General features: G+C 33.4%; 4 protein-coding genes across 7 annotated transcripts in view; 3 read left to right on the forward strand and 1 right to left on the reverse strand.

Moving 5' to 3' along the window:
* Positions 1 to 19,156: 19,156 nt before the first annotated feature.
* LOC128245371 (calcium-binding and coiled-coil domain-containing protein 2-like) lies at positions 19,157 to 27,950 on the forward strand. The gene is made up of 8 exons (XM_052963506.1): positions 19,157 to 19,277; positions 22,770 to 22,964; positions 23,180 to 23,374; positions 24,540 to 24,740; positions 24,964 to 25,161; positions 25,565 to 25,759; positions 25,988 to 26,185; positions 27,741 to 27,950. The coding sequence occupies exons 4-8, from the start codon at positions 24,550 to 24,552 to the stop codon at positions 27,910 to 27,912; spliced, it is 954 nt and encodes a 317-aa protein (XP_052819466.1). The 5' UTR covers positions 19,157 to 19,277; positions 22,770 to 22,964; positions 23,180 to 23,374; positions 24,540 to 24,549; the 3' UTR covers positions 27,913 to 27,950.
* A 2,112-nt stretch (positions 27,951 to 30,062) lies between these two features.
* On the forward strand, positions 30,063 to 35,177 carry LOC128245372 (uncharacterized). Its single transcript, XM_052963507.1, has 3 exons — positions 30,063 to 30,167; positions 30,733 to 30,871; positions 34,497 to 35,177. The coding sequence occupies exons 1-3, from the start codon at positions 30,147 to 30,149 to the stop codon at positions 35,114 to 35,116; spliced, it is 780 nt and encodes a 259-aa protein (XP_052819467.1). The 5' UTR covers positions 30,063 to 30,146; the 3' UTR covers positions 35,117 to 35,177.
* Positions 35,178 to 40,014: 4,837 nt separating this feature from the next.
* Positions 40,015 to 57,957, forward strand: LOC128245373 (uncharacterized). Of its 4 annotated transcripts, none has more exons than XM_052963509.1 (13): positions 40,015 to 40,147; positions 44,340 to 44,521; positions 46,726 to 46,920; positions 47,135 to 47,329; positions 48,500 to 48,700; positions 48,921 to 49,118; positions 49,525 to 49,719; positions 49,948 to 50,145; positions 52,476 to 52,564; positions 53,409 to 53,602; positions 54,073 to 54,270; positions 54,816 to 54,954; positions 56,160 to 57,957. In XM_052963509.1, exons 2-13 carry the CDS (start codon positions 44,349 to 44,351, stop codon positions 56,774 to 56,776), a joined length of 2,592 nt encoding a protein of 863 aa, XP_052819469.1. In that variant the 5' UTR covers positions 40,015 to 40,147; positions 44,340 to 44,348; the 3' UTR covers positions 56,777 to 57,957. The 4 variants fall into 4 exon arrangements, with proteins under 4 accessions (XP_052819469.1, XP_052819472.1, XP_052819471.1 ...); XM_052963512.1 differs by having other exon boundaries at positions 50,047 to 50,145; XM_052963511.1 differs by having other exon boundaries at positions 48,948 to 49,118.
* A 13,887-nt stretch (positions 57,958 to 71,844) lies between these two features.
* LOC128245374 (uncharacterized) overlaps positions 71,845 to 72,089 on the reverse strand; it is a 3,685-nt gene continuing 3,440 nt past the window's right edge. The window contains exon 2 of the mRNA XM_052963513.1: positions 71,845 to 72,089. This exon is cut by the window's right edge and continues 574 nt beyond it. The gene's annotated coding sequence lies outside the window, so the exon portion shown is untranslated.

The raw sequence follows: 72,089 nt of genomic DNA on the forward strand, positions 1-72,089 counted from the left end.
AGTTTACCATTCTAGCCGCCTCTACCATGAGCTGTTTATCGTTATCGTTCCAGATTGCAGGGACGGTTATCACCCATCGTACGTCATGCTCTTCTAATTGAACACTCATTTTGACCTTTTCTATGATTCCCATAATTTTCAAATGTCTGATGACAGCTGCAAAAATTCAAACGCAGGCATCGTTCTTCCTCCTTCGTCTTGTATAACCGTAGTTCGTGTCAGTTTCTATAAAATCGGTTATCATTTAAAGTAAATTATAATAAGGTTATGAAAAAAATAGTGCAATAACCTTCCTATATTTGAAGGGAGATTATCATTAACAGTAGAATATAAGTATCTTCCATGGCCGCTCGTGTAAGATAGGTTCATTCCGACCCGAGCTTAGGGTGTTTTGCGGAAACGAGGCTTACCGAGTTTCCGCAAAACACCCTGCGCGAGGGTCGGGATGAACCTATCTTATACGAACGGCTATGGTAGATGATTTTTCTCCCACCTCAGTAAAATAAAATTCAGAAAAAAATGTATTTTTGCTGGAACTCTTTTGTGCTTAGTGAAAATAATTGCATATGGATATGCGATAAGTCGTGGTTGTCATGGATATGCGCGCAATGATTCAGATAACGTTAATAGTCAAATCGGTCTTTAATAGTTCTTAGGAGAGTGAAGCATTATTTCTTGAAAGGTGCGTGAAAACTGTTTTATGGTGACATTTGAAAGGAAATATTGCCACAAGACAAGGTTTCCATGATGCTACAGACGACAGTCTTCAAGACGGGAGGTAATTACAATGTGGTGACCGTTAAAAAGAAGTTCCATACGGGCATTTTATCTTCGCCCGTGGGCAAGATAAAAATTTCTAGCATGGTTAAATTATTGGATCTACTAATCTGAGGTGGGAGAAGCGCTTATCTTATTTAAACAACCCTTTCGTTCACTTTTTACACGTTTGACCTTATAAAACGAGGATGAGTCTGTTTAAGAAATGCTGACAGTTTCTATGCGGTTAACCCAAACTTATCAATCCATTTTGATGCACGTGTGCTCAGTCGGCAGTGTGTTGCCTTGTTAATTATGTATTTGTGTAAACGCAAATACTACGTCTTGTGCCTTTAAACCGAGCATTCGTGCTGTAGTTTACATACACTCATTATTTTGTTTCAAGATACTTTTAAAATAGTTGTCGCTAATTTTCAAGCGTCGGGGTTCATTTCAACCGCAGTGTTTAATAATGCTCCGTTAAGTTGCGATGCACTGAAAAACTTTCAGTGAACGGGGAGACTGGTATATTGTTGTTTATGTTTACTTTAAGTGTCAATTCAACAAGCAACAAATAAGTTTTAATGGTCGCAGAAAGTGGGATGGTTTATTAAGTCAAGTCAATATTAAGTTTGCAAATACATAATATACAATGCCATTATCATTAAACAAACAAGCATTGTGGTGAAATGTTCAAACTACGTATTGCATAATAATATGGAGAAATGTATGCCTTCTAAACTGTAAGCAGACAGCAGTTATATACGATCAGCATTAGAACTAATCAAAGCCTAATTTAGATATATTATCAACGCAAAAGAGTATTATTCTCGTCTTTTAAAAACTTGATATAGATAAGTTGCAATTTTGATAATGCCATTTACACTTGTTGTTGACAATACTGTTACATATTTGTCAAACATAAGCTTAGAAAGATCGTTATAGGTTGTTATCTTTATGTTCTGTATAACACTGTAACCCTGATAAATCTGCACAACAGCGTTCAAAAACCCAACTCAGTGCACAAAATAAAGCTTCTTAAATGTGTAAAGAGGCGACTAGTCACTTTTTTACCAGGTAAACTTAAAAAACATTTTTATTTTGTCCATTTAAATATTATTCAACATTTTGAATTTGTTTCATTTGTAAGCATGTTTAAGACGGAATCCGGTAAGACCATTGTATCATGATGATTGATTAAATCTGTCTAAATATACTTATTGCAAATACCCTTCCGTAAAGACACATTAATGCACTTTTTCCCGAAGGGTCCTCACGGTGTCTGCGGCGACACTCTTTTAACATGTGAGCTTGAAAGTAACATTAACATCCTCCACATAAAATAATTACCGCAACATTCCAACATTATAAACACATTGCAGGCCATTACTCCATCTTAATGAACGGCACATGATATTTTAACGATTGCTGTATAGGGAAGTATAACAAACGTGAACATTGTGTCAATAGGTGTCAACCATGCCAACTGCATGAATATCCCAAAAAACCATATAATTACTGTTACTACCCAATTGTTCTTAAAGGCGGTTATTCATGCCTTTGTTTTGAACAACGTTTTGAGAGTAGGTTCCTCTTTTTTGATACTTTATATAGTCGTCCGGACTTAAACTTTTATGTTTTTAATTGCTTAATCATGTTTATATCATTAGCGATTGAGTCATAAAAGTGATTGTGATTGCTGGGAATTTCATTCAGGAGATGAAAAAGTCTTTGTCATATCATTTCATATCATACCAACTTAAATCTCCATTTTGGCGTTATTGTAAACGCCGAAATTATGGAACTAACCTTGGAATGCATGCAAAGCAAGCTCACTACTTGTAAAAAGAACTTTCCAAAACTCATCGCGGTAGCAGTTTGTCTTCTTCTTGTTCGTTAAACCGTCGTCTTTATTTATAGACCTACTCCCATTCATCTATAGTGGCAAATTATTTGGAAAGGGACCTGACACAATGCAAATTTGCTCACTAAATTATTCCAGTCACAATATAACCTAAATGTCATACCATTAATGCTACCGATTCTGAAATTCCAACCATGCCTGAACATTGTAATATAAATGTGGTTATTTCAAAATGAAATTCATTGGAAAGTTTAGAAATACATTTACAGTAATCAGCTACTTGTTCATAATCAGTGCAGGAGCTGAGAAAAACGCGACAAAAATAACAACTTTATAAAAAGTTTTACGCTTGATGGAATGCCAAGTTCTATTTCTGAAATGGAAATATGACAAAGACTATTACCGACTAATAAAGAATAAATTATTTCGATCTCAGGTAAGTATTAAAAACCATAGCTTTAATTGTAACATTGGTAGAATGTGGCCTATTTGGTCTTTGATTTGTGTACTTTTGTGTTACGTCATGCATTTTCCATGGCGTAGGTAACTTTTAAATAGATTCAAAGGCCACCAGCTCTCGTTTTGAAATGCATATGTATAACGAACTTAAGTCAAATCCATATCTCAATATCAAATCATTTTACTACATATTTGCATTTGATTTGAAATATTATGGGCTTATAGTATAGAACAATAAGTTTTACACTTTGTAACAGTGTACTCCGTTATGTTATATGTTGAAATGCATCATTACCTATTTGTTGAAAAGAAAAAGAGTTATAAATCTAAAAATCTTCCTGAGTTATAACTCAGGAAGTAAAAAATTGTACCCAAGTTCAATAAATGTTTAACTTTTCTTTGAACTAATGACTAAAGATAATTATAAACAATACATAGGAGCGATTACACTTTCAAAACAAGTGAAATGAATAATTATATATACCATTTATAGAAAGATGAGTTAAGATTGAGAAATATATTGTATTGAAACTGGAGCCTGGTAGTTAATATACAACGAAAAACCAAATAGACTACATTAATAACAAAAAATATGATCTGATTCACTAGATATAACAGAGTCATTCGTTAGCAATAATGCAAGTTTTTTCTCGAATCTATGTATTGACAATTTTAATTTTTGATGGACGAATAAAATATTGGTATTGAACAGTATAATCATCTTAATACATAGTTACTTATCAAATTAAAGCACGACAATCAATCGAAGTAAACTTTTAAGAGAGCTTTAATAAATACAAGACAAATCAGAACTTTCAGATTAACACAGTATCGATCTGTTGGCAGGGTACATCAAAACCAACTGTTCTTGGTTAGCACTTATTGAATGATTACAGCTAACATTAATCATAAACATACCCTTTACAGATAATAAATTTAAAAACAGCGAATGATCTTTCGAAACTGACATGAAATTTGATAAGAATGGCTGTCACTCGTCATTCTGAATATTCCCCTTTACCGACTTTAAATTATCAAACCTCAGGTTGGCATACGAAGCTGGACATAGTAATTTGATAAAAATAACAGACATAATTTAATTTGAATATCCCCTTATTTTTTTCAAAGTTTCAAAGATATCTTATGGTAATTCATGCTAAATAAATGTAGCTGCACGATGATGCATTTACTAGTCTTATACAGACCGCTTAACATATAGAATCAAACTGCCATCAAAGTTATCATGTTTGTCTAAAACCACAATATGTCAAGCAAATCAAATTCTATATTTAAATACTTAGAACAGAGCATTTGTAAATTGCATAACATTATAAAAGCAGGTCATAATAATAATGATCAAAATACTGACAACTATGGGCATTCCATGAGACGGACTCAAAAGTCCGACCTTACTTGACAATGATAAAATCCACGATATGTTATGCAAATTAAAATGCTATATCTATAAATTCTCAGAACAAAGCATTTATTAATTGCAACTATTTATCTTTATATAAGAGACATCAAAGACATTCACAACAACAGCGTTAACAACAAGTAAAATAAAAACAATATGGACACGTATTGCCCGTTTACAGAATTTTCATTACAAATGCATTACCATTCAAACTACGGGTATTTCGTGCATGCTTTCCGATTGTTATGACTATAAGATCCCGGCAAAACAGCTACATGTAGCTGTGAAATAAATTAAGACAGTGTTTCTTTTGGATTTTCAAGACTGAAATTACTGCCCGGGATTACGTTTGAAGTTTAAAGTGTAGTCTTTTTTTCACAGGTTCTAACTTTTACATATTCGCAATTATTATAAAAACATTGTGTTAATCATTGCACTACAATGCTATTACAACTTGAAAAAAATCAACATGACCGTGTTATCCATGAAGACTATCTATCACCCATAAGCATGTATGTATCACACAGCAGGCGACACTTTAGGTCAAACGCGATCAAATATAAATGTCATATACCCAGATCAAATCTGCAAATCTTGCATTATTTGATACTCATTTAAACAATTGTAAGACAAAGGTTGACGTTAAATATTCCATTGTTGAATTGGCCTTCAACATACAGAATAATGTTAAGCCGACTATCCAGCATGTTTTATGAAAAGGATGAATGAGTTCGGCTGTACTTCAGGATACGTGTAGCACATACTGGAGCGGTAGGGGTATTTTATCTTATTTTTAAGCGATTACTCGATTTTGATCTATATGCGAACATATACCTATCAAGGTGTATAGTTTCAAAACCATGTATTTCAAAATAGATATCATGATAAATTTTGGGACGTCTTTGAGGTGATACTGTCTTGCCATTGTAATGTCCACTCAATGATCTTGAAAAGGAGCCAGTGTCGAATGCATCTTTAAATGTATTAAATAACAAATTAGTATTCTTCTTCATATTAAGTGCTAGAGTTGACAAAATCACGCAGGAAAAACGAACAACTTATTACAAATGTTTAACCCGATACCCGACAGTATGTACTATTACCGACTATATCTAAATATATATATATATATATATATATATAATTTTGATTCTTAGGCACAAACTCAAACCTCTATTGTTTTAAGTTGCAAGGTTAGCATTTGGCCTACTATTTTTTTTGAATTTTTAAAATTTTGTTAAATGCCGCCAGAACCTTTTCGAAATATCTATAGGATTCAGTTACCGAGCGTTGTGTTTAATAGCATTGTTTTCATTTCTTTTTCCTGTCGTTCTACCAAGCTATTGTGAATAGCACAGGTCACAGTATCATAAGTCAAATGACAGTTTCATTCTCAACTCGTGTTACTCTATTATTGCATAACTTATATTAAAAGTATTACACTTGTCAAATGCATTATAGTATGTATTATGTTGAAATGCATCATGGTTACTTTTTTTAGGAAAATGTAATTGCTTAAATTTAAACTTAAGGGAACCGACTGCCATTTCCGAATGTTTTCGGTAATGCTCGTAAACCCTCGAGCGCTACCGACTGCCATTTCCGAATGTTGTCGGTAATGCTCGTAAACCCTCGAGCGCTACCGACTACCATTTCGGAATGTTGTCTGAAATGCTCGTAAACCCTCGAGCGCTAACATTAATTGTTTACATGTGTTCTCACTAACCAGTCAAGAAATTATTTCTTACGAAACATGTTTTATATATATATATATGTATCGAATTACTTTGTGGAAAGCATGCTGTGTTTAGTAAAAAAGCAACTGAGATCTTTACACTGATGGGCAAATAAAATGTTAAACGTTTAATGAACGGTATACTCCCCTTTATACTTGCTTATCAAATTAAAGACTGAAAAATCAATTTGCGCTAAGATTACTTCAATACATACAAGGCAATCAAAACGTATCAGATGAACTCCGTATCGATATGATGGCACAGTAACCCAAGAGTCGATGTTACATAATTATAAAGTTATGATAGCTGATATTAGTCATAAATATCCCCTTTTATCGAATGCAAAACACCTCAAATGGTCTTTCGAAACTCGACGAGGAATTGGATAAAAATAGCCGATAATTGTTTTATTAAATATCCCCTTTTAGCTAGCATAAATAAGAAACTTCGTTCGGTTTAGCCAAAGCTTGATGCACGATCCTGCATTTAACATTCTGATACATACCGCCATAACAAATAGAAAGAAACTGCCATTAAATTGCCTCTAAACAGATCAGTAATTTTATATCAAAGCAAATGTGTGGAGGAAATTTCTAATTCCGGGGAAAAACTCGTGGAAAAAGCTCAACATCACCTGCGAAATTCTCAGGAATAACGTACTTCGGTAATATAATGTAACTTTACACTGAAGTCCTGCTTCTAATTAAAGATCACTTTTAAGCGCAGCAAATTATACTCATATATTGTTATTGCTTCATTGTGAAAAAATCAGTAGAAAAGACTGGCATAATTGTGCACCACCTGAAAAAATATCAAACTTGATAAAACTGCACGGAAAATCGATAAATGATAAACAGATTATAATTTAAATACCGGGTGAGAGTTCAAATACGACATGTTTTGTTATAGGAATTCCAGCAATATCACTAATCGGAGATGCTTCGAACTGCACTTTTGTAAGTAAAAAATGTGAACTTTGTAGAACATCTGAGCTCTTTATACCAAATACAGGCTACTTATAGTTCTAAAAAAACAATTCTACTGTTTCCATGTTTTCGTTAATATCAAAGCAATCAAATCGAACATATTTTGTTTTTAAATGCACCAAAACTATAAGATATATTTAGATAAGCTTTATCAAGATTTTGTTTAAATTGATGTACTTGGCGTTCTATGCTTATCCATTTAAAGTTGCAAAGAACAAATGCCAAGAATAGCATACAATATAAAACCGGCCATTATGTGTTAATTGATCCAAATAAAATGTTCTATAAGAGAACAGTGAAAATGGATCTAAAGAGAAATTAATAAATTCAGGAGTATTTGTGTGGGCTAATTTTAGTATTTTTACAATTTCTAGATATTGCCTTGTCAGTTCAAAATGCAGTGTTGCTTTGAAAGGCTCATTCGTTGTCCTTTTCGTATTGTGACAAGTTGTTTCGATTAAGCTGATCATATGTATAATAGATAAACTACCATATTCAGCATTAACGTTGAATATAATAATGTCATGTGTCACTTTTGTTTGTCTATTTCGCGTTGGTATTGGATCAGGGTGCAATTAAACAACCAAGCAAATGAGCAAGTCCATGTTATTTCCTATACATGATCAAGCTTCTGGAATAGAACTGTTACCTCTTTACTTATACTGCGCCTTCCCAGAAAAGCAAATGGTTACACTATTAACACTTAATGCCTTTTTACAGAATCCTTTTACAATTTCATCGTATAATTTTCAAATTAGGACGGGTTTTCCCGGCATGCAGCCCGACTGTTACAGCAATTATATCTTTGTTATTCAGAAAGATGTAGCTATCAGTTAAAACATCGATTGCGTTCTGTTTTGATTTTCAAAACCAAAAATACTGCATATTATAACAATAACGGTTACTTACTTGTAACTATCTTAAACGGGTTTCATCTTTTCATTATGTAACTCAAACATATCGTTTAATTCCTGTCACTAAGAAGTCATTATAACTTAAAGAAAATAAGCAATACTTAATTATCTTTAAAAACTGCACATAATCCAGTATAAACATAACATGCGACACAAATTTAAATTTAAAGGTAGGTTAAGAATATCAAATTTGCAAATTGTGCAGTCTTTGATACTCCACTGATACAACTGCATTACCAAGGTTGACACGTCTTCGATTACCCCATTGTTAAATTGGCCTTCAACATACACAATCAATTTAAACAAAGCATTCAGCATGTTCTATGATAAGGGTGAATGAGTTGGGTTTGAATTTCAGGATAATTGTAACATGCAATGTAGCAGCAAGAACGGAAATGGGTGAGCACATTTTAATTATTTGATTTGTTGTACAGTGAAAGAAATTTTTAATAACTTGAAACAGACTAATTGAAAATCATTTAACATTGTTAAGTTTCCACAGATCTTTTGCTAGGAATTTAAGGACTAAATGCACATGTAAAACATGCTCAAATTGTCATAATTATCTCATTTCCTATTTCAAGTTTGTGGTGAAGCACAAATAAATACCAATACTGAAATCTGCTGCGGAAAGCTACCTCACGGAAGGTTCAAAGACGGACACGAGTTGGGATGTTTTCAAGGTTAGGGTTAATATTTGTATTTCCGTTATTAACCAAAAAAAAATCGTCGTAGCATTTGTTGTTGTCGTTTTTGTTGATCTATTATTTTATTATTATTATTATTATTATTATTATTATTATTATTATTATTATTATTATTATTATTATGATGATGGTTGTGGTAGTGTTGATGGTCGTTATTGCTACCGCGACGACGTCGATGATAATAGTATTTAAACTATAGATATAACATGAGTTCTACCTTTGATAAATGTTTTTTTTATCAGACATGGTTTTCGACAAAACGCTAATGGTTGCCTGTGGCAGTCGACTGGAATTCAGAAAAAGTGTGGAAATGGAATATACGAAGGACTTTTTCTGTTGTTTTGGCCAGTTTCATACAAAGGGTTACTATGACAGTAAAATCACCTTTTTCTTCAGATACCTTGAAACACTTTCTTATTGCAGTCTGAATGACGAAAATATATAATGAATTGGGTATTCTTCGCACTAAAAAAAGAGAGCGCGACTACATACATCAACTTTAATGGCTAATACCTAGTACTATGTTATGCTGTCCATTCAACCCTTTTTAATATATAATAAAAGTTTCCAGGCTATCAAAGCAGCATCAACGTGCATTTCAAAGAAACAAATGCTAAATTTAATAAAGTATTTTTCGTTTTGGATATAAAAGATAACTTAAGAATACTTTTCGGGCTGATCCCGTTAAACTGTTAAGTATAACGACATAAATTCAGGCTTACTTAAAACGTTTAGTTTTTCTATAACAAAGGATGCTGTCATGGTCATAAGGAGCGGTTGTACACGCGCAAACTCCAAAAGTGCTGCAATGGTGTTGTGGTCAATCGCATGGTTGGTACGGCTCAGGTGTGCCATGGAACGAAACTGGTGGATAGAAATGCGGGAAGACATCGATTACTTCAATGCAGAGGACCAAATGGACAAAAAACAGAATATGACCCAAACAGCTATGCTTGCTGCTCGCAAACCGGTAGGCTATAATACATAATATCACAAGCGAAATACAAATATTTGATCATTTTAAGTCAGTTGCAAGACCATTCATTTTTACTTATGTTTTGATGTATAACTGGCATTTTTTATGTTTTTGTAGCTGTTTTTTGTTTTTGCCTCTCTCATAAAGTGTATGTTAGGTCTTTACTTACAACTCTTCACAAGATCTTCGTAGTTCCTCTAAATTCCATTGTAATATTTTCAAAGTATGGTTGGATCACGATTTTATCCAAATAGCAATAACAAGCAATAGTGCAGTATTTCCTTGTTAATGTTTGGAATTTAACACTTATTATTATTCTTATTTGCTATTTCAGGTCTGTTGATTGCTAAACCAGAACCAGGTCCATATTTCTGTCACGATGATGGGGTATTCAATTCAAATCAAATGCAACTTTTACGCTTAACCAATGGCACAAACGTTGTTGTCCAAAAGGGCATCCAAACGTGTGGGAACGGTAAGCATTACTAAACGCAGGGGATGACGCGTGGTTTGGGCTTCTGAGGGGCAAAATTTCGGACGTGCTCTTCATCCTCCAAATAATAATATATATATATATAAAGTATACGTGTGATATGAGGGCTTGATGGTCCTTCCGCATAAATGTTAATTCGAGGATTTTGGGTCAAATATATTCATATATATACTCCGAAAGTGATATATACTACTTAAAGGTGTGTGTGGAGAGAGGGGATATAGTGGAACGTTCTAGATATACTGCAAACCAAAGCAAACCTTAAAACTATATTCACCACAATATTAAACAAAGGTATCCTATTGTACGTTATATACGGCTTTACGTTGAATGTGTGAATAGAAATTACATACATAAATCCTTTTTTCAACATTTTTATTTTAAAAAAAGTGTCGCATATTTAATTGTTAATAGCAAATATGTTCTTAGTGTTCTTCCGAACACAAAAATTACCTTTTAAGTGGTATGCATATTCCGTATGATTTCAATAGGAATATTTCATTAACGAGCGTATCGTAAGATCATTTTTTACAATTTATTTTTGGCTGAACTCAGTTATATTTTGAACCACATGGTTTTGGTGTTCATGGTTTTTTTTAATTTGCAACGTTAAATTTTAATTAGATTTTGTCCATTTATTTTGTCTTATTCAAGAAGTTCACATTTTAACGATTTAACGGCAAAACGTTTAATCATTCTTTTAGATATATTCAGTCTCATCTGCTTATATATCACTCGTATATCTTGTCAACATTTTTGTCTTAAGAAATGTTTTGTTTAATATTCCATTCTATGTATATGTAATGTTTAGCTAACGTCCTTATTTCAGCTTTTATTACAACGCAAGATCCATTTTATGACATAAACTGCTGCGACGGCATCGTCAATCACGTCAAACGCCCAGAAAAGAGTAATTGGAATACTATGGAATGTTGTGGGACAAAAATGTATAACTACACAAGCCAAATATGCTGCAACAACACTATTCACAACGGTGATACTGGTTGTTGTAACGGACGTAAGTATCACATATTTACGAATATAATTTATGAAATAATTTATTGATGGCATACATTAATTCACTTCAGCATTGATTATTTTTAAGTCTTGAAATGTGTCTGGAATTCAAACAATTCAAACATTATGAAATGGACTTTTTGTTAATACACGTTGGTTTAAATCGCCACTGACCTTGACATTTATTTATGGATTTATTTCGTCTCAAACGTAATCATCGAACTGGTTCATGCTGGGAATAAGAACTTAAAACAAAAAAAGGAAGAAAATTCCTGGACAAAACGCACAGAATGAAGAGTAAAAGCGAACTGTTGGGTCGGTCGTAAAAACGACAAAGAAAGTAGAGTCGGTAGTAAAAATAACTTAAAATTGGATTTGACAGTAAAAACGAGCAAACTTTTAGCATCGGTACTATAAACGATCTACAATCAAAGTTCGGTACTAAAAACGATCAACAATTCAGGGTCGGTTGTAAAACGACTGATAATATATGGTAGGGTGTGAACATCTAAAAGTTAGGGTCAATAGGAAAACGTACATATGCGGTTCAGAAGTTACATATATCGGCTGTGTTAGCGGAAGCTATGAAATTGTTAGGCCTTGTTAAACTGATCAACACTTATCAAACAAACAGAGTATCTATTTTGATATCGCATTTGAATTATTTTAGATACACCTTACATTCTAAAGGCCGAAGAATGTTGTGAAAATAAGGTCATAGATAGATCCGAGAAGTTGTGTTGCAGAAACAATATTGTGACCAAAACGCATCCTTCTCATTACGAATGCTGCTACATTAACAGAACGTGGACAACCTACAAAGAACTCGATCCGCCTGATGTAAGTGAATAAATTAAATCAAAGTTTGAAGTAAATTTTTAACTACTAACTTCTATATCTAGTCGAATATTCTGCGTGGAACTGATTTACAGCAAGGAAACAATGGTCAAATTATATATATGGTAATGCAATAATGCTAAAATGGAAAATAGAGGCAAACGTTCATAAAGCAACCATCTATGATCTCTTCGAAGCTACAAAATACAATGTCTTATATACATTCAATGAGAGGTACACAACGTTACAAAACAACATAATAAAATATCGGTATCAACACTCCTGGTGTGTTCCCGGCATCGACAATGGCTCCCTGTGTTTAAGTTGCAGAATTATTTGAAACCAAACGTTTTCTTTAAATAAGTTAATGATATATTATTCTATGTAATTTTTGTATGTGTTTAAGCTGTCTGGAGTTAATCTTTCCATGTTTGAAATGTTAGTAATAGTAAGTTTCTGGTTGCTGGGGTAACGAATACTGTTGTATTGCAAGAGTCTGATATCTAAATATCAATTTAATAAATACATCTTGCTTTTATTCTAGGAGTGTCTTTTGCAACATATAAGAAAGATATTGCGTAACAATCCGACAAAAACAGGAAGAAGGCCGGAAGGGAATCAAAACACAGCAAGTGAAACTACAGAGAGAAGCCCATTAGAAGAATGTCCGTTCACGGAATGTTACAATGGGAAACAACGTTCAGCTTGCAGAAAACTGTTTGGTAACACGTAATATGACATTAGGTGTATTAGCTCACATTATCTGTAGTGCGTTATCAGAATACATGTTTTATAACCTAAACTTCTTTTAGATTTTAGTTAAAGGATTACATAGATAATGAGGCATGAAATATTATGCTGGTATTTTTTGCCTTTTCAAGTTTGTAAACCAAGTGAAGTTTAGTTTAGTTTTATATTTTAAATCGAGTCATTTAAAACAAATGAGTAAGTGAAAAATATTTCAAAGTTCTTTTACTATACTTACAGAGCTTGACGTTTATCTGGAAGACGTAATTTTGATCGATAATGGATCAACTCTTAACGTAACAATAATCCAGCCGGATGAATTTGTCAACAGGAAAGTCACAATTTTTATGCCATACACTTGCCCATGCCTCGAACGTGGCTATGTATACACGCTATTTACAAGCAGGGGATGGGTTCGAAAATTGACAATGGACGGAGACCAAACGTTTGCAAAATTTCCAACAATAACTAAAAAGGATTTTATTGTAAGAAGAGGAAGTGGGGTGGCCAACTTTACATGTGTAATTAGAGGAAAACATTCCGATTTCTACAATTCATGGAGAGGGATACCATTTCATTAAAATTTCACACAGTCGATAGATTGGGTATGCAATTCACGTTGGATGAGAACGTACATGTAGCATAGATGATGAATCTATCATGTTTTCTATGAATAAACATGAACATTTGAGAATTAGGAATTAAACGAAGGAAATTTATCCGAACACAATATTACATTTGAATGAATAATTGACCGTCGATTTAGAACACGAGAGCTAGTTGCTTCCTTACGCCTGGGAGAAACGGATATGTTGATACTAGATCACGTTATCTTGAAATACAATCTTCACTGTATGAGTCCATTCGATTTGTTTGCCTTTGTTTATATAATGTGATACCAGCATATCATTGAACAATCCATGGAGCATGATTTATACATGATTTAAAAGTGTTTCATTACTTAACTGATAAATGAATAATTTTCACTTTTCAAATAAGTTGTGTGGATATTTTGTTTTATTTTAATTGTCTTATGAATTAATTGTATGACTTATCAAATGACAAATATTGATACAATCATGTATACCTATGTCTTGTATATAATATAAAATGTTTAAAACGAAATTAATTTTGCCGTGTTTTGTAATCACAGAGTGGAACTACTTTGTTCTGTTTATATATTTCTGTATCTGTATCTCAATATGACTCAATAATAAAAACATATATTGAAATGTTTGTTGTACTCTTCAGACATTGTTATCAGTATCAACAATACATGCTGTCCACAATGCCTAAGTATCATGGAAATATTTATTAAATAAACAGCAATCGTACATTGAAATTATGCATACTATCACCATTAAGTCAGACGGAAAATGAAGTATTGTGTTCGCCGCTGAAGGTACCAAAATGGTCAACTAATCGCAGAAAGAAAGTTGAGTTAGTTTCTCTTGAAAACTCTTTGAACACGGAGCATATTTTAAAACTATTACAGTGTTGATCTTGCAAGCAAACATAAATATTGGTTATCTTATGATTATTGTACTGACGTCATTGAATTCTTTTAATTGTAGTTATCATTAATATATTTTTAAACGACAAACAAAGTGTGCCACTTATGGCAAACTACGACTTGTTAATAGCTTTCACAATAAAGCGGTAGAGGAGACCGAATATTTTAGCGTTTTAAAATTTCATTTCTTTTTAAATAATTTGAAATCCTATTTAATTATAAAACACGCATCCATTGCAAAATGATGTTGTTCAAAAGAAGTTCAGAAACTTTTGGCAATATCATATGTGTCGAATTGTTAAAGATAATTCAACAACTTCTTGCGTCTTCTAGTGAAACATTTTTCATAAATTCACTTCCTGGTGACAAAATTGCAATTACAAACAAAAAAAAGAGAGAAATAAGCAGAAAGACACAAGGCATTGTTGATTGGACAACATCCAACATTTTGACATCCGAATACAAAAAGTCCAACTTAGTGTTAAGTGCTTTGAGGTGGCAGTAGTACATTGCTTTGACCTGTGATGACAGCTAAGGAACATTATTTTTATTATATGACTAAAAAGAGACTTGCAAATTAAAAATTTCACCTCAATTAAACAGGAGGTGCCATTTTTCCTATTTCCCGATTTCCATCGCATAATATATATAACTAGATGACATACATTTTAACTAAATTTGAGAAAATTTGGTAGGAAAACATGGCATTAAGATAAGGCCATGTTTTGTTTAAAACAATTTACGTAGAAGACTCTGAATGACCCATATTGCATGGTCATGCAATTATTCGAGCCAATCATTCTACATGTATCAAAAAGCTATTGAATATTTTAATTTTGAAACAAGAACTAGTCTGCGACAATAAACGGACTACGACCGATCATGATAGCCCAGTGAGCTTCAGTGTTCTAACAAATATCTATCTATTATAACATTAATGTAACCCTTGAGAATACGTTGTTTCCATTACTTCTCACTCGAACTTCTCACACTATTTTGTTTTGTCTTTAAAAACTAAGAGCACATTCTGACCCAAAAAATGGAAAGATTTTCAACTCTCTCTTAAAAGAACGGTGTTATTATTTGTCAGTTCCCTTGGAAATTACTTACTTCCAATGGAATTCGCGCAAGAAATGTGTTGTGATTTTTAAAGAAGAACAAAACCAAGTTCACAGTAAGCGGTTGCAAACAATCATCCATGGTAGTTTTCTGTCGCAAAGTGAGATAATAACACTAGAATTGGTTTAGTTCTAGAAAGCAGAGTTTTGCTCTGAAAGTATTTTTTATTCAAATTACTGATATCTAGATTTTATCGACATGGTTTTTTTCGGTAATGTAATAGACATACCATGAATATTTATATTTTAACGTTCTTCAGAAATACTATTTTAAACATAATGAAATAAATTACAAATTGAGATTTAGGTTAATGTTTGCTGTCTTAGAATGATTTATGAAGGTAATGGTGAAGATAGATATAAAACATGAACTGCATGAATACAGTCCCTATTGGAAAACGAGAGAGCGCCACGTAGATGCAAACATTCGTTTATGTTACGGTGACAAGTGGCTATAGATCAACATATATAAAACACAGATGTACGATTTATTGAATTTTGTTCACAGTTATTTGTTGAAGGCCCCATTTATATTTTTTGTTTTCACGCCATTGCTACAGACTGGATAAAAGACGAATGCGTTAGTTATTTTACACTCTCTTGACTGTTATCCTGTAAAACAACGGGTATGAAAGAGAACACAGTTCAACTCCTAACAATTGGTTTATCTAGCGTATTAACATTTCAGTTTATAGAGGTACATTCTGCTTTTTATAATAATTGCTCAAACATCAGAGAAAACTCTTAATAATGCCATTCGTGTCAGGAACTTATCTTTTTATACTTGAAAAATGAATATAACGCATACATAGCTAACGAGTGTGTCCAATAACACTTGAGCATGGTGAAAATGTCAGTTTAGGTTGATACGAAAATAAAACGCTTATGTTTAGGCATCAATTTAACTTCCAAAACATCTTGACTGGTTGTAACTTGTATCGTAATTATCAGTTTGAGAAAACAACGACCGTTAGGGAGACAAATGTCGGCCACTTTATCTGTAGGAAAGCTTGTCGATATGGATCAAACAATAAGCTAATATAGTCGAAAGTCGATAATTTACGTCCGAGGTCAGCGATAACCGATTACAAAAAATTATAAACGCTTGTCGCTATGTTCAGCCAAGGGAAGTAACCGATGTATCGTGTTAAAACATGTCAGTTATAGTTCTCATTCAAACAATTCATATCAGAAACTTTATTTCTGTACAAATGGCTATGATTGCTAAAGTAAGCATTCGAATTGATGAAATGACCATGAATGACTGAACTGTTATATTTTTGTTAAGAATATTTTGTAGTTACTCACTACAAGAAATCTTGTTTTATACTATTGAAGCCAAATCCTCGCTGTTTAAGAGTGATGTTTCCATGTCAAGTGTTTAGAGTTTATTTATTCAGTCGTAAGCTACTTTGACGAGTTTAAACGTCGAGTTGTTAACAAGTATCTGGTATTGTTTGTCATTTACTAGACTTGGAAGTAATAATCCGTTTTACAAATTGACCAATCGGTTCCGCACAAAATGCTCCACACAAAAACTTGAGTTTAAGTAGAACAAGTGTTTACCACGATGATGTTAAATAAAAATTAAAAAACAACAACTTTTTTGTAATAAATGGTTGTCCTTAAGTTAAATGCGTAGTTTAAAGTAACAGAGAAGACAAGAATTCTTCATACTCCACTGACCTTCGGTATTACTCAACTAAAGAAACACAAAACTTCCAAACAATTCCGATAAAGAGCTTCTCAAATATAATTAACCATAAAAAACACAAAGAACAAAGACAACAAATATCATTTTAGTTTATTCATTTATGTACAAATCAGTATGTCCATGGGTACACTTTCTGTATTAGTATGTTGTTTCGATTATACAACCAATGATTGATCGAAATGGGTTTTCCAGTTATATTCGATGATCGATAATGGACTTTGTTTCATTTTAATCCATACTTGTTGATAAGTAGACCAATCCCCGTCCGTAATATCAGCCGATTTCATATTTATGCCTATGAACCGGCCTACCTTTCATGACTTTTGTAAGCAGAGTTTGGCAAGAAAGCAACGCTCTGATTGGGCGCTGGTAAATCACCGTGCGTAGTGATCTTACTATGATCTACTTTATTGCTAAATAGAGCAGGGCACATGTTCATGTTATGTTAAATGCTGGCTTGTTAGCATTCTTCTTTTGATGTTTTACGAAGAATTTAAATCAAAGCCTTTTCTAGAAATATCATCATGAAAAATGCTTGATTTTGCATTTGATAACAAAAGAAAACCCATCGAACAAATAATAAAAACAATAAAAAATGACGCGGTTTTTACTACGGTTCGTCTGCAACTGTCAAAACAAACATGGCTGATGATTCTGAGTTCGGCGTTTCTTTCTAAGACAATTGTATGATCGATTATCGGATTTAGACAATGAATATCTTTCTACGATATAATTAGACGATATTATCGTCTACATTTACATGAATTGATACAAGACTGGCAAAGTGTCATGTATTTTCGCGAGTTCGAACAAACGTCTCAACGACAATTCGAGAGGAATAGCACATCACAACACTTCAATATCTGTGCAAAATTAAAACGACAACAAACAATGAAATTATGTCGTTATAGTTACCTTGAACTGGAAGTTATCCATTAAATTGTCTTGACCACATGTTTTATGCCCACTCACATGGGTCATGCATATGTAAAACATGAGTTAAAATGTATCGAAAATAACCTTGACTAAAATGAACATATTACAACAAAAAATATTATTTCCTCCACATATTTTACCAAAACTACCAGATAATGAAAAGAAAAATCTGTGACTATTTTTTCTGCAAATTACTAATGGACTATTCATTATGCGGAGGAACACCAAGTGCGACAAGTGCTCTTACCATTAACATTCGCTCTACACGTTTTGTTTCCCTTTGTTGTAATAAGAGACTTGTTCTCATACACGATAAAATAAAGAAATAAAAAGGAAAAATGTAAATATAAGTATTGATTCTTATATTGTGTGCGTTCATGCAGTATGAACGCTCGGCCGCGATTTTGCATATTTTTCAAGAATCGCTCACGCGAATTAATTTTAATCAACAAACATCCATATTTATTCTTAATTACAGGCTCTGTTGTTACTATGTAAATCACATTCATACAGTATATAAGAAAACCCATTTAATACGATCAATATATTAAAGTATTTGGTATTTGCATAAGTCCAAGGCCTGCTAAATATATGTTATCTCCGTTAGGGAATGCCCGTCTTCGTTAATACTACCTTCCGATCTATATCTTTAGGCATTTAAACTAATAACCGGCCCGTGAATAACTGGTATCTACCCGCTCACTTGTGCTCATGTTCTTATCTGGATAAATGATAAATGACAAAAACCTTAAAACAGCTTGGCTAGAGAGAAATTTAATGCACATAAGTTTAACACAGATACGATTGTGACAAAATTTCATTTGGAAAGTTGCAGTACATAATTATTCTAAACTATATATGACGATATATATATACGTATTAATATGCCAGACGAGTGTTTGTAAACATTTGAAATGGAAGGAGCAGAACAGAAAGAGAACAATTTTAAAGAACAATTTGAAGAAACAAATGCACTATTGCTTCGTACACTGAAGAAGTTAAAAACCGCTGAAGATAAAATTCAAATCTTAGAACATGAAAGGCAGGCACTGCAAGAAGAAACTGAGGTTCTTCGGAATAACAAAAGGTAGGCAATTATTTTATATGCTTCCTGGTGTTTAGCAGTTTAATTAAAATGATATATCACTGTTTTATATACTTCATCGACGGCATTGCTAAAATGACAAAACAATTGCGTTACGTTCGCGTATAATTTGGCGCACGCTTTCTGCAAAACTCCTTTTAACTGTTAATTCATTTAAAGCCATATACATATAGTTTAACCTCGTCCGTAACAAAAACAATATTTCACTCTTGGCTTCTGCACTCAAACAAGCGATACTCCTCCAATTGCTTTCACTAAGAGAAACAATAAAAAGGTAACAAGTGTAATATTACACATTTGTGTCTAATAATTATTAGAAAAGTACAAAAAAATAAATTATGCACGCGTTCGCATCATTCAATTATAACAGAATGGATTGCTAAAGAGTTTAATGATGATATCATGAACACGGAATAAGAGATGAAAGTGTATATCTCCAAAGTAACGTAAACCTCTTATTTTATGGAAGAGGGAGTCTTGATTATTTTATCATCCCTCGTAGGAACAACTTTTTGAATAATCAAAGAAACAATTTTATATTGGTTTAATAATAACTGCATGTAATTAAAATAGTGGTATCGCAAGCTTATTCACAAGGGCGTGAGAAATGTAATACATATGTATACATATATTTAGATCTACCACGGTCGGTCCTGAACTAGATTATTGACATATTTTATTATCTTGTTGTTTAAATTCACAGACAAAGAACATGTTTCTTCGTCAATATTTTAAGCGAAGAGGCACCATATGGGTGTGTATGGAAAATATAATTTAGTCTTTAGAGTCAATATTTACACTGAATTTTGAATAGTAAACCCCATAAGGGCACCTCTTATAATGATATGTGTGACTATCAGGTTGAATTCAATTAATTAAAATTACTTGTCAGCAACTCTGACAGGGCTTCAAGTATGGGCAGAAAAGATTTTATGCTCGAAACGTTTATTTTATTTTCCTACCTGTGGTGATATAGTACGGGACAAATTTGGTATGGTGTTCTTCGTGAATAGAGAAATGCCAACAATTAGGTCATGGTGGGGAATGTCTATACGCTTTCGAAGGAACGAATCGGCGCTGGGACAGGGACGGCATGTTGCCTCGTACCCAATGCAACAACCACCACAACTACGTTTTAGGTTATATTTGAATGGCTCCTGTGAACGAATCGGACATTGATGTTTTGTTTTCAATTATAATTATAAAATTCGTCCAGGGTTAAGTTTGCAAATCCAAAATATTGCTATATCTTATTTCGATATTTAAAACAACAACAATTTACAACCACCGCACAAAAGAACGAAATATGTAAAACGACATTAAGTACTACCTATGAAAAGTTATGTAAGATCATATCCAGAATCGGCTGCCCGCATGGTTATTCGAAGTCCTTATTCAGAAATGGGATCACACAGACATTTTTTGCCCGTAACCTGGCAGCTTTAAAATGGTGTTGAATATAATTGTTTGAAATAAAAAAAAAATCTATTAATGTCTTTAAACAAGTGGTGAAAGGAACAAATTGAAAATCCCTTTGTTTGTTTTCAACATAAATACCAATGGGCATTTTTTCTGTTTTTCGCCACTCATAAAATTCTTAAAATCACATATTTGTCTATCTTATGAAGTGTCTTTCAAGTAGTATATATAGTTATGTAGATTTAAAGTATAATAAATAGAATAAACTAAAACAAGTCACACATTCAGTGATTTCTTTATACCAACCGAAATACCTAATTGGATTTAAAAACCAATCCCATAACGCCAACCAGCTAATAACTAAAGTACACTTCATAATTACTAATTACAAATAAACGAAATGTGAAATCTAACTCCCGAGGATTTGGCATCTGCTGTTCATCAGTATTGTACTTAAACTTGTTTGAATAGTATGTGTAAAGTGACTTTAACGATACCCCTATTTTCATGATGGAATATTCCAAATCACACCACAGTTGAATGGCGAATTATACCCATCAAAAATGAAGTTATTAGCTCATATCTAGGGTATTAGCATGTCCTTTCATGTCTCAGAATGTTTGTACGATAAGATATGTTTAATCGATTTGATTAACTTCTGTCAAAAAGGCTGGCATACCAGGAACGGATAGCAACTATCTCTTGTGAAAAGTTATTAATTTCATACTGTTTTATATAACATGCAAGCCCAAGAGGTGACGGGGAACGCGGAAATCAGGTCACATTTCGATTGTGTCCATCAGTATTCACCTGAACTACCAATTATACGATTATTTCCGCCACAACTTATTAACCTTATGTACAAATTCACACACATCATCTTTATTTTACCCAAACACTGAAACAGTTCAAACGCTGTGGTAATCCCTTATTGACGGTGGGATTCCTGATTATAGATTTTTAAATAGGTGAAGCGCTTTAACAAAATAAAATTATGTGATGTTTTTTTTTTATTTCATATGTTTTTGAATAATCTTATAGCGAAACATGCATGGAAACTTTTAAAAAGTTGCAAGATTATTGTTTTTAAGTTAATTTTATATGTTTTCACAAATATTTGTGCATATGGTAATTTTACAAAATTGATTCTGCACACTTCCAATTGGGGAACCAAAACATAGCTGGTCCCCAACAAAAAATATCATTATATAAAATGCAACTAACCTTGTGCTACATTGGGCTTTCTTGTGTCAAATAATAAAAAAACGAGTTTGAAAATAACCCGAAAATAGAACACTGTGATACAAAAATTCTGTAAGGCTTTGCAATATATTTCGAGGAGTGAACTGTTGTTAACAATTTGGTCCGCCGATATAGGTAGAACTTTATGCTATACTTGGCTGCATAAGCCATACCGTCAATTATACATTCTATCCATTTGAACCAGGTCGATGTTGGGAAAATGAACTCTAACTAATCATTGCATTCCATTCATAGCATTTTTAAGATACATGTAAATGAGGCATTATTATCTTGCTCAGTGGTTGGTTGCTCTGAGGACAAAAAATGTTGTTTTCTTTGTATTTTCCTTCATAATACAATTTTTCCGATAAGGAAAGTACAAATTTAACATTAATTTTGCACTCCTAGGTTATCAACAATTTATACAAAAATCGCATTCAATAGTATCAAAATTGTGTAGTGCTCTCGATTCCCTGTTTTACCCATATTTATGCCTGAGTATTAATTAATGACAAACAAATGTTAAAATAATCAGTAGTTAATATTAAGTGTAAGCCAATCACCTAAGTAAAACTAAACCATTGCCGTGTGTCGCATACTACATGAATTAATCGTACAAAGCTCCGAAAATTAAACAGTGACTCTTTTGTTCTTATTCAGTAAAACAACAAAATTATACCTGTCTATGTCTTGCTAATCGTATTTTGAGTATTGGTTTTTTTCTATTTATTGAATAAGGTAGTAAATCTTTACTGATCATTAAAAGCTGGCCAAATAGTATTTGATGGATGTTTTTTAATCTTGTTATCACAGGGGCATTTTAAAGGAATGTGCAAGTCAGGAGAAAACAATAACGACACTGGAGAAGGAGAGGCAGCGCTTAAGAGACAGAATTGAGGAACTTGAAAACGAGGTTGAAGAACTGAAAAAGGAAGTGCTAGATCTAGAAGGATATATGTCGAAAATAAAGGCGATTGAATGTGGAAGTGATGAAGCAGGAATAATGAGGTAACAAAAATAGCTTTCATTTCGTTCTTCATAATGGTCTCTCTCCAAGAATAAATTTATTTTCCTTCCGCTAGCATAGATACCAAAGCAATGAACAGAAGCACAAAGTAATATCTAACATAAAAGTAAAATATACTCAAAACTTCTTTTTTAAGGAGCATTTTATTGTGGGTCGTACACTCTATGTTTATAGCATTACCTTGTTTATGATACAGTTTGACAGATACATTACACACAAGACAGTTTGAAAAGGAGAACGCTGATTTAGTGGAGAAAACGAAAACTCTGACAAAAGAAAATGAAAGCTTCAAAACAGAGTGTAAGCAACTACGGTAGGAGGGTGAACAATTAAAAAGCATCCTTAAGATTTTCCAAGAAACTCGGATTGAAAGCGATAACGCTTTACTAAGGTATTTTTTTTCAAACATTTTTACGTAACATTTAAAAATACTGACAGAAACCTTAAAACAATAAATATTCGTTGTCAATTGATAATTATATACTAGTGTATATTTAAATAACTGTCTGTTGACAGTCACAAATGTATTATTGCATTGCTGTATTTGTCAATCACATCTGATCACTTCGCATATTCGTAAATAATTTAAATAATTAAGTATGCTCAAAGTTTCACTTAAAAACAAAAACGACCCTAACCTCGCTAAATATAGACAAATCGTTGCAGATCCTGACAAATCGTATAGTACCGTTATCTTTGTTTGTGCAAGTTTACTGTTTCTAACATAGTGCATGCTATTGTAACGTGCTTAAGATATGCATCATTGATGGGAGGTCGCAAACCGAGCCACTGTTCCCGTCGTCTGTCGTCCGTTTGGCGAAACTTAAAATATTGAAATATAGTGCTCTTCTTTCCTTTTTCCATTTCTTAATATTTACATTAACACTTCATTCCTTAACGATGGTTGTTGTTTATCAATTTCACATTATTTCTGTATAAAATACAGAATTGAAAACTCGTGACTAACAAACGCTAGTTTCGCGTATTATCGCGAGATATAATGAGAACTTTGTAGGTGGTAATATTGTTTTCTTGTTATTGTTAATTTTTCATAACTCCAATTGCATTTTTCTAGCTAAAATACAGTTATAATACGTTGTTAAACTATTATTTTCCTTTAGAAAATAGAAATTAAACCCATGAATAAGAAACTATTTTTTCTGCGCATTCATTGTTTTACAGATTTAGATTACTGTAGCTGTTCGGATTTACCCACCGTTGAGAACAACGAGAAAAAGAAAAAACAAGAGAAAATGCTCTTGATTAATGTATTTAATTTAGCAGAAATGTACATTTAAATAAATGTAAATATAAGTATTAAAATTCGACATTTTGCATTTCATTGGGATATGGCATGCAACGGCGCAGTTCAAAATGCTGGAAGAGTCGGACTCAACCATTTTGAACAGTCCAATTGCTTACCATACCCCAATAAAATGCAAAAGGTCGAATTATAATCCTTAAAGAACATCTTTCTTAATTTTTCATTAAAAAGCTTGTCAAGCAATCTCTGATAATAAATAAAACAATACAATGTTTTGATTTGATTTATACAGTCGCTTTTCAATGCAAAAGGAATGCAAAAGTCCCGATAAAACAATGTTGATAATTGAAATGGATAAACAGCAATTAAGAGACAAAATTGTACAGCTGGAAATTGAAGTTAAATCACTAAGAGAGATAGTGATAAACCTTGAAGAAAAGATGTCAACGATAAACGCTGTTGAATGTGAACTTGATGAAACAGACAGAATGAGGTACAAATTTATTTTTTTATTTTCGTTCTTCCGAAGAATCTATCTCCCAGAAATAATTAGCCTTTATACAGCTAGCATTAAAAACACACCTAAGGAAAGATGTAGAAAAAATAAAAATAAAATGACTTAAAAGTAAAATAATCTCGAAATAACTATTTTAGAGAACATAATTTTGCGGGCAGTATATTTTAGGTTTATCGTTATTTTATTGGATGTTCTACAGTTTAACAGTTGGTACAATGCACAACAGGCAACTTGAACAAGAGAACGCAGATTTAATGGAAAGAACGACAACTCTGACAAAGGAAAATCAATGCTTTAAAAAAGAGACTAAGCAACTAGAGGAGGAACGTGAACATTTTGAAAGCATCATAAACATTTTTCAACAAACTGGAATGGAAAGCGATAAAGCTTTACTCAGGTATTTATTCTTGACACAATATACAGTCACATTTAGACATATAATTCATTTAGCGGAAAGTTCCTTCAATCATAGATAAATTGTAATAGTCTGTCAACAGTCGTGAATTTTCTTTGCATTGCTGAATTTGTCGAATGGAATACTTCGCATATTCGTAAACAATTTAAGAACGAAACGAATGCTCAAAGATTACTTATTTAAAGGTAGCCATTAACTCGGTGAAGAAAGACAACTCGTGGCAGAACCTGACACATTTTATAATTAATAAATATTTGTTTGTGTTCTCATACAGTTTATAACAAATTATTTATTTTTCTTATATCCCCCTTAAATAATCATTTAAAAAGCTAGTCAAATAGTATATGATAACAGATAAAAAAGTATTTTGATCTTATTATTACAGTCGCATTTTAAAGGGATGTAAAACTCACGAGAAAACGTTATCGATATTGGAGAAGGAGAGGCAACGGTTAAGACACACAATTGTAGAGCTTGAGAATGAGGTTGAAGATCTGAACGAAGAAATTTTAGACCTTACAGAAAATGAGTCGACGATAGAGGCAGCCAAATGTGCCAATAACACAGCAGAAAAAATGAGGTAAAGGCTTTCGTTATCATTTCTTTCTTCCAAAGGTTCTCTCTCCCAGATTAAATGATCTTTCATACGTATAATATTACGAACCAAGCAAATAAAACGAAGGATAATTCACAGTTATATTAGCTTAAAAGTAATATATACTCATAATTACTGCTTAAGATAGCATTTTCTTGTGTGTAATATAATATATATAATAAATTAAATTTATAAATTTTGTAAATGCTACAGTTTGACATATGAAACAATACACAACAGGCGACTTGAAAAAAAGAACGCAGTTTTGAAAAAGACAATGAAAACTCTGACAAATGAAAATGAAAACTGCAAAATAGAGAATAAGAAACTACAGAAGAAACGTGAATATGTTAAAAGAATCATAAAGATTTTCCAAGAAACTCGAATTGAAAGTGATACAGCCTTACTCAGGTATGTTTTCGTTTTTTCATAACATATAAGCGGATTTTTCATTCAGCTGACAAAATACTTTTACCAGTATTTTTATATAAAACAGCATGTAGTACTTGTTTGAACAGCTTTAACCTATATAATAAAAGTTACGGTATCATTGCTTTGATGTATTTGTCGAATGAATAACAATTAAATAAAAACGTATCCTCAAAGCTTCATCTAAAAGCAGATCTGGACTCGCAGAAAATTGACGACTAGTGGCAGATCCTGAAAGATTGTTCATTAACATTATAAGCAAAACGTGCTAATGAGCCTCAATGAACCCCTATATTAATCGTCTATAGTCTGTCTCGCAATTTTCAAAATATTTTGTTTGTTTTTTAACAGTATTTTTTCAGTAACTAAGATCTTTCAAAATTGAAGAATATGTAAATACTCATTAACATATGGTATATTTCAAACAACACCTACTACTGAAAATGTTGAAGATATTTGATTTTTTTATTTGGCTTTCGAAAGAAAAAAAAAGCTAATTCATATTATTCTTGTTTATGTCTGTTAATATATCTCAACCAAAGCGTATTGGTTTAATTATTTATCGAACCGTTTCTTTACATAATAATGTGGGGGGTTTCAAAAACAGTATGGTCAGACTTGTTATCAAATTATTTTATATTCATAGCCGCTCATTTCGTTTTATTCCAGTTTATAAATAAATCGTATTTATTTATTTAAGAGTTCTTAAGAGAAGTGGTATTCTTTCAAGCTTAGTCAAATGGTGATCCTGGGGTAAAATCTGGCCTGCCTAAGAGCCACCTACTGTGTATATATTTACATTGGGATTTCTATGAAAATATTTTACATTCTAAGCAACCACAGATCCTTGGCAGCCAAACGTTTTCAATAGGATTACCTAAGTAACTTTGACTTTCCTTAATTACAATTGATTTTCTAAGCAATCATGTACTTACATTTTGTAAGCATTGAATTTCAGGCTAGCGATTAAGGGCCGTTTTGTACCTTTTTTTAATAACATCAATGATACATACGCATCCTTTCATAACAGTTTAAGTATGTTCGATAGTTAAGCAGATTTAAGAAAAAACGACTATATGATTTATTTCAAAAAGGCCGATATCTAAACAATACTTTTTGGACAATTTACCGTGTTATAACTCTTCTACTCGACATAAAGAAGTCGAGAACACTACATGATCCTATCGCCACTTACGGTCAACGCTTTCATTTTAATGATTTTGGACATGGGGTTATTTTTGTCGACAATTCTAGTGTAACTTGATTTCATTTTTTATTCACGTTTTGTGCTTTACCTCATAGGTCGACCAAAATAAGTAAACATAGTTCTATAAAATAATGAAGTCAACACATCACGTTCAAATGAGTCATATCTAGGGGACCTATCACTGGCAACAGTGTATGGTACAACTCATCAAGTCGCCATAAAACAAGCCGCCATGACTACATAATTACGCCATCAAATCCTTTGTAACTATATTACTTATGTTGAGCAATCAGGGATATCATCATTCATTCTTTTTTTCTTCTATTTCAGGAAACACTTTACGCTTAGGGTCAATCACATTTTGAATATCTGTATTCACATAGATGAATGGATAACCATCGCAACGGCTTTAAAACATGGTATAACACTTGATAGGTCGACAGCTTTTGCACAGCAGGGGATATACCGGATACCATTTGTTACTAGTTGTTGTTTGCTCTAATCGTGAACGTTTTTCATGTGTTCAGTTATGAGTAGCGATAAGGCATCATTTATTGTTCACATTTATATAATTCCACCTCACCTATATTTTCACCGCGTGCATTTAAATCGATAAGTACGCAGTGACCTTTTCACAAGATAAAGTATTGTTTTTAAGCAGAAGTAAAAGGTTTGAAGCCTTTATAAAACATCAAAACGACATCGTTGTCTATACTTTCCAATAAAATTGCTGCATCAAGTAAAAATATGTTGTTGTTTTTAAACGGAAGGGCTGCGGTCACGCTTGCTAATGACTGAAACAAAACGTTAATGGCACTTTTTCAAAATGCAACAGTTATTTTAAACAAGTGCCTGTCGTTGTACTGCTCAGTGTCTAACATGTGAAAAAGTCATATAATGTAAAACATAGCCTTAACCCCACAGGAATGGGACTCAGTGTTTGTCTGAAATGATGGTTGAAGGTCATTTTGGATACACAATAGACAAAAAACAAATTAATATTACAAAAAAGCGATCATTTTAGTAAGGAATACTGGTTCAGAAGGCCAACATTCTTAAGGATAATCAGACATTGTGAAAACCATTTAGATGTTGTGTGTGTGTGTCAATACAAGCAGGCTCACATGTTGACCGTACCAACTCAAATGCAGATCCTAAATAATTTCCGCATAAAGTTTTTCTTCAACCGATGTCGTGTTAAACGCTAAAAACATTTTTTTTCGTATTTGAAGGAGCAATAACCCGGACCTAGACCCTTATCGCCATGAACGATAACAAATGCCTTGTTTACATTACACGTTTCAACACAAGGCATCATTTCTAGCTCATGTTAATTATTAAAACTATATTTGTATTTTAACAAAAGCGACATTTACCTGTACCAAACCAGTCAAAAACTATCTCATAGTACATATCCAAATGACTTTGCTAACCTACAAGTGGCATTTCTCACCAGATAAATTAAGCATGAACAACCACTAACTCAAAATACATTATTATATATACCGTCTGCCCGAACTAAAGGCGTAGGCCACTCTAATAACCTTTTTTCGAAATCCTGCAGCGTGATTTAAAGTCAAACAATTCTACCGGTTAGCCATTTTAACTTCTGCGCCACGTCATAGCGCTTAGCATAATTTGTACGGAATTATATTATTATATTTGATCTTACCTTGAAATTTTGAAAATGCTTGATCAGTCATTTTGGAGTGCATTTTAAATTAATTCGAAATAGGGATTGTTCCGCGCTGTCAGTTTGAATTTTAATCCTTTTTCAGAACCAAATGAGGCCCGAATACTCAATTGTTCACCTTTTGATTGCAATTTTCCGGCGACAATATTATTCGACCACAACATGAAGGTCTGTCAGGTTGGTGGTGCAGCGGAAAAGCAATACGGAGCACTATGGGACGAGCAGCTAGAACACTTCTACTTGTTTCGATTGACTTGTAGCGAGAATTCACCTTCCTTGGTAAATATTGTGCAATGGTTTTAAACAGCTCATTATTTCTAATTTAGTAATGGTGGATATACACATTACAATTTTCTGTACATTCATTTAGTAAAAGACGCGTTCTCGTGTTTCCTCGTGTCGCGTTCTCATGTTTCTACAACGCCAAAACAAAATCAAAACGTGCATGCAAGAAAGAAAGTAAACTTGAAAAGCCCTTTATTTTATTATGTCGTATTTTTGCATTCGATCAGACTGATTTTCATCTTCAGCGCCACGTTCAGCCCCAATTAAATTTAATACGTAGTGGAATGTCATATTAAAATAAATAAATAAATAAATGACTGGGATAAATTAATTTCTTTGTTTTGCTTGAATACTTATGTGAAAAACTACAGTAACAAGCTCGATAGCAAAAAGTTTTAAAATAAACCTGGTTTAATGGCACTGGGTAAGATTAAGTAAACTAAAGACTACCGATCTCATTCTCTGTATAACTGGAAATTATGACAACATTAAATGTAAGTTAAAACGAATATAATATGACATTGAGCAAGGACGATAACTTTTTTGACAAATATTTCTGTATGTAATTTTCTATCTTTCAGAGCCATGAGCATTGGGACGTTGCAATGAAAACACACATTGACTCTGTCCGTTTGTATCAGGAGCTCATTCAATACTTGAGTAACATTGTGAAGGAGAAAATATGCTTCGTCCTTCCCGAACAAATAACATGGTCGGTGATTGTTCCAAGACAATGGGGTATCGCGGGGCACGAGTTCATGACTGAAGCTGCAATGAAGGTGCTTTTGTATTGACATTGAAATATTTGAAAGATCAGGTCTTAGAGCTTTGTTGATTAACGTCCAACTTTAACTCATAGGGGTTTTTCTAGAGTTGGATATAAGACCTATTTTACCTTTTCGGAGGTTTATAGTTTTAGATTTGGCAGACAGCGGTTATGTAGGTTCGTTTTATAGTACGCAGCTCGAAAGAAAGTAAACATAAATTTGACTATATCTCTCAATTGTATGTGTTATTTAGAACTGACTTAATACATTTTCAAATCAAAAACTAGAATTAATTATTTGAAGTATTCATAAAAACACACTTTTTTTCTAATAAAAAAGATGTTGCACAAATTTTGCAAAAGATTAATACATGTTATAAATCGCTTATTTATAATTTTGATACGCAATTTATGACAACGGCGGGGTAATACGGCCGCGATCATTTCTTCATACTGTTTTAAAAACAAAATGTTGAATCGAAGGTAAAGTTCTGCATGCTCTAATTATAACAAAAACAACAACAGTACATGTAATTTCGTTATTCTATTAAGGAACAAGCAACATTCTCTAATTTCAGGCTGGTATTGAACAAGACACAATTGTCACTGTTCTCGCTCCTATGGCATACATTGCATATGCAGAAGTCATGGAACAGGGAGCCAGTAAAGAGAAACTATTGAAACCAGGAATGAATATCCTCTTGATCGATGCCCGAGGTATATTTAATCGTTTTACTGCACACCTCGAACCATTTTATAATTATCTAGGGTTTGAGCAGGTTATCTCGGTGAAAATAGAAAAGAATGTATAATTGAATTAACTTTAACAACCCTTTGCCTGTAATATATGGATCGGGCCTTTTTTATTATAATTTAGGTTTACAGTTCTCCCGTTGAAAATAGAAAAAAACAACAACACTTATTAGACTTACAATACTACGGTATACATGGAAAGCAAATTATATCAATAGTAAACATAAAGATAGAAGATAGAAAAATAAATGTATATTTGAATTAACTGAAATAACCCTTTGCCTTTAATAAGGCTCAGGCCATTTTATAATAAGTTAGGTATAGTGCAAGTTATCTTTGTGAAAGTAGAAAAACAAAATCTTTATTATACTTACAATACCACGGTATACATAGGAATCAAATTATATTAATAGTTCACCTCAACACCAAGACCGAGTCAGCTAATAAGTTGATTTATAGAATGTGTTATACAATGTAATTTCTTGGAAAAATAAATTGCAATAATTATCTTGGAAGATATTATTCAAGTCACACAATCTCTTTCAAAATAAACACAATACAGATACATCAGTAAATGCCGATCATATAGACGCTGGAAATTTACTACAAGTGATGTTTAAAGAAATGCACCGGAAAATGGTGTATTTTTTGTCCGAATGAGCCCGAATGCAGGTAAAGCATATTTGATTAACAAAAAGTGATACTGACATATTGCGCTCTGCTGGACATTTCTAAAGCAGTTTATATCTCGGCTTTGAACTTCAACCAAAGACAAAACCTGTATCGAAAGGTTATTTTACTAAGTTAATAACGCAATTGAATAAAATAACAAATAAAAGGCTTCTAATTTCTTGCAGCTTTAGCTGACATTTATTTAATCAATATAAAAAATATCAAGTGACATCAATGCAGGTGCTCGTGCCCAATTTAAACGAGGTTATCCGATCAGTGCTAATGAGGCTTGCTTAAGTATGATTCGGCTCAGGTCTACACTGTTTAGAATAAGACTAGAAACAAAGTTCAAACATCGATCCGTCCCTGAAATGAAACGATTTAAACAATGGAACATACCCATCCAGGGTATTTTTCTTCTGTTTTCAGGGAGGAAGGGTGTTTACTACAAAGCCCCATTTGTTATTTAAGATTAAACTTGTGAGACAACCATTTGGTCATAATATACTCCAAATATCTTCACGACGTCACCGCCGGGTTCAAACAAGATGCTAGTTTTTATTTGATTACACCATCATCTCAATGGTTTGGATAATTCATGATCTGATGATAATTATTGAAATCTTCGTAGTGCACATTCAGTGCATTCCTGTTTATGACCAATGTAACCCGAAATAGTGCCAAACCTGAACCCTTGCAGACGAATGTTTAAACCAAACACGGAAAATGGCATATGGCTAATGAAATGTGTTCAACCTTTAAGCTCTACTCAGATAAATCAAAGAAGTAAACTGTTTCCGTGGAAACGGGGACAATCATGGCCCCGAGGACACACTGTGAACAAAGTTCTTGAAACCTATTGCTTATGGTGCATACAAACTATCTCAGCTCTAGCTTATCTGTTCTTTTACTTTATACTAAAGGATAAAGTTTTTATTTGCTATAGAATTCATAACTGAACCTATACTTGTTCCTACCATCGAGTATCTTTGATTTTGATTGGTCAAGCAACAGGACGTTCTAGTTATCAGAGATTTTGAAAGCAATATTTTAATTTTATATTTTTATTATGGCAACCACGTTTTCTACTGGACCTGAACCCATTAGGCTAACTAAAGTTCGGTTAATGCAAGGACACTGCGTTTCAAGATTCATACACGTTTGCAAAGCAGTTCTAGGTATTAATTCGCTGAAGACGCACTGTCACGAAATGGCATTCGGTTCGAGTCCCTTTAATGAGTGTACGCTTAACAAGCAACATTTTGACTAACTTAATTTACTAAAGAATAACATTATTACAATGGTTCAAAATATGATGACATGGTAAAATAAGAGTAAGTTCTGATTATATATTTTACTCTCTTTTAACGTCTTTAAATGTGCTCCACTTTGTTTCAACTCACTTTCTTCTTCTCTCCCATTTATTTTCGAATACTCTAAAATTTATACTTCACTATCAATTCATTCCATGCACGATCCAACTTCCTTTCCTTAATCTCTCCAAATTCGTATCCTTTTACTCTCCAAATTTGTCTCCGACTACTCTCTGCACTCGTCCCCGATATGTTCCTGTTCCGTCCTTAGCTCTCGCCCCATTTGTCCCAAAAATGTGATCCAAGTTTGTTTAAAAAAAACATTTCTCTTACAAAGCCTCTTGGGCGGCAAACATACTGGCTCCTTGAGACTCATTTAATATTGGACACTTTAGCACACTTGCTCCTAGAGCTCCTAAATGCTTATAGAGACTGAAATAATAATTAACCTAACATTGCTAGGGCACGTATTAAAAGCATGCTATTCGCCAGTACCGGGGCTGGTGTCTGTCTGGAAGATAATGGTTGATATGCTAATGTCAAACCTCATTCTATGAGGTTCTGGCCAAGGTTAAAGTTTGGACACCGACGCCTCCGATGACAACAAAGGCACTAAGAATATGACAATTTCTAAATTATACAGTACTTTTACAGATATTAGAAGATCTAAACCTGTATTGAAGAATCGATCTATTTTGCCAAACACATGCAGCTATACATAATTCCTGAAACAAAAATTTGATTTTAAACGCCAGATATGCTCGCATATTATACATACGGTGTAAGTTCTCATTGGCCTCAAACATCAATTCAACTGTTGTACTTTCGTGGTACTTTATCAAATCCGAGCCCTCTTAATGCAGTGTTGAACACAACAAGCATAACTGGATAGTTAACCACAGATACTGTTGATTGCATATTTAAGTAACGTTCTGTACAAAACGACATTTTTCTTCAAAGACAAAATAATGAGCATAAGTACTTGTTTACTTTTGTGTTAGAAATTGACAGCTGAATATAATAATAATTAATATTAAGGTGCATGAATAATTAACGATGGATAGTTGAATTTGTTTAGCCGGAAAATGTTTGAAATCCAATTTTTAATTTAATGATGTATGTATGTAGGCAAGTGTTTGTATCACATTAAACGGGCGACCATTATTTTCTAATAAATGCTCATCGAAGAGACGATTAAACCTCATCAATGAACGTAATTAGGCAAAGTGTATGTGTTAGTGTGTGTGTGTGTGTGTGTGTGTGTGCGTGCGTGCGTGCGTGCGTGCGTGCGTATGTGTGTGTGTGCGTGCGTGCGTGCGTGCGTGCGTGTGTGTGTGTGCGTGTTCATTTCCTTTAAATCAATTATACAAAGGCCGTACGTTTACAACTAGGAAGGATGGTGTTTAATATTTAACTTAAGAAAAAATCTTATGGTCATATTTCAATGACTTCATTCACTGTATAGGTCCTTCATATATTACGAGCAATCGAATTAGCCACCTCGTTCTGAGATTCAATTAAGACAATATTGAATACCACTCTTAAAAGTCAAATGTAGAATAAAAGTTGATGGTTTTAACTAGAATGTGGATTACGTTTTTCAGAAACTGTGCATATCACGTTGTATCAGAGGAAAAGAGGAGGTGGACTGCGTGAAGTTCTTCCGCCACATATCCTGCATTGTGGGCAATGTTTCTTTGAAAACATCCTAGTAGAGATTGTGGGGCCACAGGTGTGGGCTGAATTTTGTGAAGAAGCGCCAGAAGAGCTTTTGAATCTTCAGTACACTATTTCCGCAATGAGGTGTCAAGAAAGAAAATACTCTTATATCATATTGTTGATACCACACTCGCTTCGAGAAATTTTTCAAAGTAACACAGGCACTAGCATTAGAGATTACGTCAAAACATCAACATATTCGGGATTAATTGAGTTTTCTCTGGATCAAAGAAAAATCAAAGTTAAAAAAAGCCTATTTGTTGACCGATGCGCAGATGTTCTTACGGGATTTCAAAAGACATTAGTTACCACTTCGTTTTTTTCTGGTGATATGGTTCTACTGTTAGTTGGAGGTTTCGCACAGTATAACCCATTTCAGGAGGCCGTCAAACTAGCTTTCCCTCATCACCGCGTCATAATTCCGAATCATGACGAAAACGTTGTGGTAAAAGGTGGCGCGTTAATTGGCCAGAACGTACACAAGTACTGTTGTGATAATAAATGAATCATTAAGGTTGTATAGTGATTTATGCATGGAAATATGAATATCAGAAGAGAAAAAAACACTTCCCATCGACATTGTATATGCATAAAGAATTAAAAGGTGTTTGAAATGATAGTAACAATTAATTATATATTGATCAGGGACCGCTCCGTCTGATGTACTTTAAAATACAATTTTTCTTTTGCATTGATATGTTTTTACAAAATGAACATCAGTAGTAATTGTTTTCCTTTGTGAGTTTGAACTTAATAAAAAGGATAATTAGATTTTCGAATATATTCTTGCATGTGCATCATGATTTTTATCGAAACGTTTTCTTTTAAATTTATGTAACTCACGGTTTAAAAAACGTTAATTGCAAATTTACGGCATATACTACATTCTAATTTTGTCGCTATCTTTCCATTTAAGTAATTTTCAAATAAAAGAGGTTAATATTGCTGCAGATATATGAAATTTCGTAATGTTATGATATATTTAAAATAGTCCAATACATACATCATATGGTATTATTTAATAACATTTCATGTTTAAAACACGAATATAAAAATGCATTGTGTCGTTTCATGTTGCTCTTTTTTTAACATACCCGTCATTCTCTGACAGAGAATATTAAATTTAGTCATTATAAGTTTGGATTCAAACTAATTGATCATCTTCTACATTTGGGTCCTCATAGGGTGTGCCGCGTTAATGCGAGTATGGAGCGTGAGCATCTTAAAACAATGTAAACAGTGTTGTTGTTTGTTGTTGTTGTAGTTTTTTGTTCTTGTTTTTTGGAAAGAGGGGGCGGGGGGCTAGGTTTCCACGTCTCAATGTCTACAGTGTGCATTTACACTTACAAATGATTTTAACAGCAGGATATTGAATATATAATTGCCCTATATGATCTTTGTTTAATGATACTGCTATTTGCAGACAATCTGGATATTCTGGGTAATTCAGTTATAGATTTTAAAGTTTAATGATTCTATACGACTGAACTATGGGTAGATATATCTAAAAGGGTGGTTGGTTTTCGAAATGAGGTCCTGTGTGGCAAAGCAAGACTTAGTGAAATCAGAAAAAAACACTTGTCAAATTTGATAATTTCAATTATTTAGGCATCATATTTTACTAAATATACGATAAGGGATCCTTTTGTTTAGAAAATCAATTTGTGGTGGCTTAGGGTCTTAAAATATGTATGTTGTAAGTAAAAATATCAATAAAAATGATGTGCCTCCTTAAATGGAGTTGCAATTGTTTGATTCATTTGTAGGTTCAATCCTAAATTACAGGTGCCGAGTTCTGATCTAACGAATCGACTTAAAGTTCTGTAAATCGGTTTAAGGAGTTATGCAAATTACTAGAACAGTAGCTGTGTACAGTGAATAAGGACGGTTTCCTCTAAACGTTAACATAAACGTCGGACCAAGTTATTAAGTTTGGGCTCAGGTAAAAAATTCTAAGAATATCTTCATTAACTCTGTGTTTAGTAAATATATTGAATTTTGTGAAAATGGATTAAACTCCTGGGCATTCATGGTAAAATATTTATCGATGAAAATGGATTTCTGGAGGTTCGACTCAATCCGGGAAATTATAATGTGAATGCATTTATTTCAATTGTATACTATATTCTCTCATTTCCATAATACATTTAGTACGGTGAAATATCTGAATACCTTATATTGAAAAACAAATAGAAAATGTCTTACTTTATTACGCGCACAATTCATGTGTTGAAACGGAAAGATAAGGTCAAAGCAGAATCTAAGAAATAGAAGATTGGGTTTCTTATATACACGGCGTGTAGCTATAGGTATACGTTAATATACACGGCGTGTAGCTATAGGTACACGTTAATATACACGGCGTGTAGCTAGAGGTACACGTTCATATACACGGCGTGTAGCTAGAGGTACACGTTAATATACACGGCGTGTAGCTAGAGGTACACGTTAATATACACGGCGTGTAGCTATGGGTACACGCTAATATACACGGCGTGTAGCTAGAGGTACAATTAATATACACGGCGTGTAGCAATAGGTATACGTTAATATACATGGCATGTAGCTAGATTTATACGTTAATATACACGGCGTGTAGCAATAGGTATACGGAAATATACACGGCCTGTAGCTATAGATATACGTTAATATACACGGCGTGTAGCAATAGGTATACGTTTAAATACATGGCATGTAGCTAGAGGTATACGTTAATATACACGGCGTGTAGCAATATGTATACGTTAATATACACGGCGTGTAGCTAGAAGTATACGTTAATATACACGGCCTGTAGCTATAGGTATACGTTAATATACACGGCGTGAAGCTAGAGGTATACGTTAATATACACGGCGTGTAGCTAAAGGTATACGTTAATATACACGGCGTGTAGCTAGAGGTATACGTTAATATACACGGCGTGTAGCAATATGTATACGTTAATATACATAGCGTGTAGCAATAGGTACACGTTAATATACACGGCGTGTAGCTAGAGGTATACGTTAATATACACGGCGTGTAGCTATAGGTATACGTTAATATACATGGCGTGTAGCAATAGGTATACGTTAATATACACGGCGTGTAGCTAGAGGTATACGTTAATATACACGGCGTGTAGCAATAGGTATCTGGAAATATACACGGCCTGTAGCTATAGGTATACGTTAATATACACGGCGTGTAGCAATAGGTATACATTTAAATACATGGCATGTAGCTATAGGTATACGTTAATATACACGGCCTGTAGCTATAGGTATACGTTAATATACACGGCGTGTAGCTAGAGGTATACGTTTATATGCATTTCGTGTAGCTACAGGTATAGGTTCACGTACAAGGCATGTAGCTACAGGTATAAGTGCACGTACACGGCGTGTAGAAAAATGTATAAGTTCACGTACATGTCGTGTAGCTACAGGTATAAGTTGACGTACATGTCGTGTAGCTATAGGTATGAGTTCACGTACCCGGTGTAGCTACAGGTATATGTTCACATACCAGGCGTATAGCTACAGGTATAAGTTCACGTACCCGGTATAGCTACAGGTATAAGTTCACGTACCCGGTGTAGCTACAGGTATAAGTTCACGTACACGGTGTAGCTACAGGTATAAGTTCACGTACCCGGTGTAGCTACTGGTATAAGTTCACGTACCCGGTATAGCTACAGGCATAAGTTCACGTTCCCGGTGTAGCTACAGGTATAAATTCACGTACCCGGCGTATAGCTACAGGTATAAGTTCACGTACCCGGTGTAGCTACAGGTATAAGTTGACGTACATGTCGTGTAGCTATAGGTATGAGTTCACATACCCGGCGTATAGCTACAGGTATAAGTTCACGTACCCGGTATAGCTACAGGTATAAGTTCACGTACCCGGTGTAGCTACAGGTATAAGTTCACGTAAACGGTGTAGCTACAGGTATAAGTTCACGTACCCGGTGTAGCTACTGGTATAAGTTCACGTACCCGGTATAGCTACAGGCATAAGTTCACGTACCCGGTGTAGCTACAGGTATAAGTTCACGTACCCGGCGTATAGCTACAGGTATAAGTTCACGTACCCGGTGTAGCTACAGGTATAAGTTCACGTACCCGGTATAGCTACAGGTATAAGTTCACGTACCCGGTGTAGCTACAGGTATAAGTTCACGTACACGTCGTGTAGCTACAGGTATACGTTTCATGTACACGGCGGGTTACTACAGGTATAAGTTCAAATACACGGCATGAAGCAACAGGTATTTAAATAGATTGCGTGCATGAACAGGAATAAATTCACGTACACTGCGTGTGGCTACATGTATAAGTTATAAGTGCACGCACATGGGTGTAGCTAGAGGTATAAGTGCACGTACATTTTGTGTATCTACAGGGAAGGGTTCACGTAAACCTTAAGTAGCTACAGGTATAAGTTCACGTACAATGCGTGTAGCTTCATGGATAAGTTGACGTCAACGTCGTGTAGCTAGAGGTATATTTGCACGATCACGTAGTGTATCTATAGGTATTAGTTAAATGGATGGCGTTTATGTACAGGTATAAGTTCACGTTTCCGTCTTGTAGCTATACACAGTAAACTCCACCAATACACACATACGCCACATCTACGCACGCACGCACGCACGCACGCACACACACACGCACACACACAAACAAACCCACAACCTTTCTCACATACACACATATATTATGCACGCACGCACGCACGCACGCACGCACGCACGCACACACACGCACACACACAAACAAACCCACAACCTTTCTCACATACACACATATATTATGCACGCACGCACGCACGCACGCACGCACGCACGCACACACACGCACACACACAAACAAACCCACAACCTTTCTCACATACACACATATATTATGCACGCTCGCACGCACGCACGCACAAACACACACACACACACACACACACACACACTCGCATCCACCCCCACCCATACACCCCACAACGTTTATTTCTAACCCTGAAAACATCCAAACTCATGTTCGTATTTGAACTTACATAAGGTAGCTTTCCGCTGGAGATTAATGTATTTATATTAATTTGTGTTTTACCACAGCCTTAAAATATACAAAAGTTAAGACCATATTAACATAGTATTACGGATTTCATCTATAAATATTAAACATAACTAATTCAATTCAAACACATTTAAGAACGATGTTAAATAAGTTTCAGTATGTTTTGTTTCAAGTTATGCCACAATAGTTTTCTGCATTCTATAATTTCTCTAGATACACAGTCCTCACCAGCGTTTGAATTCTACTCCACGATGGGTTATTTAAAACCCATTCAAATGATTTTGTATTTGAGTTGTATCGGGTATCACATAATTTAAGTTATGGTTTAGTTAAGAACGTTTACTTCAAACGAATATCGATCAAGTGTCTAATATTATGTGCCCGATATTAGGTGATTTGTGGTTCTTATGGATAACATGTTCACATTAAAGTTCACGGATTTAATGGAGATGTTTTAGTTCAATAGGTTCGATAAAATTAAGGTAACCATTTACAAAGCTTATTCACATAATTACATTTCTATCGTAATACTTGGTTGCCTTTGGCTGTGAAAATACTTAGGGAACTTAGTCATTATTTGAATGTATTCATGTAACTGAATCACCAAGAATGAAATTAGAAAAACATCTTGAAATTACATTTATAAAGTACAGATAAAAGAAAAAAGTACTTATATTATGTATATGTTATCTGCGTTAAAACTGTGGCCGTCTTTGTGTATAGTCAAACTATCTCCATTAGGCAATGTCTTACTTCGTTTATTGTAACATATTACATAGTGTTACTGATACCAGACCCCAGTACTTGCATAACCTGTCTAGTGCAATGTGGTATATAAAGGTCGATATGACTGCTAGTCAGGAGAGCCTTAGAGCGGAGAGAGCTTTGAGAAGGGAGCGCGCTAGTATCTCCCTGTGTTATGATCCGTCTTGTACTTGCATAACCTGTCTAGTGCAGTGTGGTATATAAAAGTCGATATGACTGCTAGTCAGGAGAGCCTTAGAGCGGAGAGAGCTTTGAGAAGGGAGGGCGCTAGTATCTCCCTGTGTTATGATCCGTCTTGTACTTGCATAACCTATCTAGTGCAGTGTGGTATATAAAAGTCGATATGACTGCTAGTCAGGAGAGCCTTAGAGCGGAGAGAGCTTTGAGAAGGGAGGGCGCTAGTATCTACCTGTGTTATGTTCCGTCTTGTACTTGCATAACCTGTCTAGTGCAGTGTGGTATATAAAAGTCGATATGACTGCTAGTCAGGAGAGCCTTAGAGCGGAGAGAGCTTTGAGAAGGGAGGGCGCTAGTATCTCCCTGTGTTATGATCCGGCTGGAAGCGTGACGCTACTTGAATTGTTAATAAAGTTATTCACACGGAACGGGCGATTATTGAATTATACTACATTTATATTAACTGCTGAACTCCATGTTGTTTATGTTTAGTTACGGCGCGTGAATAACAGGTATCTACCATCGCAAATGTAAACAACTCGTATCGTTATGATAAAATTTATATGAATAGCCCTTGACAACGCTTTTCTTGAGAACAGTTTAAACTATATACTAGTTGGAGAGCAGTAGCCGGCAGATTTTGCATGTTTTTGAAGATTTTCTCAGTAGATCGAAATGTTACGGAAATAATACTTACATTAAGTCTTAATGAAACTAGGTGTCAAGGTCTTGTAACTTTACAATATTACAATTTGTTATGTCATGAAGCGCGTGACGAATTGGGGCCACAAAGAGGGTAATCAATTAGTACCAATTTACGGACTATGAGATACAGTATCCGGCAGTTTTATTTCGAGACCGCTCCATGACTATAAACCTGTTTTTGTTCGGGTTGTTTCCTGACTTACATAAAAATACAACCTGTCACAAACAAAAGGTGAGAAATTTACTTAATGGTAAAGTTCACGGTTAATATTTGGAAGGTAAGTAAAACGGAAAACGAGATTGAACATAATAATTATAACTTTAATTTCATTTGAAATAAATACGTTAACGAACAAACAGCGTCAATTAATAAATAAATAAGCAAATAAAAACATAAATAAAAAAATAAAAAATAAATAAATAAATAAAGAAATAAATAAATAAATAAATAAATAAATAAATAAATAAATAAATAAATAAATAAATAAATAAATAAATAAATAAATAAATAAATAAATAAATAAATAAATAAATAAATAAATAAATAAATTTTCGAATAAAAGCAATTAAATGAAAAAAAAATGTATTATAAAAGAAAATTACAAATAATACAACACAACACAACAGATATAACGGTACTTGGCTCATGTTTAATAGTATCAGTCTATTCTTCTAAGCCTAAGCGAAACTCACAAAACCATTCTGCCCCTGCTTCAAGACTTGCCCTCAGATCATACTGTTCAGCCCGACACAGACACTCACAATGATACTACCTGCTTGATGCACATTCACTTCCTCTGAATCAGCAATACCACTTATCACCCTCTTTATCATCGTTTACCGTACCACGGACACAACACACTCCACATTCCAATTTCTCCCACCACAGATAAGTAGATCCAGTAATTTAACCAGGCTAGAAATTCCTATCTTGCCCACGGGCGAAGATAAAATGCCCGTATGGAACTCATTTTTAATCGTCACCACATTGTTATTACCTCCCTTGTTGAAGACTGTCGTCTGAAGCATTGTGGAAACCTTGTATTGTGGCAATATTTAGAAGGCTAATTAACTGTTTCCCGCTTAAAGTGTCACCATAAAACAGTTTTCACGCACTTTTCAAGAAATAATGCTTCATTCTCCTTAAAACTATTTAAAGACCGATTTGACTATTAACATAATCTGAATCACTGCGCGCATATCCATGACGACCACGAATTATCGCATATCCATACACGATATTTTTTGCTAAGCACAAAAGAGTTCCAGCAAAAAATACATTTTTACTTAAATTTGTTTAACTGAGGTGGGAGAAAAGGAATCTACCATAGCCGCTCGTGTAAGATAGGTTCGTCCCGACACTTGCGCAGGGTGTTTTGCGGAAACTCGGTAAACCTCGTTTCCGCAAAACACCCTACGCTCGGGTCGGAATTAACATATCTTAAATTATCGGCCATGGAAGATACTTATATTCATCTCTTTATCATCCTCTCTTCAAGCCCACCCCCCCCCCCCACTGTATTGAACGCTCCTCCATTTGAATCGTGGCTAATTAAACTTTAAATCAATATCTGTAAATTACTGCAAAGTGAATGTATGGTAATGCAGCAAATATATATACCGGCAACGCCTAAAGTTTGACGTCCTGCAGTGTGAACACGAGGTTAACGTTCATGTAGCTTTTATAATTCGACGTAAATACGATTAATATCTATTAAATAATTTCCTCATGGCTAACCCCGGGTCCTTAATATGGTATTGTATGGTAGACCGAGGAACGCCAAAATCCCATGCTGCCTTTCAAAGGCTCATAATTCCTCGGCGTACACCGGACATGGCCAGTTTCGGATCTTCGCACGCGTATTTCATTGCCGTATCGTTGAGTAAAATAAAAACACACATATACTGTACTATGGATTATTGTGTATGTTATAATGCATTCATTGGAAACAACTGCGCAACTGTAGTTAATCACGACATAAGATAATTATGAATACAATATTAAGAAATGAAACTATGCAATCATACTGCAGATAACTAAAGATCATCAATATAAAATTTTCCTATGGAAAAAGTTTAATCAACATCTGGACCTTGGAGATATCAGACTCGATTTCAATTGATAGTATTACATGTAATTCATAAATCTTCCTAAATTAAAATAGGATTGATTTCATAGTAGTCCCAATGTTCAGTTAATATTGACATCATCACGTTTATCAATTATTATTCATACGTTCAACAAAAGTTTTCATTAAAATATGTAAACAGCTACATTATTTGGCTTTCACTTTTTTATTAGTGTCCATTGTAAATGTTATACAACATGGAATGAATGCATTGTCGACATTTTAAGGGGTTATTAACGGCTTATTAACCTTAATTTCCCAATGGAGCGCCTCTATTAAACAGGGAAGTAATCAAACATTTACAGCGCTGGAGTAGTCTCGCTTTAACAACGCGTCTTAAACCATACCATGGCAACATGAACTTTTGAATTTGGTTGGTTTAAAGGCGATTGACGGGCGAAATGCAAACAACATTTCAACAGGCTTTTATAAAAAATACATGATGCTGTGAATCATCGAATAATAATTGCTTATAATCAACACTTGACTGCCGGTTAATGCCAGGGCTATAATAAGATATGCAAATTTATTCAACTGCGCATGTGCAGTCACATTCACGTGAGCATCCCCCACGTAAAAGTTGGCGAACTTTTTGACATTTCCTATACGTTTTGGGAATAAAATGTTAAAACTTACGCTTTGTATTGAATTCGATGCAAATTGGTTTTGCTTGGATATGGTTCTTTTTGACCATTTTCAACATGTTTAAGAAGATAAAAAAAACACGAATAAAAACCGATTGCCGGCTACTGTTTCCGCCGGCTACTGTTCTCCAGCCAGTATTTTACCACAGGTACGGTTTGTGACAATGTTATGCTTCGAACCCAGCATAACAATATTGTTCTAAACTATATTGAAGTTTCCTATTAAAACTTATATGCCAGACAAAAAATTGTAGAAAATTGAAATGGATGAAGGCAAACAGAAAGAGAATGATTTTAAAGAACAATTGGAAAAAAGAAATGCACTATTGATTCGTACACTGGAGAAGTTAGCAACCGCTGAAGATGAAATTCAAAGCTTAGAACATGAAAGGCAGGCGCTACAAGAAGAAACTAAGATTCTTCGAAATAGCAGAAGGTAAGCAATTATCTTTTTATATGATTTCTGGTGTTTAGCTGTTAACTTAAAAATGATATATCACTGTTTCCTATACATCAACGACGTCATTGCCAAAATACTAAAACCATTACATGACGTTCGTGTACAATGAAGCGCGCATGTTCTGAAAAAGTACATTGTAGAGTTATTTTATGTATATTTTAGTAATTTTCATAAAAAAGTATTAATGTTGTGTTTATCTGGTATCATAAGTATAAATAACTGTGGATCCGATGCAGTTGTATATACCTTTACTGTAAGATTTAGATTACATGCAAATCTGAAAGCACTTTCCAAAATCAAATGTGATTTTGTTTTTAAATTTCAGATGTTCTTAAATAATCTACCAGTAAAAAATGCTAGGAATCTTATCAAAAGTTTCATTATCAAATATTGTATTACAGTTTGGAAGTATAATTTTTACAATTTTGTGTGCCAGTTGAGGAAATAAAATTCAGCTGGTGCCCAACGGGAGTAATTTATTTTTAGACTAGAATAATAACATTTTCATATTTTTTTTTCTACAATTGTTCATTATATACAACGCAAACCTATCTTGTGCTACATTGGACGTTCGTGTGTCAATTAATAAAAACATAGTATAAAAATAACCGGGATAGAGAACACTGTGGTATATCAATAATTGATTCCGAGGTTTTCAATATATTGTGAAGAGTGCACTGTTGTTAACAATTTGGTCCGCCGATGTAGGTCACATCGGCAATAATACTTCCCATCCAATTGGAACAGGTCGATATTGGTAAAATGAGCTTAAACTTATCATCACACCCCATTCATAGAATTTTAAAGATACATGGAGCATTATTATCTTGATCTGAGGACAAAGTTCAACAATTTTGGGAAACAATAAAATGTTTTTTTTCTCCTAAAATTATTTTTTACTAGTCGAAGACAGACAATACTGTGACCTGACCTTATATCTACTTTGCATTAATTTCTTAATTCCCATGGACATTTAAAACAAAAGTTACTAAAACGCTACTTTTCAAAATATTGACCATTGTATTAAAGTGTATTAAAATCAAATAATAAAATGAATTATTTTCCACATTGGAATAAATTCCATCGAGCATTTGTTAAATAATGGGGATTTTTTCAAATTGGGATTATACAATCTGGACATTATTTTCTCACTCCCAGATAAACAAATTTTAGAGGTGTTGTAATAGATAATTTAAGTTATATATAGAAAGAAATGTCCTTCTCCATTGGAATAAATCGCTGTATTTACAATCACTTGCAAAAAATTCCTATCGGCTATCCGTTGGGATATCATGTCGAAAGGGGGATTTAGAAAATCCCTACGGGCAAGCCGTTTGTCGAGTTTCTACATGTTATTATAAACTTCTAAAAATGTGAAAATTATTCCTTAATATGGTACAAACATATTAGGAACACGTTGTATATAAATAGAGAAATAAAGGTTGCCTGTGTTCCGGCGAAACTGGGCGCTGTTTATAACAAATTATTTGTCTTTTAAGTATTTGATATTTGATATACAGCAAAAATGAAAATAAAAACTTAGCTGTGTTTTATATATATATTACGATACATAAATTGTATCAATAGTATACTCAATCGCCAATCGTCGGCCATCAGATGACTGTACTGATAGTACATATTATTCAATGTATTATGTATATGATTTTTATCTCTTTTCATCCCTTATTAATAAAAAAACAAATAACACAAAATCTTTATTGTGGAAATTAACTCAATACATTTTCCAATCCTCTCTTCTGACAAACAATTAATTCGAATTGATTAGCATCGGAATTGTGCAGTGATTTCGGTTTCCTGTTCTTACCCATATTAACGTCTGGGTATGAATTAATGACAAACAAATGATAAAATAGTCAGAAATAAATATTTTATGTAAGCGAATCACCTGACCTAAATAATACTAAATCATAGCCGTTCGTCGCATACTACATGAAATAATCGTACAGAGATTCTTAAGTTGAACAGTGACACATTTGTTCTTATTCAGTAAAACAACCAAATCATATCTGCCTATGTCTTGCTGGTCGTATATTGACTATTCGATTTTTCTATCAATTGAACAAGGTAGTTAATCGATCTTTTCAACATCAGTCTTTACTGATCATTTAAAAGCTGGCCAAAATGTATTTGATCGATGTGTTTTTATCTTGTTATAACAGTGGCCTTTCAAAGGAATGTACTAATCAGGAGAAAACAATATCGACAATGAAGAAGGAGGGGCAGCGCTTAAGACACAGAATTGAGGAACTTGAAAACATGGTTGAAGACTTAAAAAAGGATGTACTAGATCTAAAAGGACATATGTCGACAATAAAAGCGATTGAATGTGGAAGTGATGAAGCAGGAAGAATGAGGTAACAAAATTAGCTTTCATTTCGTTCTTCATAATTGTCTCTCTCCAAGAATAAATTTATTTTCCTTCCGCTAGCATGGATACCAAAGCAACGAACAGACCACGAAGTAATATCTAATATAAAAGTTACATATACTCAAAACTTCTATTTTAAGGTGCATTTTATTGTGGGTCGTACACTCTATGTCTATAGTATTACCTTGTTTATGATACAGTTTGACAGATACATTAGACACAAGACATTTTGAAAAGGAGAACGCAGATTTAGTGGAGAAAACGAAAACTCTGACAAAAGAAAATGAAAGCTTCAAAACAGAGTGTAAGCAACTACGGGAGGAGGGTGAACAATTAAAAAGCATCCTTAAGATTTTCCAAGAAACTCGGATTGAAAGCGATAAAGCTTTACTCAGGTATTTTTTTTCAAACATTTTTACGTAACATTTAAAATACTGACAGAAACCTTAAAATAATAAATATTCGTTGTCAATTGATAATTATATACTAGTATATAATTAAATAACTGTCTGTTGACAGTCACAAATGTATTATTGCATTGCTGTATTTGTCAATCACATCTGATCACTTCGCATATTCGTAAACAATTTAAATAATTAAGTATGCTCAAAGCTTCACTTAAAAACAAAAACGACCCTAACCTCGCTAAATATAGACAAATCGTTGCAGATCCTGACAGATCGTATAGTACCGTTATCTTTGTTTGTGCAAGTTTACTGTTTCTAACATAGTGCACGCTATTGTAACGTGCTTAAGATATGCATCATTGATGGGAGGTCGCAAACTGAGCCACTGTGTCCGTCGTCTGTCGTCCGTTTGGCGACACTCAAAATATTGAGATATAGTGCTCTTCTTTCCTTTTTCCATTTCTTAATATTTACATTAACACTTCATTCCTTAACGATGGTTGTTGTTTATCAATTTCGCATTATTTCTGTATAAAACACATAATTAAAAACTCGTGACTAACAAACGCTAGTTTCGCGTATTATCGCGAGATATAATGAGAACTTTGTAGGTGGGGATATTTGCTTTCTTGTTATTGTTAATTTTACATAACTCCAATTGCATTTTTCTAGCTAAAATAAAGTTATAATACGTTGTTAAACTATTATTTTCCTTAAAAAATAGAAATTAAACCCATGAATAAGAAACTATTTTTTCTGCGCATTCATTGTTTTACAGATTTAGATTACTGTAGCTGTTCGGATTTACCCACCGTTGAGAACAACGAGAAAAAGAAAAAACAAGAGAAAATGCTCTAAATCTTGATTAATGTATTGATTTTAGCAGAAATGTACATTTAAATAAATGTAAATATAAGTATTAAAATTCGACATTTTGCATTTCATTGGGATATGGCATGCAACGGCGCAGTTCAAAATGCTGGAAGAGTCGGACTCAACCATTTTGAACAGTCCAATTGCTTACCATACCCCAATAAAATGCAAAAGGTCGAATTATAATCCTTAAATAACATCTTTTTTAATTTATCATTAAAAAGCTTGTCAAGCAATCTCTGATAATAAATAAAACAATACAATGTTTTGATCTGATTTATACAGTCGCTTTTCAAAGCAAAAGGAATGCAAAAGTCCCGATAAAACAATGTTGATAATTGAAATGGATAAACAGCAATTAAGAGACAAAATTGTACAGCTGGAAATTGAAGTTAAATCACTAAGAGAGATAGTGATAAACCTTGAAGAAAAGATGTCAACGATAAACGCTGTTGAATGTGAACTTGATGAAACAGGCAGAATGAGGTAATATTTATTTTTTATTTTCGTTCTTCCGAAGAGTTTCTCCCAGAAATAATTAGCCTTTATACAGCTATCATTAAAAACACAGCTTAGGAAAGATGTAGTAAAAAACAAAAATAAAATGACTTAAAAGTAAAATAATCTCAAAATAACTATTTTAGAGAACATAATTTTGCGGGCAGTATATTTTAGGTTTATCGTTATTTTATTGGATGTTCTACAGTTTAACAGTTGTTACAATGCACACCAGGCAACTTGAACAGGAGAACGCAGATTTAATGGAAAGAACGAAAACTCTGACAAAGGAAAATCAAAGCTTTAAAAAAGAGACTAAGCACCTAGAGGAAGAACGTAAACATTTTGAAAGCATCATTAAGATTTTTCAACACACTGGAATGGAAAGCGATAAAGCTTTACTCAGGTATTTATTCTTGACACAATATTCCGTAACATTTAGACATATAATTCATTTAGCGGACAGATTGCTTCAATCATAGATACATTGTAATAGTCTGTCAACAGTCGTGAATTTTCATTGCATTGCTGAATTTGTCGAATGGAATACTTCGCATATTCGTAAACAATTTAAGAACAAAAAGAATGCTCCAAGATTACTTATTTAAAGGTAGTAAATACCTCGGTGAAGGAAGACGACTCGTGGCAGAACCTGACACATTTTATAATTAATAAATATTTTCTTTGTGTTCTCATCCAGTTTATAACAAATTATTCATTTTTCTAATATCCTCCTTAAATAATCATTTAAAAAACTAGTCAAATAGTATATGATAATAGAAAAAAAAAGTATTTTAATCTTATTATTACAGTCGCATTTTAAAGGGATGTAAAACTCACGAGAAATCATTATCGATATTGGAGAAGGAGAGGCAACAGTTAAGAGACACAATTGTAGAGCTTGGGAATGAGGTTGAAGTTCTGAACGAAGAAATCATAGACCTTAAAGATTATGAGTCGACGATAGAGGCAGCCAAATGTGCCAATAACACAGCAGAAAAAAAAAGGTAAAGACTTTCGTTATCATTTCTTTCTTCCATAGGTTCTCTCTCCCAGAATAAATGATCTTTCATACGTCTAGTATTACGAACCAAGCAAATAAAACGAAGGGAATTTCACAGTTATCTTAATAAGTTATATATACTCATAATTACTGTTTAAGGAAGCATTTTTTTGCGTGTAATAAAATATATATATATAATAAATTAAATTTATAAATTTTGTAAATGCTAAAGATTGACATATGAAACAAGGCACAACAGGCGACTTAAAAAAAAGAACGCAGTTTTGAAAAAGACAATGAAAACTCTGACAAATGAAAATGAAAACTACAGAATAGAGACTACGAAACTACAGAGGGAACGTGAATATGTTAAAAGAATCATAAAGATTTTCCAAGAAACTCGAATTGAAAGTGATACAGCCTTACTCAGGTATGTTTTCGTTTTGTCATTACATATAAGCGGACTTTTGATTCAGCTGACAAAATACTTTCACCAGTAACTGTATATAAAGCAACATGTAGTACTTGTTTGAACAGGTTTAACATATAAAAACAGTTACGGTCCCTTTACTGTTATCAATATATCATTGCTTTGATGTATTTGTCGAATGCATAACAATTAACAAAACGTATCCTCAAAACTTCATCTAAAAGCAAATCTGGACTCGCAGAAAATTGACGACTAGTGGCAGATCCTGAAAGATTGTTCATTAATATTATAAGCAAAACGTGCTAATGAGCCTCAATGAACCCCTATATTAATCGTTTGTTTTTTAACAGTATTTTGTCAGTAACTAAGATCTTTCAAAAATGACGAATATGTGAATACTCATTAACATATGGTATATTTCAAACAACACCTACTACTGAAAATGTTGAAGATATTTAAATATTTTATTTGGCTTTTGAAAGAAAAAAACTAATTCATAGTTTTCTTGTTTATGTCTGTTAATATATCTTAACCAAAGCATATTGGTTTTATTATTTATCTAACCGTTTCTTTACACAATAATGTGGGGGGTTTAAAAACAGTATGGTCAGATTTGTAATCAAATATTTTTATCTTCATAGCCTGAACCCGCTCATTTCGTTTTATTCCAGTTTATTAATAAATCGTATTGATTTATTTAAGAGTTGTTCTGTGTATTAATAAAATAAACTGAAAGTGCAAAATGTGTCTAGCAGCTTTGCTCATAAAAATAAAGTATTTATTTAATTATTTTCACATCATCCATGTGTACTCGACTATGATGAAAAACTATTGGTCGATTGACACAAAGGGGAAATGCTGAGGTTGTTGGAGATCATTTGAGCACTAATATAGAATATGGCTCCAGTTATGAGCACCGTTTATTGGTGAAGCCTATTTGATACATATTTCAAAGTAAAAGTGGTAACTAAGACTTTGTCATATGACCTCATAATCGATTAGGTCATCCTCTTATAATAGGCATGTATCCTACTTGAGAAATTTGAGGATTGTAAGAAAAAGCACATACGATGTAGAATGAATATACCATTTTTATAGTAAAGCTAGTGGCCTTTCAGAAACAAACACCATATTTCAAACATTCAAGATTTAAGATTAGTTTGTTTCCCTGAGCACGATGTACTCAAGGTAATCAGTTTTAATCACACTGTCCGTTGAAGCTGTCAACGTCTGGCTTAAAATTACATCTTCTAAAAAAGCAGACTAACACGGGATCGACTATGAAATACTTATATTATTGAACCATAATCGATAGTGTCTATATATTTTATATCTATAATGCATAATGTATGTGTCTCTAGCATTTCTTTTTTCTACGGTTACCCCAGGGGGTTAAAACTGTACCCGCCTTTTGGAATATATCTCTTATAAAGAATTAAATTGGAAACTTTTTGGAAATCCTTTTCGCTTGAACCGAAATAATTAGATCTAAGTTATTCTATATAATGTATTGAGAAGTGGTCTTCTTTCAAGCTTAGTCAAATGGTGATCCTGGGGTAAAATCTGGCCTGCCTAAGGGCCACCTACTGTGTATATATTTACATTGGGATTTCTATGAAAATAGTTTACATTCTAAGCAACCACTGATCCTTGGCAGCCAAACGTTTTTAATAGGATCACCTTTGACTTTCCTGAATTACAATTGATTTTCTAATCCATCATGTACTTACATTTAGTAAACATTTAATTTCTGGCTAGCGATTAAGGGCCGTTTCGTACCTTTTTTTAATTACATCAATGATACATACGCATCCATTCATAACAGTTTAAGTATGTTCGATAGTTAAGCAGATTTTAAGAAAAAATTGTATGATAATTTATTTCAAAAAGGCCGATATCCAAACAATACTGTTTAGACCATTTACCGTGCTGTAACTCTTCTACTCGACATAAAGAAGTCGAGAACACTACATGATCCTATCGTCACTTACGATCAACGCTTTCATTTTAATGATTTTGGACATGGGATTATTTTTGTCGACAATTTTGTAAATTGATTTGATTTATTTTTCACGTTTTCTTCTTTACCTTATAGGTGGACCAAAATAAGTAAACATAATGCTCTAAAATAATGAAGTCAATACATCATGTTCAAATGAGTTATATCTAGGCGACATATCACTGGCAACAGTGTATGCTACAACTCATCAAGTCGCCATAAAACAAGCCGCCATGACTACATCATTACAGCATCAGATCCTGTGTAACTATATTACTTATGTTGAGCAATCAGGAATATCATCATTCATTCATTTCTTCTTCTATTTCAGGAAATACTTTACGCCAAGGGACAATTACATTTTGATTACCTGTATTCACATAGATGAACGAATAACAATAGCACACGCTTTAAAACATGGTATGACACTAGTAAGGTCGACAAGTTCTACAGAAGTTGATTAACCGGATATAATTGATTATTAGTTGTTGTTAACTGTCAGCGTTAAAGTGTTTAGTAATGGGTAACGATAAGGCAATTATCAATAATCACATATATTCAATTCCACCTCACCTATATTTTTACCGCAATTGCGATTTGTTGTGGCTATTCTTATTTCTTGAAGAGTGCAGTTAAACCGAAATGTATTTCCGTACGCGGTGACCTTTTCACAAGATAAAATATTGTTTTTAAGCCGAAGTAAAAGGTTTGGAGCCTTTATATTGCGGCAGGACAGCTTTGCATCGTTGTAAATGCTTTAAAAAAATTGCGGTATCCAGTAAAAAAACGTTATTTTTAGACGGAAGGACTGCTGTTATGCTTGAAACTGAATGGAACAAAACTTTCAAGGAACTTTTTTTCAAAAATGCAACAGTTTGCTGAACTATAAGTGACATCATTATACACAAGTTCTCACCAAAAAAATAAGCATGAACCAACACTAACTCGAAATACATGATTATATACATCGTATGCCCAAATAACAACCAAGTCGACTCTGATAACCTTTTTTCGAGACCCATGCCGGTTGATTTAAAGTCATTTCCCTCTTTGTGCAAACAGTTATACCAGTTAACCATTTTAACCACTACGCCACGGCATAACGCTTAGCATAACGTGTACGAAATTATATTTTTATATATAGTATCATACTTTGTAATTTTAAAAATGCTTCATCGGTCATTATTTTTTGGCATTTATGTAAAACTAAAACGAAATAGTAATCGTGTCGCGCTGTCAGTTTGAATTTTAAACTTTTTTTCAGAACCTAATAAGGCCTTCATAATCAATTGCTCACCTTTTGATTGCAATTTTCCGCCAACAATTTTATTCGACCACAATATGAAGGTGTGTCAGATTGGACGTGCAGCGGAAAAGCAATACAGTGCACTTAGGGAGGAGGAGCTAGAGCAATTCCACTTGTTTCGATTGACTTGTAGCGAGAAATCAGCTTTCTTGGTAGATATTATGTGATGGTTTAAGCAGCTCATTATTTCTAATAAAGTTATGGTGGATATCAACATTTCAATTTTTTTCTGTTCATTCATTTGATAAAAATCGCGTTATCGTGTTTTCTCGTGTTGCGTCTTTATGTTATAACATGTTCATGCAACGCAAAAAAAACACAAAAAAATCCTGTATGCAAGAAGAAAAGAAAACGTGAAAAGTCCGTTATATTATACTGTCGTATTTTTAGATTCAATCTGACGGATTTTCATCTTCAGTTAAAGTGCCACGTTCAGCACCCATTAAATTTTACACTTAGTAGAATGGCATATTTAAATCAACAAATAAATAATTAAAAACATGGCTGGGATAAATTATTTTCCTTGGTTTCGCTTGAAAACGAATATATTATGTCTCAGAGCAAGAAAGATAACTATTTCGTCAGATATTTTCTGCATCTAATTAGATTTCCTATCTTTCAGGGTCATGAGCATTGGGACGTTGCAAAGAAAACACGTCTTGACGTTGTTCGTCTGTATCAGGAGCTTATTCACTACTTAGGCAGCATTGTTAAGGAGTATTTCAGCTTAATCCCTCCCAAAGCAATAACTTGGTCATTGATTGTTCCAAGACAATGGGGTATCGCGGGGCACGAGTTCATGACTGAAGCTGCTATAAAGGTGCTTATGTATTGTTATTAAAATAATAAAAATCAGGTCTTAGAGCCGTGTTTATTAACGTCCCAGTTTAAATCAACCTATATTACCTATTCGGAGGTTTAGATTTGGCAGAATGCGATTATGTAAGTTTTACATTTTTTTTATAGAACGCAGCTCGAAAGAAAGCAAACATAAAATTTGATTACATCTCTTTATTTTATGTGTAATTTAGAACGGACTTAATAAAAACTAGAAATAATTATTTAAAGAACTCATAAAAACACACGACTGTTTTAATAAAAAAAAATGCAAAGATTAATACATGTTTTAAAATCGCTTATTTATAATTTTGATACGCAATTTATAACAACGGTGGGCAAATAAGGCCGCAAACTTTTAATTCTGTAGTTTTCAACTACATTTAACCGCTACAAACTTTTTTAAACACAGAATGATTAACCGAAAGTTAAGAGCTGCATGTTCTAATTAAGAAAAAAATAAAACAAAAAACAGTACATGTATTTTCAATTTTGCATTAAGGATCAAGCAACATTATCTAATTTCAGGCAGGCATTGAACAAGACACAATTGTCACTGTTTTCGCTCCTTTGGCATACATTGCATATGCAGAAATCATGGACAAGGGTACTCGTGAAGAACATCTATTGAAACCAGGAATGAATATCCTCTTGATCGAAGCCCGCGGTATATTAAATCGTTTTATTGCACACCAGTGCTTTTAGTTATATGTTATAAGTGTGTTTATAAGACCCCTTTGCTTGGATATAGAGTAAGAATATACAAAATATTAATGCATAAACCTACAGAAACAAGCTCAGTAGCAAAATGTTTAAACATAAGCCCGGTTTAGTGGCACTGGGCAACCGCCAAAGACATAGAACGCAAAATCACAAACATGAAACATAGAAGAATAGCACAAAACTCCACAAACAGCACAGTGCATACATACTATATATACAAAAATAGGTATATTGATCAAGAATCGTTAGGTACCGCCTTTGAACAGTCAGTGCAATGTTAATCTACTGGGGTTTAAACCAGTCTATGTGCACAAACCTCACTCTTATCCCAACAATCCTGAATAATTAAAGATAAAACGCAAAAGGTAAATCCTATCAAAGTATGCATTAACTTGAGGTAACTTATCAATAAAACAAATAATAATAAACTTATAGGTAAACCCCAAGTACTTTTATGATAAGAGATCCCAACTCTATCTGCAGACGGGGGGAACATCGAGAGCACCTAATGCAAAAACTTTTCAACGATACGATGCAGTCATCGTTAGAAACTATAAACATTCCACACAGTCTGCCTTATAAAATGAAAGGTTTAAAACTGTGTGATCATTGAGTTTCATAATAAAAGCATCATTGTACTAAAACTGGGAACAAATAAGGAAAATATTATTAAAAAAGCGACTTGTATCTGCTAATCTGCTGATCAAAAGCCTTACGAATTTAATTAAGACCCTTAATTAGTTGAAATATTTTTTTTGTTTTTCTTTATCCAGATATAGTTTTGACCGACAAATTTAAGTAAATCAAAATGGTTTCTTAGCAATATTGAAAACACAGATCAACACTACTCAATATATCAATCTGCACGTATATCCCTAGAAAACCTAGTGTTTCGAACAATTCTAATATTTTCGTTAGAATGAGAACCCAATAAAGGTATAGTTAGGAGTGATATTCAATATTCAACTTAAGCCAATGATATGGTCGATTTCAATGACTTCATTCACTGTATAGGTTGTTACGTTTATCGAGCAATCGGATAAACCACTTGGTTGTGAGATTCAATTAAGACAATATTGAATATCACTCTTGAAAGTCAAATGTATAATAAAAGTTGGTATTTAACTAGGAATTGGATTTCGTTTTTAGAAACTGTGCATATTACGGTGTATCAGAGGAAAAGAGGAGGTGGACTGCGTGAAGTTCTACCGCCACATATCCTACATTGCGGGCAAAGTTTGTTTGCAAAAATACTAGTAGAGATTGTGGGACCACAGGTGTGGGCTGAATTCTGTGACAAAGCGCCAGAAGACCTTTTGGATCTTCAACGCACTATTTCATCCAGGATGCGCCAACATGGAGAGGTCCCTTTAATCAGATTTTCAGTACCAGTGTCTCTTAAAGAAATATTTCTAAAATACACAGGTACTAGCATTGGAGAATACGTCAAAACATCAATATATTCGGAATCAGTTGAATTTCCTGGTATTCACGACAAAATCACAGTTAAACCAAGCCTTTTTGTTGACCGATGCGCAGATGTTCTTATGGGTTTTCAAAAGACATTAGTTACAACTTCGTTTGTTTCTGGTGATATGGTTCTACTGTTAGTTGGAGGTTTTGCACAGTATAAACCATTTCAAGAGGCGGTCAAACTAGCTTTCCCTCATCACCGCGTCATAATTCCGGATCATGAGGAACACGTTGTGGAAAAAGGTGGCGCCTTAATTGGTCAGAACGTGCACAACTGTTCTGATTATAAATGAACCTTAAAGGTTTTATAGTGATTTATGCATGGAAATATGAAATAATATCAGAAAAGAAAAAAAAAACATTTACCACCATTGTACATGCATATGGAATTAAAAGGCGTTAGGTATTATAATAACAATTCAATATATATTGATATGGGACCGCTCCGGCTGGTGTATTTTAAAATACAACTTTTCTATTGCGTTTATCTATTTTCACAAAATTTACATCAGAAGTAAATGCTTTTATTTGTGAGTACAGACTTAATAAAAACAAAGTCAATTAGATTTTCGAATACAATCATGTGCATCAGGATTTTTATTGAAAAGTTTTGCTAAAAATGTACGTAACTCATGCTTTGAAAAAAGCTAATTGCAAGAGAACATCATATACTACATTCTAATTTTAATCTTTTTTCAGATATATAAAGTTAAGTAAAGTAATGATATATATAAAATAATTTCGATACATATATCATACGGTATTGATTTAATTATAGTTCATGCAAAACACGAATATAAAAATTAATCGTATCGTTACACGTTGCTCAGTTTATTTTAAATATACCCGTCGTTTGCAATATTAAATTTAGTTTGGTATCTAAAAAAATGCATCATCTTCTACATTGGGGTCCTCATAGAGTATGCCGCGTTATTGCGTGCATGAAGCGTGTGCATCTTAAAACGATGTATACAGTGTTGTTGTATTTTTGTTGTTCTATTTTTGTTGTTGTTGTTTTTTGTGTTATTGTATTTTTGGAAGGGGGCTAGGTTTCCACGTTTCAATGTCGACAGTGAGCATTTACAAATGATTTTAACAGCAGGATATTGAATCTGAAATTGCCCTATATGATCTATGTATAATGATACTGCTTCTTGCATACAATCTGGTTATTCTGGGTAATTTAGTTAAAGATTGAAAAGAAGTGAAATCATTCTATACGACTAAACTAAACTAGGGGTAAATATATCCAAAAAGGTCGTTGTTTTTTTGTAAATGAGGTCCTATGCGGCAAAGCAAAACTTAGTAAAATCAGAAAGAACCACTGGAAAAAGTTGATAGTTTCAATTATCAGGGCATCATATCTTACTAAACGGGATCATTTTGTTTAGATTATCAATTTGTTGTGGCTAAGGGTCTAAATATATGTATGTTGTAAGAAAGAATATCAATAAAAATGATGTGACTCCTTAAATGGCGTTGCAATTGTTTAATTCATTTGAAGGCTCAATCCTATATTACTGTTGCCGAGTTTCTGATCCAACGAATCGACCTAGAGTTCTGTAAATCGGTTTAAGGACTTATGCAAATTACTAGAACAGCAGCTGTGTACAGTGAATAAGGATGCTATCCTCTAAACGTTAACATAAACGTCGGACGAAGTTATTAAGTTTTGACTCATGAACAAGATTTTATGAACATCTTTATTAACACTATTGTTTAGTAAACTTTTGAATTTTGTGAAGATGGATTTTAGTCCTGGGAATTCAAGGTAAACTATTTTTCGATGAAAACAGATTTCTGTAGGTTCGGCTCAATCTGGAACATTATATCGTGAATGCATTTATTTCAATTTTACATATTATTATCACATTTGCATAATACATTTAGTACGGAGATATATCTGGATACATTATATAATAAAACAAATGAAAAATGTCTTACTATATTACGCGCACAATTTATGTATTGAAGCGGAAGAATTCTTAGAAATGGAAGATTGTGTTTCTTATGTAACGCTCAAGAAATTGAAGATATATTTCATTTTTATACTAGATGTAGTTTTTAGATTGACCCCAGAGAAAAAGTTTGAAAAAAAAGTATTATATGTAAGGCCAGGTATGCTAAAATTTATAAACAGTATTGCAAATGTATGCAAATACTTGTTTGGGCAACTAGTAGATTAACTCTCAAAGTCAACGGCATCGTTTACACTTTAATTATTTTGTCAGTGTTTAAACCATAAACCATTCATATTTCCATTGTTTGTTTTCATGAACGTAACATATTTCATATTATAATTGATGTTTATTCTCCATATTTCATAAATATACGTGTACATCTTGTTTAACGGCTGTTAAAACGATGATCACTTGAATGATTTTTTTTTCTGTACTATATACTTTTTTTATGACGAAAGGCTTTGTTGTATATTTTGTAATAAAATTATGTTTGATTTTGTTCTGCTTTTTAAAGCATACAAACATAAAACAGACTGCACCTGATGAGAAATATTGAAGCCTGCAAACAGCGCACTTCCGTTACGATTGGCCGCACCAAAGTAGATCTTATAATGAATTTGTATTCAATTTGTGAATAAGCTAGGGTCAGCCAAAATAACTGAGCAAAACATAATAACTTTAAAATAAGATCAACAAAAAAAACTACTTATTAACAATCAAATTATTCTCCCTTGGAGCGATTTACTAAATTTCATCTCCGTGGCAACGCCTGGATACCGGTTGCTATGAAACTGAAGTTGACTCATCGGACCTCCCCGATCACGGCACACTCTAGTTCATCTAAACTATCGTAACGGATTCCTCAAAGTGTTTATTTCAATTTTAGAAACAAATCGAAATTTGTGGGGGAAAGATCTGGCGAGTACGAAAGGTGACCAAGCACTTCCGAGATATATCCCTCCAGTACTTTCTTTACATTCTTTCATTTGTGGGTTGTGGCGTTGTCGTGCAAAATGAGTGGTGTGCTGGCAATTAGTTCGGAGTTCTAGGGACCAAAGGACCAATTTGGTGCACAAATAATTTGATGTTGAGGTATTTTGGCAATACGGCGAAGTCTTACAATTGTATTCAATGCATGTATATATCAAGACATAGCCGAACAGAGTCAATCATTCCGAACGATTTAAATGAATAAATTCAATTGACAGACGTTTGTTGATTATGTGATATGCAAACATATGTAAAATGTCCATTGTGGTTAATGGCTAGAAGCGCTTGACCACGGAGACGGCATTTATGCATGTAATAAATAGCAGAATCAGAGGGGGGGGGGGGGGCACCATGTGCGCGCCCCGTCCCCCAACCCCCTTAAACCATACAAATATACTTTTTAGTCAATATCTAAAACAAAGCTTAGAATGCAATATTCGTTCACGTACTCCAGAGCGATGATGCTACGCGTTGAATTTATTATTATCAAACCTCTGATGAAAGAGTATCTGCCAAGACTACTCCGTTTGAAGAGAATCTCTCATGTTTTGGCACAAAAAATATTTTCCCCATAATACATCTGAAAACACTTATATTATAATTATTTTACTTAAAGAAACCGAAATTGCTGACATAAAAATACTATTTTGTTAAACAAATATCATATTGGTTATAGTGAGAACCAAACCCACGCTGGTGCAGTTGAAAAAAAAGTCTCTTATCCACTCGCCCGCAGGGACTCATACAAAGGTGATTTATATTTAAACCTTTATTGAAAATATTGGTGAATCACGTGATAATGTCAATTAAATAATCATGACACAGCCTTTTGTTGAATCGCATTAGTGACACATTTCAATGTTATGGCCGTAATTTCTCGAAACTTCTTAAGATTAACAGGTTTAAATAACTTATTTCGATAAGCCAAACTGCATAATTAAATTTTATTTTGACAATTGAAGTTTGAAAACTCTTTATTCAGTAAATATGACACAATTAATACCAAAACAAAAATAGTGACCTTAGCTTGATCCTGTTATAAGGAACTTAAGAAGTTTGAGAAATTGGGGCATGGTCTTCAAAGACATATAGGATTTGACACGAGTTGTCAATAAATACAGTATTTTATTACACGAGGTCATGAAATTTGTTAGGTAGTCTGGCGAGCTTACTAACAACTTACATGGGCGAGTTCAATAAATATCTTGTATAAAATGACAACGACTGTCAGATCTTTTTAATCACATGCTTAAAACGGTGTTTTTGTTATCAATTAGTTCCACTTTTTGAATCCATTGTTTGACAGCCGGTAAATGACAGCTGATAAAACTGGCAAGCAAACGGCATTGATTGCATTTGGCCTATGTCAAGATGATGATGTTTGAAATGTTCTCGTGTTTTTTTTTCACTAATGTGGCTGTATTTGTTGACTGACTGGATATTTATGTGACTAGTCATCTGCATTATCTGGTTTGGCGGAACATTGTTATCAGAAAGTGTTTTGACGATGATTTCTGGCACTATGATTCGTTAGCCATTTGTCTCCAGGAAGTCCTACAGCTTCATTATTGATGTAAGTATTGGTTGGCGTTTAAACCATTTTGTAACAAACAATGCAGAGGGATATCAAGGTCGCGTGTGATTAGTCTAGCCAATAGAATTGTCTGATATGTTATCGTACACATGTTTAAAATAATGAAACAAGGGTAAGCATGTGATAAAATATTTTTACCCATATCAACATTTGCTGAAGGGTTTCACTCATACATATGTTCGCACTTCTTTTGATTTGCCACACTTTATTTCGTAATTTATAAAATCAGTCAAAACGCATTTTACAAACCATGAACGTGTCGGTTATATATTAACTCAAAAACTCAAGTTCGAAAGATCAAAACAAAATAAGTCAGTCAGATCCTTTATGCGCTGAGGAAACCGGTCCGGATAATTCACATACTGTTTGAGCTTTTCAACAAGTAAATATCTAATAAATCTGCCAAATATAATCCAATATATAAAAACAACTATACAAAAAACATAGTTTTAATATTGCAACATATTTATAAAAAGGGCGTAACAAAGCAGGCTGATTCCAGTGTTCCTACATAAATTTACTACACTCGAACCCCTTTGGCTCAAACTCCCAGGGACCGACGGAATTACCTCGAGCCTGGAGAAAACTGAGCCAAGCGGGAATGGTCGCCTTCAGTATAAAAAAATATCGGTTGTTTACATCTAGTTCGAACTAACGAGGAAATCGAGAAAAGCGAGTAAATGAAGACAAGGATTTTTTCCTCGTTTTAAAGTATCACCCTGCAACATACACATGTTTTCTGTAAAAATTATTTTATTGTTCAAACATTGAATTATACCGATCCAATTTTGAATAATTGTAAATGGTGTTTATATCTTACATAAAACTCTCTTCGATTAACTGTGTCTCGTAGTGTAAAGAGTATGGTGCCGACGGCAGATCGATAGTACCCGGCTTTGAGCCTGATACCAGTTGATTATTCTAATTAAAAATGCCACTTTTCCTGCGAAAGAAAGTCTATCTCTTAGCTTATCAACTTGATATGTTTATTAAAGTTTCAAGGAAAGTCTTAAATTTAAATAATTAGAAAACCAAGTTTTGGAGCTTTAAACGGTAAACTCATAGCACTATCTATTATTAGTAAAAATACAGTGTAAAGTAACAACAATTGTTGGAATTATTTTGATCGGTTCCATTTTTAAATATGGTGTAGTCTATGACATTTTATGGGTTTAACTAATTTTCATCGAGTTTTGTTTAATTGGGAAAATGTCTAAATTTCCTAGTTTATTCAAATATGTATTTTAAAAACATAAGAGATTAATACATTCCTTAATCACTTTATGATGAAAAACGTTCTTAAATAACGCCTGTTAAAAATAATAAAAAATATAAAAGCCTACCTACCTTACCAGTTTTTAAGGTGTAATCCTAACTAAACCATTTTTTGGCGTGGGTATCATTATTTTTTATCATCGAGACAACATCTAAGTTTCCTAGCGTATTGCCAAGAACAAAGTGATACAATTGACAGATGCTATCTAAGCTGTCTAGATAAATTTAGTAATATTTTGACGAAATCGCCATTGAAAATAGGACGATGATGTGTTTTATTTATTTTTCGTAAATCACACTTTTTAACAAAAAAAACTTTTGCCCGTCGAAGGAGATGAAAATACAACTGAAATATTGATTTGTGTCAGTTTACTTTTGATCACTTCAAGGTCGAAGGAATGTTTTTAAAATTTTATATTTATTGGGAAACAATTAATCACGTCGTATTTTTGTTTTGCCAATTCCCATCACTCTTGCCTAAGCAATTAAAAATCAACACCGTGCAAACAAAGCCAGATATGGTTTCGTGATTGTTGACAAATTTGATAAATTGCATTTGAATCGTAGATAGTGTCGTAAAACAATTCAAGACATTTAAGCCAGTCTTGAAAAAAAGAGAACCGCTACAGCCAGTGTTAGGCGGTGTTGACATTATTGCACTAGACGCTATAGTGCAGTCACACTATAACGTATAACTGTGACCCTAGCAGACGTAAGTTATGGTCACCTATACGCTATAAATATGTTTGGTATAAGTCATATACGTTTAAAGCACGCTGATATAAGTTGGCATACGTTGTTGTACGCAAAGGACGAAACAGTTTATTGTGAATGCACCCAACAAATGTAAAGAGCGAGAAAAATCACACAAATGACGATCATCTCAAACAACCCAAAACGACAACAGAACACTTTAAATATAATGGGGTACCGCCTTGAAACTGTCAATGTAATTACATAGGAATTACCTAGAAAGCACTGATGAGGGAGGTGGGGAGGGAAAGAACCATTCTTTAACTTTTTCACACTAACCGCATTTTTAATACATGCTAAATGAAACATATAAGCTTGATCGGAAATATCATCAATTTGAAGGCAATGAATGATAAATCAAACGCTTATAATATCTAAAAGATTATCTTCAAGTACTCGGATCAAAGCAAATGTCAAAGAATGAAAAAAAGTTTGAGAAACACGCGATGGAAGCATACACAGATAATCGTCTGTCAAAGTACCCCTATTTAACAAAAGAATACTTCGTCAGTAATAGTATTGTATTAGCGTGACCACAAACGATGACCTAAACAATGCAAGAAATAAACGGTATTTACAACAGATCATTTGATGCCCTTGTGAATATTTGTATTTAATTATTTCCCATTAGTATGTGTCATTGTTGGTCTTAAAATCAAATTAAAGATATGGCCTGAACGTGCTGTCACAGATATGCGTCTATTAAGCTGAAGATATTTCCATTTGTTCAGTTTGTTGCTCTCAAAGGAGTGGTCAATTGTTCCTGTAACGGGAGATTAAGGGCCTTTCACAGTCCAAAAGTCATTTGAAAGACCACAAAAAATCAATGTTTCATTGTTTTGTTTTTTGTTTTATTTATTTAGTATTAAGGTTCAATATCTAGAAATCATAATACATATATCCGTTCCCATTATATATATGGCCTGAATGTACCGACGCAAATATGTGTATTTAGACCTTATGTTAAGTTTATTGCAATATACGAAATAGTCAAGTATTTGTTTTCCTAATGGTGAAAATGTAGTTGATATTATATCAAATTTGAAGAAAATAGTCAACATATATGTCTGTTGGCAATAATGCTGTGAAAAACACATGTATGTGTTTGTTTATCTGGATGAATTTCATACTTATAATTAAGCTTTGCAAACCTTTAATTTTCGTTTAAAACTCTAACCCAACGATAACGTATTTAGTTTTTGATACTATTATGAGGGCCCCTTACAGATGTTATTTTTTCGTCCCTACCCGTGAAACGTGTAGGCGTGTACGCGTATGAAACTAAATCAAGTACATACTATTAAAAATCAATAAACCATAATCAAATCTAGTTTTTAAATTCTGTGTACTCAAAGCAAAACTGAAATAAATTGTTATATTATGGAGGTTCGTTCAAGGCCCATTTTTAATTTAATAATTTTAGTAACATATCGCAAATTCGTCAACTCAAAACATGAAATGTCCCATTTTCAGTATGCCGATTCTGTTATATAGACTACAAAATCAAAGCACCAACCCTACTGTATGTATTCGGTAACACTGTTTCTAAGCTGTAGCAACGAGGTGTCCATATAAAATTATATAAGAGCGTGATACTGGATCACTCACTCTGTCTGTTACCAGACACCCCAACCACCAAGCTGTAGCCAAGAAATGCTTATATATGAACATATGACAAAAGAAATTTGCAGTCAATGTAGTTTTATGTGGCTATCAGTATCAGTTAGAGTATCAAAATGAGTCATGTTTGCTAAGTCATTATTACCAGGATATCAATACGTGCCTTCGTTGACCAATTTAAGCATTCGTGGTTTCTCTTCTTTTATTTCTTTGTTAATCTTGCAACGATCATTTCATGATAACATTTCTCGTCGATTTTGAATAATCGCTACAATTTTGAAGCGCTTTTTAATAACCATCATTGGCGGGCAACTCAATATCTGTTTTGTACAACATCTTGGTTAAGGTAATGAAGAATCAAGAAAACAATCCTATCAACTTATAGATAATACTCAAGTTATACACGATTATTTACAGACCACTTGAAGGAATCGAGCGTGAGCATTAGTCTGGTTCAATCATACACAGATAATCAACTGGTAAAAAACACCCACTTAATGCCATATTCATGAATAGTTTGTAGTAGTGAGCCCGCAAGCGATGACCAAAACAAAGTTGACACAAAACGTCACTAGATAAAAAAAGTATTAAACTATCAAAATATCCTACTTAAAAAATATGTTAATGCCAATGACAGATAACAACAAACAAAGTAGAAAAATCGCAAATTTTACAAATGTTTTTTTTTCTGCTGTTGGTTTTATGTCGAGATCTGCATTTTTCATTTAAATAAGATCACAGTTGTCCGCTGCTGTCCTCGTAATTTTGTTTACATCGTTTTGTTTTAAATTTCAAAACATGTTGCTCGTCATTGTGACGTTATCGTCTAATAACTTGGCTATGACTCAAAATCATTCAAGTTAAGCAAATACAATTCTGTACACATGTCGCCAGTAAATAAAACACGCACTTGTGTAACAAGTACCGCATCTTTGACTCAATAAGTGTCGAGTTATGTTTATACGATTGAAGGAACAAACGAGTGTTGGTGTTCGATCCTCGGCGTTGTTGTTTTGTTTACTTGTTTTAATAAGAATTAGGTTTTGAGATCAGTACAAGTTTAACAGTGACTACCCCATGTACATCGGCGGTGGCGATTTGGTAGTATTTACTTCCTATCTGAACAAGTAAATGCTTTTTTTAAATTTGTAACGTTTTCTGAAACCGGCTTTATATTGAGGTGTACCATTAAAAGCTTATTCAGAAACGTTATTTAAACATGTTATTTGCTAAATGAAATGGGTGCCCAAAGGCAGTATTTATAACACAATGGGATGTACATGTACAAGTCCAGTATCCACTAATGTGACCATGCACCTGGCAAACGGCACACGGAATGATGCAACAACAGACACTCAACGACAGAGCGTAAACATATAAAACTATCCAAGAAGCATTATTTCAAAAAAGGGTCATCGCCTCTTAAGGGACCACACACGGAGCAATCGGCAGAAATTGTGTTAAAGCTGACCAAGCTGACCAAGCGGATAGGTAAATATTTTAAGCAATTTTAGACGACGACTAGCTGCAGACGATGATTATCAGGCGAATAATTTCAAACGTCATATTAGTTACGACTTCAATGACTTTCGATAATCTTACAGAACACAAAGTCGTAAATGTTTTATATTCGAGTTTGAGGTGTAATTATGCAAAAGACAGTAACAGTAACACAGATCACAAAATTATTTGAGAAGCTCTGATGACAAGAACCATCGATTATGTCGTACTTAACTACATTTCAAGAAGGTATAACATGTTTCTAATTATGTGTTCTATCCGAACAGAGATCGTTATACGAAAATACTTATTTTGATCATTTTCCGATTGAAATATATTACAGTTCATTGGAAGGTAATTTGTTTCAACCGCACGATTGGCAACACTATGTTCTTTATAAGGGGAATTCAGTATGCTCGTGCTTGATTAACATTTGAAAACATTACTTTGTGTAAGAAATCCATATTACTGTTCAGTGTTTTCATCCAAAGAAACTATCCAATTCGTGTAATTGGAGGGTTTCAAACTAGTTTACTTTATACTCACAGAAATAACGTCTTTGTAGCGCTAGCATTAACGGATAGTAAAAGCCATTAATTATTTAATGAATCTATCAAATATAATAATGAAAATATTATCGTATGCATTGAAATTTCAAGCATGTAAAATTTATGACAAGTCGTGTACTTTATGAGTAATTTAAGCATTCTGGGAGATGTAATATTGAATATTTAACCACCTTTGTAAGCTTTCGAAAGGTGTTTGTTCAGACAAAGTAACTTGAAAAGACCCAAAAAATGACCGTGCTACAAATACATATCTTGCCCACGGGCAAAGATAAAACAAACACATGTATGAAACTGTAGCAACATGGAATCCTTGTCAGAACGATTCGATTATATGCATTATCTGAATCACTGCGCGCATACCCATAACAACCACGAATTATCGCATATCTTTACGCAAATTATTTTCACAACGCACAAAAGAGTTACAGCGAAAAAAAAACACGTAATTCTTTGTTTTGTTTAAATGAGGTATGAAAAAAAGCATCTACCATAGCCGCTCGTGTACGATATATTCATCACAAACCTCATGAAGAGTGTTCTGCGGAAACTTTAAACTCGGTAAACCTCGTTTCCGCAAAACACCATACCTTCGGGTTCGGATGGAACTATCTTATACTCTCAGCCATGGAAGACACTTATAGTCTTCATGGCAATGCACGCATATAAAAGGCATACATTTCTACAACGGTACCCAAAAATTATCTGTCTTCGACCTGTCGATCTATTAGATGTAGAGAATATGAAAAGCTCCAAAAATAAGTATTATTGGGCTTCGTTACTCAAAAAACTGAAAAAAGCTTTTTTAATGATCGTTGTACATCTTGTGTTTTATTTTGGAAAATAAAAATGTTTTGACTCATGTTTGTTTGTTATTCGTTTTCGTCCCTTTCTTTAATTGATTTATACGTTAAAAGGGGTCATAAGCAGCTAAATGACCGTAAACAGTTTTGAGCAAACAAAATATAAAAATTATGAACAATAATTGTAACGGTCAGATAAGTTATATGTTTTACTTTTTCTTTTGACCGTAGATAATTATATCTTATCTGCTGACTTAGGTTACAGTACCGTGGCAGTATGCAAATTTCACGAAATGTGTTTTTAACATGACGTAAATAACGAGGCTGTTCACTTCCGCGTCCGATATCATAGATAGACAAACGGAAAATGTTGAACTTTAAAAAGACGCGATTTTTCATTTAATTCAATATTAAACGATGATATAACGTCGCTTAACTCTGGTGAATTTGATATGCTACGTTAAATTGGTGCGCGTTTATGCGGAAAGACTCAACCTCAAGAAGGGCGAATACAACTAACCATTCACTACCATTAAGTCTTTATCATATATAATTTAAATACGTTCTTCATAAAAGCATGTATACGTGTAATACGGACATTACGTCTGGTGTCGATATTCCATGTATAAAGCATGTCATATTGCATACATACATTTAATAGGTAAAGACTAAACTACGATATTACACAGAAATAAGCGTGTATCTTCTTTAAAATCAGTGATTAAGTAATCATAATATTTTCAATATATAAATATACAGGCAAAATGAATCACATTTTAACAAAGGTTTTGATTTTCACAACGCTTTGTAAATTTATCGATTCAGTTTTAATGTTTACGATAATTTGCTTTACATCTTCATATTTCGAATCAAATTTTCAGGATCGTCTCCACTGTGATACAAGTGGCGTGCTTCATATATTTGTCTTGGAATTGGTAGTATCTCAATTGAAGATCTTAGTGATCTGCCAATTCAAATTGTCAAGAGTACAGTTTTCCAATATCAGTACAAGCCATTCAAGTCATGTATGCTCTTGACTGTTTTAAACTGATTTATTTTACAAAGATTATGGATTATAATTTATAAACCAATAATATTATTAATTCTCCTCAGCATGATGCTTGTCGTGAGTGTCTGTCTTTGTTTCGTCGAGAAAAGTGAAGTAGACGGACAAACCTCATATATCCGGCCTGATAAACGGCAACCAAAGTCGCATTATCCCTGGCCATATTTCGAACACAGACACGATTAAATGAACGTAATATTGAGGTGCACGTCTATCTTATTAAAAGGTGCCGATCTAAATATGGAATATTTTAAATAAATAGAAGTGCACCACTTTATTAATACAAGCGCCTTTAGTTTATAAATTACAACTTGTAGAGGTCGACATTGACCAGACGGTACGTCATAAGAATCATGGATATGCTCGTTACATGAACAATGTGTTGGTTGAGATCATTATAGATCAAATAAAATGTTCTATAAGAAAAGACACCATGGCTGCCTGTTTTCCTTATATTGCCAACGTGATAGGTTTATCATTTATATTTAATTAAAAACGTTTTTATAACATTATGATATAAAATGTTGTATACATTGCGATTCACTCTGGGTAACGAATGGTAGTATACCGTTATCAAATATATTATACATATTTTAATGATTTCTTGCTATTTTTAACGGTTATTGCAGAAACATTGTTGTTTTCGTTATAAAATGTATTGCAAAGAGTATATAATAATTAGATAAATATGGTGATGTGCTTGCTAAATGTGTTTTATGACTCAATTGATTTGCTTTTCACATAAATTGTCTTAGAATGGATTAAGAAGATAATGGTGATGATAACAAATAACATTGCAATTTTGATGAAATTACCGTGTAGGAAGACAAGGGCGCATCAGGTAGATGCCATTATTTGGCTAATTCTAATTACAGACACATTTAATTAACAGAAACAATAACACATTTACCATCATCTTATTTTATGATATCTGATAAAATTGTTGATATCCCCTGGAGAAGAAGCGTATTTGGGCAAGATATGAACATGTATGTGTCATGCCTAATATAAAAATCGTTTTAAGCATTTTACTCTTCTGAATATAAATTAGTTCTCTCATGATTTCTTATTCTTTACCAACCCGTACGCATTTCATTCAAATAATAAACCCCGTGTTCTTTTTATAGGCTGAATCACCTGTGCAAGCGTTTCAAATGTGCCGGAAATTCGTAACGAACAAAAACATGTAAACAAAACGGGCTGTCGGAATAGTATCTGCGAAAATTTAGAACAAATTTGCAAACAATTTTCTTAGAGGTTAAAATACGTTTAATGGCACATGGTCAACGCCAGTGATATAGAACACACAAAAATCAATGTTATAGTTTGCTTTCACCTTTAAGATGTTGTATTAAGTGACTTACTTCGAAACCTTGTAAATTTCAAATACCACACGCAATTAAGGTAGAACGATGAACTGAGTCTCAAAATACGTTATGACCCTTTTAAAACATAGAAAATAAAACATTTTACACGAGGTAGGATGAATCAAACGCATTGTTGGTGCCGAAATGTAATGCGTGACAGTGACATAATGCGTTGTCTGTTTGTTTGACATTGCTATTTCACGGCAGTCTGTATCAGATTTAGAATATTGTATATTTTAAGTAAAGAGGATTTAGTCGTCAAACCAGTACAAAACAACAGCAATAAAAATAAATAGGTTTTTTGAGTGGATCGATATTTTATTCAAGCATTTTCTTTAGTGCTCAAGCAGACAACCGGTAAATTTGTAATACATGCAAATAATACAATTAGTCTAAGTTGTATACAGTGATATCTACATGTACACACCAGAAAACCAGGTCATGTTCAAATTCTAGGATAACGCTCTGCGACAATTTAAATAACACTTTGATAAGTTGTTATCTGTTGGCTAAAAAAGTAGTAAAATATATTAATATATTGGTATAATCGAGTTAAAGTATCTAAATGGCTCAAAAATAAGTTAATTTTAAACAAACTAGTAACCTTAGATTGTTTCAATGAGTAAGGGTCAATAGTTCATTGCGTAGATAAATGGTTACAATTGTAAAGACATAATTTAATAACTAGTAGTGGATGTTCTTTTAGATCTTACATCAATTTACAGGAATTCGAGAAAGAGACATATATACCAAATAATTTGTATAGACATCGATAGACAAGTTACCGTAACGACGTGAAATATCAAAGGAATGGCATTACGTTTTTTTTTTATTTATAAAACACCAAATTCATTATATAAATGCATATAAATCACAACATCGTATTAACATAAATAATAAAGAAACAACTAAAACATATATACATTTCTTATAACAGTTTCATGTGAACCTAAAACTAATATAATTTAAAGGAGCAGCTTCAACATATTGTCATCATTCTTGAAACCAAATTACCTCGATTATGAAGAATTTCATGAAATTGAGAAGAAATACACATTCTTAATGGCTTCAAAAGCCATATGTTGATTTCAAAATAGTGACATTTTACAAAAGACTTCGATCTGTATGAATGTATGTACTGACCATAAAACATACATGTATATTATAACATGTTGTCGTTTTTTTCTTTCTATTCCTTTTTTCGTTGTGTTTTTTTACAAAAGGAAAGCAAATATCTGGACAAATTAAGATATGTTATCGCGAAATGTTAGAATTGGAAATAAAGAACTATTTTTTATACAATCATTTAACAAAACCCTTTATATATGTGTGATATTAATATATATATTAATTGATGATTTCTTAATATCATCCAGTTATTTATTTAATTCAAACATCGACGTTAATCATGTAAATATCCTTTTTTCTGTCGCATTGGAGGTCGGGAGGTGGGGGGGGGGTGTATCAGTATCAGTAAAAGCCTTTCAGTTTTCCAGTTGTGGCATATGTGCATTTAGGTCCATAAACTGAACAATTGTAAATAAAAGTTCAAAATATTTAAGCAAATTCTAACAAAAAGGATTTTTTCACAAAACAGGTTTCTATAATATTTAAAATATTACGTCACGTCGATAGCGTAAGTTTCACCACAAAGTCCAAATACAAATATCTGAAGTTATTCGTTTAAAAAAAAATAAAATCTAGGGACATTAACATGACATAAGCATTTGTTTAACCTAGTATCTGTTTAGGCATTTGAATCGTACTAATTTGTTAAATGGATATTCTGGCACAACATCGATTCATATTATGCATTATAGTTATATTTCTTCCAAGAATGATGGAGATATGCTAAATAGCGTTAAATATGGCTTGCTTAGAAACGGCGACATTTTTCAAAGCGCAAATCTTGCAAGCGATGCATGAAGCTTATCATAAAACATCCCTTCAAAGAACATGTTGTTTTTATTCACTTTGGCATATTTGGTATCGTGCTTGTTTGTTTAAAACAAATTTGGAAAGGTAATGCGTGGTCAGATAAACCGCTGTAACAATTTCACATACTCATATAGTTCAAAAATGTTTTTTATTCTACTTTCTCGTCAGCTTAA

Source organism: Mya arenaria, chromosome 9, assembly GCF_026914265.1.
Source record: "Mya arenaria isolate MELC-2E11 chromosome 9, ASM2691426v1".
NCBI classification, from domain to species: Eukaryota; Metazoa; Mollusca; class Bivalvia; order Myida; family Myidae; genus Mya; species Mya arenaria.

Bases quoted from the DNA above. Each gene is read 5' to 3' on its own strand.
- LOC128245371 (XM_052963506.1), top strand. From the start codon at position 24,550: ATGCAAAAGGAATGCAAAAGTCCCGATAAAACAATGTTGATAATTGAA. The intron at 24,741-24,963 runs GTACAAATTTAT...GATGTTCTACAG, and splicing joins GATGAAACAGACAGAATGAG to TTTAACAGTTGGTACAATGC. The intron at 26,186-27,740 runs GTATGTTTTCGT...CTTCTATTTCAG, and splicing joins AGTGATACAGCCTTACTCAG to GAAACACTTTACGCTTAGGG.
- LOC128245372 (XM_052963507.1), top strand. From the start codon at position 30,147: ATGACTGAAGCTGCAATGAAG. The intron at 30,168-30,732 runs GTGCTTTTGTAT...CTCTAATTTCAG, and splicing joins TGACTGAAGCTGCAATGAAG to GCTGGTATTGAACAAGACAC. The intron at 30,872-34,496 runs GTATATTTAATC...TACGTTTTTCAG, and splicing joins CCTCTTGATCGATGCCCGAG to AAACTGTGCATATCACGTTG.
- LOC128245373 (XM_052963509.1), top strand. From the start codon at position 44,349: ATGGATGAAGGCAAACAGAAAGAGAATGATTTTAAAGAACAATTGGAA. The intron at 44,522-46,725 runs GTAAGCAATTAT...TTGTTATAACAG, and splicing joins ATTCTTCGAAATAGCAGAAG to TGGCCTTTCAAAGGAATGTA. The intron at 49,119-49,524 runs GTATTTATTCTT...TTATTATTACAG, and splicing joins AGCGATAAAGCTTTACTCAG to TCGCATTTTAAAGGGATGTA.